At 37.1% G+C, this 70,848-nt stretch overlaps 6 protein-coding genes across 12 annotated transcripts in view; 2 read left to right on the plus strand and 4 right to left on the minus strand.

Annotated features, from left to right (window-relative positions):
* The window catches only part of LOC131310454 (expansin-A1-like), a 3,844-nt gene extending 2,929 nt beyond the window's left edge, over window positions 1-915 (minus strand). Inside the window, exons 1-2 of the mRNA XM_058337465.1 lie at window positions 652-915; window positions 387-523 (exon numbers count right to left, since the gene is read on the minus strand). Coding sequence (XP_058193448.1) covers window positions 387-523; window positions 652-653 — 139 coding nt within the window. The 5' untranslated portion in view covers window positions 654-915. The remainder of the gene's footprint in view (window positions 1-386; window positions 524-651) is intronic.
* Window positions 916-25,523: 24,608 nt separating this feature from the next.
* Window positions 25,524-33,790, minus strand: LOC131310457 (uncharacterized). 2 transcript variants are annotated; one of them, XM_058337473.1, is made up of 4 exons: window positions 33,631-33,790; window positions 31,208-31,989; window positions 26,754-26,788; window positions 25,524-26,677 (listed from the first exon to the last, which is right to left on the minus strand). In XM_058337473.1, exons 3-4 carry the CDS (start codon window positions 26,757-26,759, stop codon window positions 25,805-25,807), a joined length of 879 nt encoding a protein of 292 aa, XP_058193456.1. In that variant the 5' UTR covers window positions 26,760-26,788; window positions 31,208-31,989; window positions 33,631-33,790; the 3' UTR covers window positions 25,524-25,804. The 2 variants fall into 2 exon arrangements, with proteins under 2 accessions (XP_058193456.1, XP_058193454.1); XM_058337471.1 differs by lacking the exons at window positions 31,208-31,989; window positions 33,631-33,790 and adding an exon at window positions 30,994-31,177.
* Window positions 33,791-41,523: 7,733 nt separating this feature from the next.
* On the minus strand, window positions 41,524-48,554 carry LOC131310459 (uncharacterized). Of its 3 annotated transcripts, none has more exons than XM_058337479.1 (6): window positions 48,249-48,554; window positions 44,171-44,266; window positions 43,834-44,055; window positions 42,972-43,068; window positions 42,275-42,337; window positions 41,524-42,111 (listed from the first exon to the last, which is right to left on the minus strand). In XM_058337479.1, the coding sequence occupies exons 1-6, from the start codon at window positions 48,552-48,554 to the stop codon at window positions 41,918-41,920; spliced, it is 978 nt and encodes a 325-aa protein (XP_058193462.1). In that variant the 3' UTR covers window positions 41,524-41,917. The 3 variants fall into 3 exon arrangements, with proteins under 3 accessions (XP_058193462.1, XP_058193461.1, XP_058193463.1); XM_058337478.1 differs by having other exon boundaries at window positions 42,275-42,364; XM_058337480.1 differs by having other exon boundaries at window positions 42,275-42,364; window positions 44,171-44,300; window positions 48,249-48,359.
* Window positions 48,555-48,608: 54 nt separating this feature from the next.
* LOC131310458 (KH domain-containing protein HEN4) lies at window positions 48,609-55,896 on the plus strand. 4 transcript variants are annotated; one of them, XM_058337474.1, is made up of 8 exons: window positions 48,609-48,748; window positions 52,271-52,906; window positions 53,580-53,975; window positions 54,063-54,317; window positions 54,471-54,737; window positions 54,944-55,005; window positions 55,207-55,277; window positions 55,480-55,896. In XM_058337474.1, exons 2-7 carry the CDS (start codon window positions 52,328-52,330, stop codon window positions 55,253-55,255), a joined length of 1,608 nt encoding a protein of 535 aa, XP_058193457.1. In that variant the 5' UTR covers window positions 48,609-48,748; window positions 52,271-52,327; the 3' UTR covers window positions 55,256-55,277; window positions 55,480-55,896. The 4 variants fall into 4 exon arrangements, with proteins under 4 accessions (XP_058193457.1, XP_058193460.1, XP_058193458.1 ...); XM_058337477.1 differs by lacking the exon at window positions 48,609-48,748 and adding an exon at window positions 50,781-50,999 and having other exon boundaries at window positions 55,207-55,299; XM_058337475.1 differs by lacking the exon at window positions 48,609-48,748 and adding an exon at window positions 50,781-50,999.
* An 11,692-nt stretch (window positions 55,897-67,588) lies between these two features.
* LOC131310461 (casparian strip membrane protein 1-like) lies at window positions 67,589-70,292 on the plus strand. The gene is made up of 3 exons (XM_058337483.1): window positions 67,589-68,356; window positions 68,459-68,582; window positions 69,364-70,292. The coding sequence occupies exons 1-3, from the start codon at window positions 68,136-68,138 to the stop codon at window positions 69,580-69,582; spliced, it is 564 nt and encodes a 187-aa protein (XP_058193466.1). The 5' UTR covers window positions 67,589-68,135; the 3' UTR covers window positions 69,583-70,292.
* A 162-nt stretch (window positions 70,293-70,454) lies between these two features.
* Window positions 70,455-70,848, minus strand: part of LOC131310460 (photosynthetic NDH subunit of lumenal location 2, chloroplastic) — a 1,216-nt gene continuing 822 nt past the window's right edge. The window contains exon 2 of the mRNA XM_058337481.1: window positions 70,455-70,770. Coding sequence (XP_058193464.1) covers window positions 70,669-70,770 — 102 coding nt within the window. The 3' untranslated portion in view covers window positions 70,455-70,668. The remainder of the gene's footprint in view (window positions 70,771-70,848) is intronic.

Below are 70,848 nucleotides of genomic sequence, written 5' to 3' on the forward strand. Positions count from 1 at the left end.
CAATTATACTCGACAGTTAGTTACCGAAATTGAGATATTTTTTCAGCATCCAATTACCGAAATATAATATTTTTTTCAACAGATGTTTATCGAAAATGCATGTTCGGCAGTTGTTTATCGAAAGTTGAACATATTTTCGACATGTAGTTATTGAAATATAATCTTGTTTTCAACAGCAATTTACCAAAATGTTATTTATAATTTTCAACAACCATTTACCGAAATGCAGTGGGCTACGAAAGAAAATAAAAGGCTGCGAATAGCGACGCTCAAAAAAAAAATGCAACTTTAAAAAATTAGAGTAAGAGAAAAGGCAAAGATTACAGGGACCAAATAGTGCAATTTCCTCAAAAGTACTGTAAAACAAAGCTACAAACAAAACCTACCCATCGTGCCAGAGGCATCACCACCACCATAGAATGTGGCATGAGCATTGATCCACCCTCCTCCTCCGTACCCACTAACAACAGCCACCATTGAAAGAAAACCCACCAGCAAAAACACAGTAGCACCACCCATTTTCCTGCACAAGAGATTCAAGAGGACCGTTCAGCAAAAATGTAGGAATTTGGACTCTACTATTCCATGTTAGAAGGACTCATATAGGCAAAACTAAAGATGGAAGAGAGGGAGAGAGAGGGAGAGGGTTACATTGGGATTTTCAGGCTTCACACAAATGAGAGAGCTAGAGAGAGAGAGAGAGAGAAAGAGAGAGAGAGAGAGAGAGGCTTCACACGAATGAGAGAGAGAGAGAGAGAGAGAGAGAGAGAATGAGAGAGAGAGAGAGAGAGAGAGAGAAGAGGAGGGTGAGTGAAGGAAATGGGGAGGGGCGGTGGGAACAATAAATAGAAGTTTGGGGGCGGGGACCAATATTTACTATACTACTATTCAATAAAGCAAAAGAGAGAAAGGAAGAAAATGGGAGCCGCACAGCACAGCACAGAAACCAAATGCTATGCTAACTGTAAAAACGGGCCGATGTTTAGTAGTACTTGTTGGGACCAAAAACCGCTACGCCAATTTATTGTTTCTTTTGTGGTGGTGGGAAAATTGGACAAGACTATTCATTACCCTTTTGTTTTTTTTTTTGTTTTCATCTCCTTTTAAAAAACGTACTCCTTTCATCTTCATTTTTTAGTCTCAATTATCTTTTTTTTCCCGTCTCAAAAAGACTATCCCATATGATAAGGAATTTTCTCTTTTACCCTTTCATTTTTTAATTAATAGTACTAAAAAAGTAAGAAAGTGTAATGATTGAAGGGTAAAATGAGGACGTTTTAAAAAAAGAGAGAGTAAGATGAGAAAAACAAAATTTTAAAAGTGTAATAATTGTGTTCTCTTAATTAGTTGGAATCCCTAAAAGGGACTAAAGAATAGAGACAGAGGATAGTACGTTCTTTAAGTTTTAAAAAAAATTACTTAAATTTTTGTGCGTACTGTTTTCAAATTTTTTACGACATCATAATTCTTACATTATATCTTTGTTAACTTTTTAATTTTTGTCCCTTGATGGATTGTTTTTTGAAATCTTGACTTATTTAAGGTTAGAGAAAAGGAAGGGGATAATAGGAATATTGCATTTTTTTAAAAAAACTCATGCTCCCATGCACGCAAATCAATTTGAAAGTTGAAGAAATGCTATCTAGCATCTCCTTATCGAGCGAGTGTAGAGCGGCTGATCCGGTAGTTCATTTCAGCACTGAAGACTCGGATCAAATTTGAGTTCATACGAATTTAAACCATCAATTACTTGATTAAAATCTGAACTATCAATTAACAAGATAAACGACCAGATCAATCACTGTTCACCGTTCTACGAGGCAATGCTTGGCAGCATCGGCTATTCCGTGGTTTTGTAACTTTCTTCCGTGGTTTTGTAACTTTCCAAGAGGGAAATCTCCTAAAATCCAGGTGGGGTCTGCTGGTTTTTCGTCTGAGGGATAAAAGTACTTCAACCAACCCCACGTCCACATGCAGCAACGACTATTTGCCGCAAATACCCTTCTCGTTCTCTCCCTTTCTCAATCTCTCTTTTCTGAGAGATTTTTAGTGATAGGTCTATCTAATAATTTTATAGTCACAAGTTCACACAACATAAATCTTAAGGTACCTTATGAAAGTACTTAAAATTTTAAACTTTATAAAAGTGTCTAAACTTCTAAAAACCCTATAATATGAAAGTGCACCCTAAAATCTTATAAAATTGCCTAAACCCTAATGTACCGTATCCTATAATAAAAAAGTGAACCTTAAAATATTATGAAAGTGTCTAAATTATAGGGCACCCTACTCGACTATAGGGTACTCTAAAATGGACTTAAAACCTTACAAAATTAATAGGTGGACTTGTAAGCTTATGAAATCCACATAATTGACCTAAAACTAATTTTCTACTCTTTATTTGGGGTGAAATTCGGTTAAAGCCCCGTTCCGTTAAGAGTTCTTAAAAAATAAGTAAATAAATACTTATTTGTAATTTTTAAACTTGAAAATAATATATTTATGAAAATAACATTTTATTTTTTGCACCCAACAAAAGATCTTATCGATATCTATTAAATAAGATTCATATTGCACAAAAAATTATTTCAGTAAGTCCATTATTTTTAAATTTAAAATTACAAATAAGAACTTATTTTTTAGAAACCCTTAGCAGAGCACAATCCAGTTGGGATTTCAGTTATGATTCTTATGAAGAACCAAACCAATTAGTTCGGAATGAATATATATATATATATATATTGATCCCGACCGAATTAATTATATAAGGGACTAAAATCGGTTAAAGGTGTTTTTTGTGTTTTTTTTTTTTTGGCTGTTGGTTAAAGGTGGTTTCTTGTCAGGAATTCGGGATAATAAGTTGGGCTTAAAATGGTTTGGAGTCTTTGGACCCTACAAAAATTTGGCCACATACTAGATTAGGAAAAAAAGAACAACAAAAATTTGTTATATTAATTTCGTGTTGGTACTATCTCCCAGCAGTACACGCCTCTGAGCCTTCATTCATTTCCTTTTTCTCCAGATAAATGGAAATTTCTAACTATTACCTTGGCTGTAAAAGATTTTTAGTAGTAACTCTTACCAGCTTTTAGTTTCCAATTCTCGTAAAAAAAAATAAAAAAATCTAATACTGTCCATAAAAGAATAGGACCTTATATAAGAATAGAACACCCAATATTGATTACTGACCAGTAACTTCTTGGAGCCTTACAACTTGCACCAAAATGATTAAGTTGAGTTACATTTACGTATCCGTGAAAAAAAAAAAAAAAAGAGTTACACGTACATAGTAGATTATTCATTATATGTTCAAAATCACTGGCATGGACTTCCCTTATAGGATAGGATGTTAAAAATATTAGTAGAAAGTTGCGGGGTATTCTTCAAAGTACGACGTAATAAGCGTTTTTTTTTTTTGGTACATGACCTAATAAGCTTCTACCTTAGTGGTAGTACATTGAGGGAAGGAGGGAAGGCTTTGGGGGCGGCCAGGACCTCCCCCAAGTTTTGAAGAATCGTACTACCACCCATTTTAAGGATATGCAGTTCCTCACAAAAACTCACAAAATTAATGTAATTGGACCCCTTAATTATAGAACTTATCTTAAAACCGTAATCTAATAGGCTTTCATGTTGCTATATCGTGGTTTTTTTTTTTTTTTATCTTTTTCCTTTTGTCAATAGTCGTAAATAATAAACTTAAGAGTTTTGTAGCTTGTGGAGATGTTGATTAATGTCTAACAAATCACAATGAGCTTCAAAGGATAAATTTTAAAGTTATGAACATACCAACATTTTTTTATCGGATGAACATACCAACATAGACATGAAAAAAAAAATGAACTATATCACTATGGGAAAAAAAACTGTCAAAATACAGCCCTTTGGAAATCAAATTCCTGGTTCCGTTACTGAGTATGTTGATTTCTATTATAATACGATTTGCAGAGTAATATTTCTTCTTTCTCGTTTGTAAATTCATATTGTTGCTAGTCCTGATGGCCCAAAATTTACGATAAGTTGAAGATGATGACAATAATTTATTATCATATGAACTTTATTTATGGGCTGCCTCAACCACAGTCGACATTGGTACGAAAGGCCTTCATAAATTTCACCTATCATTATTGGTGTGTCTAATTCAGAGGATACTAAAGTAGGGTATGGGCAAACGGAGGAACATAACAGGTTAGCTGTGGTTTTGACAGATATCAATCGTGTTCGGTTTGTTTTTACAGAGTCCTTTGTGCAATTTGTTCGTCGTGGTGGCAATGGAATTGTTCATTGCTTGGCCCAGAGTGCTGTGAGAGGGAGTCATTCTTGTACTTGGAAATTTATCCCTCTATCGCGGCTTATGTCCTCCCTTAAGAGGGACAGATGTCCTATTTGATGTTTTCTACTTTTTTTCTTTTATAATCAAGATCCTATCATTTTGACAAAAAATAAAAAGTAGGGTATGATTGGCAAAATATGAATCCAAAGGGTTTGGTCAAGTGGAAGAGAGGAAGCAAATAAATGTTTGTCCTCCATCAAGTCGCATGTTCGAATCCTTCCGAGGTCAAACGTTCCAAACATCGGAGCAACTGGAGGGTTTGTTCGGTCACTAATTTCAAAACTCCGAAATTAGTCGAGGCGCGCGCAAGCTGATCCAAACACCCGATTACGAAAAAAAATATGGCCATTCTAGTGTTATTGATAAATTACTGTTTCTAATTGTATTGGAAAAAAGAAAATCTCTTCTTCTTCTTTTTTTTTGATCGGAGAAAATCTCATCTAGGAGTATTAAATTCTATGCAGCTTTTCTATGCTCGAAGCAGCCCAAGAGCTAACAAACCCTACCTCCCTATATAATAACTGAGAGAGAAAAACAGGGCATTCCAGCACGTGGGTATTATATGGAGTAATTTAAGGGCCCTTAAGGGCCCTTAACTTTTAAAATTTTATTCTCCAACCCCTTGGTATGCTCTTTTTTTTTTATTATTTATAATTTTGATGGACATGAGACCTTTTATAGGTTGTTACATTAATTTTCTGGTCCCAAGATCCTTTTGCATATTGGCTCTTGTCACCCCGTAACTCATATATATGGCATCGTTTGTATTAGCACGTTGAGAAAAATGAGTGAGAACATTTATAACTAGCACATGTCCGTACTTAAAGGCACGATTCGAAAAATTCGGTATTCGATATGTTTTGAGTGTCCTAAGTAAAGTGAGCAAACTGCCCAATAAAGGCCCGGCGCAATTTGACATTGAGTTTTGCGACAACGGAATCATTCAAACAAATTACACAACAATTAGAAGGCATTTGTGAATTCTAATCATCAATTGCCACTATAAACACAATTTTCAACAATTAACACTACGACCAGGCATTGGATTTTCAGTTGTCCAGCCTTACCGAAATGAATTGTTCTCCCTACTATTGACCAGCCTACAAACCTGATTATCCCAAAAGCTATTTTTTTTTCTTTTCAAGAAGCTTCACCCTTTATGACATCCAAGATCCATGACAAGCCAATCAAACCAAAACATTGATGGCTGTCGTATTCTTAATAATTTCTCCCTACTAGAGACATCCTAATCACAACAAAACCTAATTAATAGTATGATGATCTCAAGTTTACAATCAATACTTACGTATAGGGATTTTTATGAAAACCTCGTATTATCTATGAAATTTTTGTTTTGTTATTGATTTCTTAAAGAATGGGAGAGAAGGAGTGGTGGACCCTTTAGTTTACAAATGGGCAGAAAGAATATGAAACACAATTATTATTTTTTTTAAAGGGGGAAAAAATACTCTTATGAAACATAAGTATATGTATGTGATACAGTCACACGTGAAGGCTTTAAATCAAGCATGGGCCTCAACATGGAGTACTTATTATAGCGTGTGTAGGATTGTGAGTTAATTAATTTATTCTACAAAATGATAAATCCCGTAAACTCAAACAAGTCATAAAATATTTAAAGTTTAACGAGTCGTGCACTTGTTACAAGTGATTCTTCAACACACCACATTGCAATATGGATCTCATTTAATAGATCTTAATTAGTTCTATAATATGATGTCTTCGAAATAATATAAAACAATAGAGATGGTAAGATATATACAGACAATTTTTTGAAGGGTACATATGTTGAACTTGGACAGATAAATTGGGATGGAGGGAGTAACAAATTATTCCCCTGTCGTGATATAGCTAGCCGCTAGAAAATTCAACGAAATATGTATGACACCATCATATCATAATTACAATGAACGAAACTATTTTTTTTCCAGCTTGTAAAATGTTATTTTCACACCTTTGCGGCCTTTTACAAGTTACAAAAGGACAGCATGGTTCACTGCAATTAGGATTTGGTAATGTCAGATAGATTTCGCCGAATTTTCTAGCTGCTACATGTTAGTAATCTGTTACGATACATGGGGTATTTTACAGTTTTCCAAACATGAGGGGACAATCTATAATTTGTAGAAACCTCAGGGTAGTTTTGGTAATTTTCCCTTCATCTCTTTTTCGTAATTACATCGTTACATTCAGGTAAATAGGTAAAATGTGAATTTTTTGTGGAGTGGAACAGACCAAATCTGAACGTAAATCACCTGATCAAGATTGTGATGCTCAATTTTACGAATAAAAAAAGAAAGATTGGCATGCTCAAACAAATGTGAGATATCATGCTATACATGCGTGACTAGGTGACGTAGGGACCGATTCGAACGAACTCTCTTCCAGTCAACATGTCTTCCAGTTTGGCTGTCTGATTCAGTTTTATCGAAAAGTAGCCTTGAAGAAAAGTAAGTCATTGTAAACTTCGATCAAATTTTTTTAAACTATATCTATAGTTCACGTTTGTAGAAGCCAAATTATATAGCAAATGCTATTCTTTAGTCTCCATCGTTCAGTTTATCTTTCACAAATATGAATAGTTGAAGGAGCTATGGATGATCGATCCAAATATATATATATATTTTTAACTTAGTTCTTACATTTCTGGAAATCCTACAATATTAGCGATGCAGGCCACTTTTTGTAGTGCACCATGTAGGGCACAATTACGATCATTTTCAACGATCCGAATTTAAAAATAAATTATGGAGTATCTTACAGGGAAGAGTTTATTATAAATCTGGACCATTAAAAATGCTCGTAGACAGCTTGAATGTGTCCTGCAAAGTGCACTACAGAAAGTGCCCTACGGGATTTATGATTCCGTTCTTATCGGACCAAACGGGGGGATAGCTAGGTTGACTGGACGGGAGCTTTTATAGTTGGTTAAAAAAGACAGGCAATAAATTGAAGCAACTTTAAGACCGTGTTTGTGGTCATCTTTAATTCTGCCGCTGGTTTCTTCGAATGAAAAGGACGGAAGAGAGAGCTTTAACGGCGGACGGCGAAGGCAGGCGCACATGCAATTTGTCTGTCCCTCGTACGCAAATTCAAAACCAACTTGGCTTGCTTTCTACTGGAGCATATCTTTTTCACTTTCCTGACGATTTCTTTCATTCGGATTGGATTCTCCCAACTAGAGAGTTTTGAAACATTGGAATGGGAAAACGGAAAGAATATCAGTACAGATAAACATGTACAGTCGCCGCGCACCGCAGGGTTTTGCATCTGTCTCGAGTTCAAAAAAATGATCGAAACTGCTAATTTTGTTCAAGATGTTTAGTTTAGGGGGTCCCTACAAAAAATTAGCTCAATCGGATGTCGATAAATATGCTTACTAAACATCTAATTTTGCTTCAAAATTTAGGGTTAAATTCTGAAGCAAAATTAGATGTTTCATAAGCATCTTTACTGACATCCAATTGAGCTAATTTTTCGTAAGAACCGTAAAATAAATACTCCATCCGTCCCATTTTTCTTGGCCCATGATTCCATCTTTTGTTGTCCATTTTGACTTTTTAATGAGTATCATTGAGTTCATTTTCTATTTTGCCCTTTTCTCTCCAAGTCACAATCAACTTTAAATTTAAAAAAGGGAATTCAAACTGAACTGCACAACAAAAACTCGCAACCTTTTTTTTTTTTTTGAGACTCCTGCCTTTTTCAGAGCCTTCTAAAAAACTTTTTAATTTTGATTTTGAGCAAAGAATTTGTTGCCACCAATAATTTTCCACAAATCAAGGGTATTTTAGGTAATTCATTTCCTTATAATTTGTAATCATGGCGTTTCTTAGATGGTTGGAATCCCCAAAAAATTCATTTTGGGACGGAGGGAGTATTTTGAAAAAAATGAGCGGTTCCGATCATCTTCTTTGAATTCGAGACGGGTGCTGTGCATGATTGTCTGTACCTATAGCAGCTTTCATAGGAAAATGAGAGGGAAACTAACGTAGTCCTTCTTCTTTATCCCTTGATCATGTGTAATTTTCAAGCAGATCGACCAATTTATTATTCCCTTTTGGCGAGAAATTGAGAGTAAATCAAAATTGAAATTACTTGGGTGAAAACCCGATAAGTCCACCCATGAGCCCTCTAAGAGCATCCACGTCTATGAATGAATATCATTTTACCATTTGTCATTCTCATTTTTGGATATTCAGTAGCGTCATTTTGCCAAAAAAATTACAAAGGAAATGCAGTAATGCACCCATGTTTTGCTATTTCTTTCACTTTCCTGACAATTTCTTTCGTTGTGATTGGATTCTCCCAACTAGAGAGTTTGAAACATTGAATGGGAAAATGAGAGGGAAACTAATGTAGTTGTTCCTCTTTATCTCTTGATCATGTGTAATTTTCAAGCGGACCCATTTATTACGTCCCTTTTGGTGAGAAATTAAAAGTAAATCAAAATTGAAATTATTTGGGTGAAACCCGGTAAGTCTACCCATGAGCCCTCTAAGAGCATCCACACCCATGAATATCATTTTACCATTTGTCATTCTCATTTTTGGATAATTAGTAGTGTCATTTTGCCAAAAAAATTACAAAGGTATAGCAATGCACCCATGTTTTACTATTTCTTTTTCACTTTCTCGACGATTTCTTTCATTTGGACTGGATTCTCCCAACTAGAGAGTTTAAAACATTGAATGGGAAGATGAGAGCGAAACTAACGTAGTCTTTCCTCTTTATCCCTTGATCATGTGTAATTTTCAAGCGGACCCACTTATTATGTCCCTTTTGGTGAGAAATTTAAAGTAAATCAAAATTGAAACTACATGGGTAAAATCCAGTAAATCCACCCATGAGCTCTAAGAGCATCCACACCCATGAATGAATGTCATTTTACCGTTTGTCATTCTCATTTTTTGATATTGAGTAACGTCATTTTGCCAAAAAAATTACAAAGATACTGCACTCATGTTTCTCTCTCTCTCTCTCTCTCAAATGGCAATTTTTGAGACCAATAAATGGTAAAATAATTGCAGATTTTGAATACTCTTTATATCAATGAACACCATTTATGTGTGTAGGGCTCATATACTTGTGGGTGTGGGTGCGTAAACAATAAAACTATGGGTACACCATTTGGTGTATAGCAAATGTACACCGCATTGTTTGGGACTATCTTGGGCTCCTACATAATGATTGGAGCCGCTTAATTCATTTAAAATATTTTTTGCTAGGATTCTTGTAAAAAAATTCAACTCATTCGAATATTGGTAAATGCTTGATCAATTCTTCCCTCAATTTTGTGTCAAAAAATTGAGCAAATTTCTGATCGAGCTCTTATCAAAATCTGACAGAGCGGATTTTTTACAAAGATCCTTACAAAAATATTTCAAGGAGTACCCATAGCTGGACTTGTGTGTAAGTGAGTGTGGTTCTAGTAAGTAATTATTCAATGCCTTTGGGGCACTCCGTGGCGGTATCCTAAACTCTTTCTTTACACATTTGTGTAGGCTCCACACACTTTATGGTGGAGACCAAACAAATGTGTGGTGGAGAACAGTCCAGGGTACCTCGTGGTGATGCCTAGGACCTTTAGAAAATTTCTCTATTCTACTTTATCCGTTAAGATTTAATAGTCATTTTTGAAAGTTCGTGTCACTTTTCAATCAATTATATCTTGTAGTTTATAATGTATTATATAATTTAGAAAATATTATCTTATAGAACTAATTGAGATCTATCAAACAAGATCCATATTGAATGTAGTATAAAATTCATTACTAATTTAAAGATATACTCCCTCCGTCTGGGTTTAATAGTCTTTTTTGGGAGTTCGTGCCATTTTTCCATCGATTATATCTTGTAATTTATAATATTTTATGTAATTTTAAAAACATGAGATTGTCTTATAGTAGAACTAATTGAAATCTATCAAATAAGATCCATATTTTAAATATAAAATTCATTATCAAATTAAAGATATAACTCATTTTTTATCCAGTTAGAATTGAATGAGAGACTATTAAATCCAGATGGAAGGAGTAACTCATTTTTTATCAGGTTAGAATTGAACGAGGAACTATTAAATTCGGACGGATTGAGGACTAGTATAACATTTTTGCAAAATATAAGGAGGGATAGGAATATTTGACCGGACAAAAGGAGGAATTGGTCATTTCGCAAACCAATTACTCTAATTTTGGCGGTCAAAATAACGAACTTTAGTCGTTGAGTGGGGTTTCAACTGCGAATAACAACTTCCGAGGTGACTGCTACAGTAAATTTTCTTCTAGAGGTGTGTGCAATTTTCAAATATAGCATTAATCTGGACCGTTGATTGCTCATCGCACTACTGCAGATATGTCGACGGCGTACAAGCTTTACCGCTTCCCTTGTCTGCTATCGGCTCTCTCAGAACTTTTACTGGTTCCCAGGATTCCCTGTTCCATCAGAAAATCTGGATTTTGATTCTCCAAATCTAGTCCAATGCTCTGGTGTCAAATACTGGTACTCCACATTAGATCCCTATTTGATGGAGTAGACAGGACAGGAGTAGTTAAAGAAGAAAAAAAAAGTGCTAATAGAAAAATGTTGGAGTCCATGAATACTTTTCAACGAAAGTGTCCATGAAAACATATACGACGGTAAAAAGTGAATCTGGACTGCTTGATGGACTCTTTTGAGCAAGTCTGGACCGTCCGATATGTTTTTATGTACACTTTTACGAGAAGTGCCAGGGGTGAGCATGGTCCGGATTGGTTCGGTATTATGGTAAACCAATAACCAAAGCAATACTTGCGAATTATGAATTTCGAGAACCAAACCAACCCACAAAAGGCATAGAACCAAACCAATCCAAACTAATAAAATACGGTTCGGTTTCGATTTTAAGCCACAGTTTGCTTTTAATTAAGTTATCATTTTAAAAAAAATTTAAAGTATTTAAAGTTATGAAGAGAAATTAAAAGAAAACTTATATTAAAATCAATTTCATTCAAATTATCAAAACACACTGACATCAACCAACTAATTAAGAGTGAAATACCACAATTGCCTCAAGTCTTGGTAGTGAAGGAATTATAGGAATAGAATTTAGAGAAATTTAGGAATTGGGCAGTGTAAGTTGACTGATTTGGTGATCATATGTGTTTTTTGTATATGATACATTAATAATCATAGAACATTAGGAATGAGTTGTGATATATGGAAGTTTAGTCTAAATTATCTTAGCAGAGAAGAAAAATTAAATATTACGGTGAATTTAATAGGATCAATAAATTAGAAAAATAGTTGACTAAGGCTCCCATATTTATTTGGTGAATCATAATTAAATATATGTGTGTGTATATATATATATATATATATATATATATATATATGTATTATATGGTTCGGATCAGTTTGGAGTCATAACCGTGAACGTAAATCCACAAACCAAACCATATAACACGGTTTCTTATTTTTTTAAACCACATGACCAAACCATACAACTAAAAACCCGAACCAAACCTTTCGGTTTGGATTGGTTTGGACTGGATTCGTAGTTTAACGATTTTTTTGCTCACCCCTAAGAAGTGCTTATGATCCTATAAATCTCAAAAAAAATAAGGGCAAGGTTCTCAGTTTTGAAAAACAGGGTTAGGTCTGCAAGCAATCGATGGTTCAGATTCATTGAAGCATTATTGATCAAAGTTAACTCTTATCGTTAAGAGTTAACAAACTATGAACCATCAATTGCGGAAACAGACGGTTCAAATGCGCACTATAAGTACAAGGTGCACTACAGGTTAGCGCACTACAAAACCACCGGATCCGTGTAGAATAGGCACAACAAGAGGAGCATAACAAATAATTGTGGTAAATGTTTCTCCATCAGGTGGTACCGAAATGACATTGATAAGTTTACTTTTTTTGACTTGTATGTTGTTAAAAAGGTTACTATAACAACAACAACAACAAAAATGTAATTACACTACTTTGGTGTAATTTTAGCAAAATTTTAAATTGAGATCATTAAATTAAATTCTTCCCATTTTTTGAGACAAAACAAATACCTTGAATGATGTTGCAAGTATAGTAATTAGTAATTGCCAAATGTAATTGTCAAATTTGACACCAAGGATCACATTATGAAAATTTGACGTTGAATTTGGTATAAGATGAATTTGCTCTAAGGGAAGGATGTAGAGAAAACTCCAAAGGAAGAGAAAACAAGAACTTTTCATAAATTTTTCGCTCATTTTCTTTATGATATCCCCTCTCCAAACATTGGTAATTACTATACTTGCACGCATTGGCCCCAAGGCTCAACGCTTTGCACCAATGCACCATGTTCCGACAACAAAAGTCTTCAACCACTAACATTCTTACAAACACTTGGCACAAACGCTCAAAGTGGCCCCATCTGAATGCGAATGTGTGTGCTAAGTGTTTCTGTACATGTGTGTGATTACAAAACGGTTGATTCCGACGCTACCGTTCTGTGCACAACTGCATGCTATGGAATGCCACTACTTCTTGGTTGTTCATGGGTTTCAAAAGAGGGTCAATGTGCATTTCTTTTAAATGTCAGGGAGGTAATTTGCACAAGGTCTGAACACATTAAGGTAATTAAATTGAATTATGGTCGACAAAGAATTCATCAAATAGGTAATCATGTCCTCTAATGATTTTTTTTTTCTTGATCGCATCATGTCTTCTAATGATGTTAAACCAAAAAGGAGATGTTTCTCGTTGGATTGCACTAAATAAATATATATATATTGTCAAAAAGTACTTCTCAAATAATTGAGTACCTATCTTTGTTACTACATTGGTAAAGAAAAACATAATGAAGCAAAAACATTTCAAACCATGCGGCCACCGAAGAGTTACCTCTTGAGTGAGAATGCAAATAAGTGCTTGTTTTTTATAAAATTGCATGTGAATTCTACTGATGCCAAATGTTCCAAACCATGGGATCATCACTGGGTCACCTTCAAGGTCCAAGAATATTTAGTCAAAATACGTAAAAGTTGGCCCGAATATTCGTTTATGAAAACTTAACATTGCCTTTTCCTATTTTTCTTTCCTTTACCCCCACAAAATCTACCTGGATACGAAGAAGATCCAATGAAATGTGATTTTGAATGCTGTCCACTCACACCTTCAACTCGAGGGACACTCAATTCAACATAGCGTTACTTGGAAATTTTCGCTCTACATTTGAAATTTTCAGATTCCTATTTTGCGTACTACTTCTTCCTTTTGTTTCGCGTAATTGGAATCACTGGTTCTTGAACCAACTTAGCCATAAACGATTGGAGGGCCCAATTAAAGTCGAACGAAGGTCTCGAATAGCTACCCAACACATTAACTGATAACACGAGGACGAGAATCAAATATCGTACCGATGTCTTTCTCTGACCCGAGTAGACAGATGACTACTAATTGAGATCATATCAGCCCGATTCCACACATCTCAGGACTAGCATTTTTTATGAGTCAAGAAATAGTTCCTCATTTTCATTGATAGCGAAATACTCCGTATATTTCAATTTTTTGGTGAAGAATTTGGGCACCAAACACAATTTAAGGCCAGTGTGGGAAATAGTACTGTTTGGATTCCCTTAATCAGAGGAAAATTTGCTAGAAAAAGAGAAAGGGGAATAGAGGCAGAGTAATCTTTATGAATAGATTTGCTCTGTCTTTAACTGCCTTTTGGTGTCTAACCACCGCATCAACCGTCGGATGCTTTTGCACTTTCTAATTTAAAATGCAATCCCAACCCTAAAAGCACTTCCAACTAACTATTAGGTTTTGGTTGCTAGCTTCTAAAAAGTTTTTAAGTCTTAGGGTTTTAATTATTTGATGATCAAAAGGCAATCATGGACAGAAATCATACACCTCTTACAGCTCGATACGAGACATTTCGGATAATCAAATGCTGATATGACACATTTTGATTATCGATTTTGATTATTCTCATTGCGGATGCTCTTACACCTTCTTTTCTTTATCGGAAATCTTACAACTCCTTAAAAGATCAGGGGGTTTAAATCAATTATACAAGAATAGGGTTTCGAATCTTACACCTCGTAAGGAAATCAGGGTTCAAATCTTGCATCTCGTTAGAAGATCAGGGTTTTGAATCTGCAAATGATCTCCTTGTGAATTTGATGAATTTATTTTCTTTCTTACTTTGAGAAGATATTACGAATCCAACTATTTGCTCTGTAGTGTTTTATGGGTGATTGTGATTCGTTAGAGTTTGTTGTTGTCTTGTGATGAAAGAAAGCGGATAAAAGCTTGGGGGCTTCTAAAACACAGAAGGTTATAACAAGGGTGAAGAACGAGGTGTTTGTACATTTGAACTGAGCATCTGATGGGGCTGCACATCTAGATCACCGTTTCCAACCCTCTCTAGCATGGGTAGATGAGAAGCATAGTAGTAGTTGAGGAGGAGGTCCTCTCTCTACCCTGCAGAGGAAAAATATTAATTCCTACCATAGTTATTGATACCGTTCCGTACCGGCCGGTACGTACCGTTTTGACGAAGAACCGGTACCCTAACCCCCCCAATTTCGCTCCGGTCCTTATCGGTCGGTACCGGACTTTTCGGGAAATATCGGCCGGTATCCCGACTGAAATCTTGCATAGTGTTTTTTTTTTTTTTACACTACGTTTTTTCTTTTTCTGGTCCCAAAAAAAAAAAAAAGGTTTCAGGATTTTTTTCCAAAAAAATAAAAAAACGTTTTTAAAAATTTTAGCAAAACATGGACTTAACCATAGTACGTGCGCGAGGCTTAAATCCCAGATTTGCACCCCCCTTGCGCACGAATAACCCGTGACGCGCACCCGGTTAATTGGTTTCCGAACCAGTTTTTTCAAATTGCCTTCGGCCACGGCACATTTTTCCGAGTGCGCGAGACCTCTCATTGGGTTCTCGTTCACAAGTTCACTAGTGTGCAAAGTCATTTAAAATGGAAAAGAGTTTTGTAACCAAGTAATGTGGGACTAGAGATATTTTATGATGAATTGTATGATATGGGGGATTTTTTTGAATTATGATTATATATAATTATTATATATATTATAGTTGCGGTAAATCCGAAACGGTACCCGGTACCTGACCGGTACCGATACGTACCGTACTAGTAGAAAAACCGGTACCCTGTCCGAAACGGTATTAAGAACTATGATTCCTACAGGCTTATCCTATTTGAGTAATCTAGTCTGAATAGTACAACTTAAGGGTCGCGGGACGGCAGGAGAGAAACATTTCTTCAGAGAGCTCGCTCTTCAGTTAACATACTCCTTTCGTCTCTATTTAAATGTCTATTACGATTTTGCGTGCATTTTTAACGACTTATATCTCTCAATGTATATTGTTAAAAATATGCAATATAAAAAAAAATACCGTTAAAAGTACACGCAAAATCGTAACGAACAATTAAATAGGGACGTGGGAGTAATACTGCATCTTTTAAGATGGATCCAAGTATTCATGCTTTTTGTGACATTCATTGTGCAAACGATGGCGAGATGCCGAATGCTGCCGCCGCCTCTGATGGTAAATAAAAAAGTACTCCATCATTTTAAACTAGTGCATTGAAAACTATCATTTTCAGATAGTACCCATGTGATAATTACTAGTTTCATCCATGAAATCTTACCAGCAGATCATTCCATAAAGAAGGCTTTATAGAGGTCAATCGCGCACGTCCAAAGTATTTTTAGACGATGTGGATTGAAAATCAATTATGACCGGTGACAATTAATTTTGATCGATCAAAATTGAAAACGAATTTCAGTCATTAATTGAGCGAATGAATAATTGAGATTGCACTGCTTCATGAACAAGTTGTTCACGGAACCTCCATGAATAAGTTTCTCTCCATTTAGTTTGAATCAATCGTTGTTAGCTTTTTATCCTTGACAAATTAGGCTTTGTTCGTTTAACATATTTACTTTGTTTTTCAATTATTATCTTATATCTTTCTCCAATCATTACCTTATTTCTCTAATTATTAATTTCATTTCTCTCTTTATCTCTCTCCAATCGTTACCTCTCTCTCTAATCATTACCTTATTTCTATCTCTATCCATTACCAAAACTAAAATATTCAAAGTTACTAAACGAACAAGGCGTTTTTTTTTTCTTTTCCAAGAGCCCTTAGAATTTCTTCGATCCCTTTCAAATCAGTGCTAATGAGCCAGGAAAAGTTAATTCATCCAAAATAAATGAAGGTGGTCTCAGTCTAAATTTCGTTGGTCCCTGTTTTGATTAGGTCAAAGATTAGGTGACATAAAAAGCCATGACTTTCTTTTTTCTTTTCTTTTTTTTATAGGAATGGCAAGAAACTTGTACGATAAAGTTTTAGGTCCGTAAAGTTAGGCTCCGTTTCGGAAAGAAAAATAAGGCCATCCACAGTAGTATAATCAAATATCAATTATTTTTAAAGTTAATAATGTTTGTGCAAAAGATGGCTTACAATGGTATAATCAAACTTAGCAACATCCTTAAAAATAATCAAATTTTAAGTTTTGAATAACCAAAACTAGCAACATTTTTCAATAATCAAAAGCATTTTTAAGCTTTGGATAACCAATTTAAGGCTGCGGACCCCTTATTGTGGTTATGGACTAGAAGCGATCATTGTGAACCTCAACATTGGTAAGCTTAACAACCTCTTGAATGAATAATCAAAAGCTGATGTGTCAACTTTTGGTTATCCATTTTTGATTATACCATTGTAGATGGCCTAAGTACTTATTTTTTAAGAAGGCAATTTCAAGCTCAAAAATTATGCGCTTACGCAAATAATTTTCCTATCAATATAGATCTTGTTTAATAGATCTCATTGAGATCTTTTATACGGTGCAAAAAAAATTGAAAAATTATTTTTCATTTACATTGTTTTTAAATTTAAAAATGTGAAATAAGTACTTATTTTTGAAGAAGTTGTTCTGGAACGGGGCCTTAATCGGTAGACGTCAAGTCTCAAACTTAATCATTGGTGAACTTAGAATAAGCACCAAAAACCACATGGGCCAACTTGCAAATACCATAAAACTATGACTTAAATTGCATTAATTTCGAATTAATTTGACTAGAAAAAAATAAATGAACTACTGTAATTAGCATCTAAGCAAAAGGGTGTTCTTTTCTCAGCATTCAAAAACACCACTATTGTGATTGCTATGTTCCACCCTCCACCTCCAATTAACTACATGCATATTCTCTTTGCCTTTTGTTTCTAGTTGATTTCTTGTCCTACCAAAATGAAATGAAATGGATTTTCTTACAAAAGGGTTTATAGAAGCATCACTAGAGTTATTTGTGCATATTTATTGAACAATATTAGTGCCTAGCTAAAGCTGCTTCTATTTGTAAACACATGTATTAGATCATTTATGCAGCATCTAGAGACGCCGCTACACCACCGCCAGAGGCCTTTGCGGCTGGCGGTGGTGTGGCGGCGTCTCTGGATGCTGCAGTCCTGGTGGTGACCTGAGGCAGCGATGGTGCATTTTGGTGAATGACAATGGTGGCAAGCGGCGGCATCTTGGAATCTCAGATGTTGGTTTTCTCAGGCCGTTTGTGAGGTCCGAATCGGCGGTTCCTCAGCGGTCATTTTTGGGGTTCGGCCTCTTGTAGGGTTCGCAACGGCGCGGGCTGCCAGCTGTTGTTCTTTCTTCTTCAGCTTCTCGTCATCGACGGCGGTGGTTTGGCGATTCGCTTGCTAGTGGTGGCCGGAGGTCGGCAGTTTTTGGGTGGAGGCAGAGACTGATATTTGGCAGAGACTTAGGGTTAGGTTTTCGGGTTCATGGGTTGGGCTTGGCCTATACTTTGTATGGGCTTTGCTTTTTCAGGTGTTTCGGGCTTAGCCCTTAGGTGTTTTTTTGGGCTTTGTCCCATTGAGTGTTTTTTGGTTTTCCTCCAACTTTTGGTTAGATTCTCCTCTCCTCTCCCCCACTTGATGTATCATTTGTCAAGTTTTCCTTAACAAATTTTATTGCCGATCACTCAAATTTTTTACTTAATCTAAAGTAAAAATATGATTAAGAGCTGGAGATGCTCTAACAGGGGCCGAGATCGATTTTTCTGTAAAAATGAAAAAAAAAATCCAAATTGAGAAGATCTTTTAGCATCCTGGCCTGTAGCTAGCTAGCAATTAATATGGCTATACCAAGTGGTCATATATGGTCCAGCTGGCGATATTGTACTAAAGTGACAGTTTCAACTAGCAGTTGCTGAAGAAGATATGGTTAAGCATTAAGCAACAGCACAAGTTGGCATAGTCTACCTACCCTGTGCACTGTTGCTCAACTCTGGCTATAACTAAACTTGTCTCAACATTTGCACTTGTCTTGCAATTTACCATGATATGCAAAAGCAGAAAAAGGAAGAGTAAGCTATAACGGCGCCGTTCAAAAGAAAAAAGTGAGCTGTTACAAATACATTGTCAACCTCGACATTAGAGCGAGAGGCTATTTGGCGGTCTTGGAGCATTAAATTGCTCGGCAGCATTTAGAGTGTGCCATGTGTCATTTTGTCCCTTAAATTACGAACACAAACTCGATCTACAAGATTCACTAATCACATAACACGTAGAGCACAACGGGGATTGCATTCAATAGTTTTTCCACAAAAGCATAATCTTGGTGTGAGAAATTACATGCATAAGTATGACATGGGTATGAGAGAGAGAGAGAGAGAGAGAGAGAGAGAGAGAGAGAGAGAGGATAAGGATTAAGACACAATGAAAAACTTTCCCTCGCCAAGTAAATGGGGCCAAAGCTTTACACCACTATTTTTTCTTAGAAAAAAGGATTTTACTAATCTTCGAAAAGGATTACAAAGATTATGAATCTCCGGCACACCGGCAAAAGTCATCCAAGCACCAAAGCCAAAAGAAGGTAATATGTTAACTGAAACACCATGCATAATAAAAAAACAACAGCCACACAGCACCCTGTATAAATAAACAACCTACAACCAAAACAACTCAACGTCAAAAAAACAAGAGAGATAAGAAAGACATACCTACGTACTTTAGAGCATATTTAGTGGATATTCTAACTTCTAACAGGTCACATGTGTACTTTGTTACCTCATATAATAAGAGAAGCACAAAGTACAATAACATTAAAAGGTGAAGTAACACATTAGTTTGTTAGGAGTATTAATTTGAAGGGTGAGAAGTAACACATTAGTATTTGAGGTAACTGCTGAAATGAACAAAAGATACAAGAACCTTCGATATTTTCTTGATATTTGGTGTTTGAAGGAGTGAGTCTTTCGGCCCGTTCTGCTAATTAAGGTTCTTATTTTTTAAGTACTTATTTCCTACTTTACGAAACAGATCATTCTCTCATAATACATCAAGTTTAATTCAATTAAAATAAGTACATTACTTATTTTAGTTAGTAGAACATGCTCCGACAAATATGTTTGATTGGCCAGACGACTCTGGCTGATATTGAGGAATATATGATTTCACATTTACTAATATTACCATCTTTCTATCATAATTTTGAAAATATTGAGATGATTAATTACTAACAGTGTGAAATTGGTTGTACAAATCATATATAATTTCTTCTATTGCATCCGAACGAAAGAAATACAAATCAGGAGTAATTATTATTAGACCAACAAATAAATCGATCCTAGCTAAATCAGAAAATAGAGTAATATCCTTATGATCTAATTATGCCTTGGCGATCGACAATATTCCCATGAGGCATAAGTCACCAAAATGAAAAAGCAATCCCACTTCAACAACCTAAACTATCACTTTCCAAGCGTGAATGTCCCAATTCTCTGTCACATCTCACACCAAAGGGGGCGGGCCTTGAGAGACCTAGTCAAAAATCCATCATATTTATATTTTTTGAGCTCAAAGATATGCGTCTTTTGCAATCAAACATAAGGATAAGTGTGCTGCATGATTACTAAAATATCATTTCTGCAAAACTAGTGAAAGTGCCTAAGATCCTAGGGCACCTTATAAAAATGTCTAACATCTTAAATCCTAGGGTGCCCTATGAAAGTGCCTAAAGCACTAAAACCCTATAATAAAAAAATAAACTCTAAAACCCTATCAAAATGCCTAAACCCTGGGGTAGTTTTGTCCGTGAATACATGTTTTGGCCTTATGGCTCAATAACTCAAAAAGTTAAAGGATTTCTAGTGAAAATTATTTTGCTGGTGTCCTCCTAATTGAAAACTATTTTACTATATTTATGGCAAATTTTTCCAAAAAAAAATTAGGTTGCTAGCTAGAAATGTAAAGTTCGACTCTCACCTGCATGAGTACTATCAATTTTATATGAAATTATTTTTTTTGCCAATATTGTATACATCAACGGGGTTAGTAGGGTATTATTATGTTAATCAACAGAGGGTTCAAAGGCTATCCATAGCCCTGAACCCCAAAACCGCCTCTCATGGGGCTCAAACTCTGGCCTCCACTGCGGGGTGAAGAGATAACCAACTGAGATAGCTTGGTTTCTCTATAAGGGATTATTTTAATAATTAACATGAGAGTTTGCCCGACTCTTTTCCCTATTCTTATTGAGTACCTGCTAATGAACGATGGAATTAACTCGATATTAACTCAGGTCGATCCATTAGACTGAACATCGAGTCATCAAAAAGTATAAAGTAAATGGTTGTTGCTTGGGGTCAGTCACGCATGCATGTGAGGGGGACAACATGCTTTCATCTCTCTTTGAGGAGTTCATTTGAATTAGGTGTTTCCATTTTTGTTGTGTGAAAAGAAAAGGGAATAAGATAATTAGGACCCACCATCACATGGGGAGAACATGGCTAGCTAGTACTGGAGAAGAGTAGCAACAAAATTTTCACCACAGTGCATTTATGTTGAGGCCGGTACCACTATTTAATTTGGAAATACGCACCAAATATTGAAGAAGTAAACCATTTATTAGTTTTGTTCTCATTTCTGTGTTAACCATTTTTGAACAGTTAGGGCATGTGATCTGAGTGTGCACGTCACATGTCTCTTGAAGAAAAAAGAAACATCATGTTTTTTCAGAAGTATGGCTTGAAATCTTCCACGCTAGCCGATCGAGGATACGTTCTCCATTTTTCTTTTCTTCTCTTTTATTTTCCCTGGACAACAGAGTTGTACGTCCCAGACTCCCGGTGGCCTGGATGATGTACTCCTTGACGTCACTAATTAAAGCACAACCGCCCAAGAACTCCAATCGATCTCATTTTACTCTGATGTCATCCCATTAGCGTGATTTGAAAACAGAGTGTACGTGCTAGTTTTGTAAAATTTGGGTAGCTTAGAGATTAAAAACTTGGAGAATATTGAGCAGCAAAAATAAATATAAAGAGATTAAACTTGGAGGATATTGTGTGCCTAACTGAAGCTCGGTAGTGATTGCAGCTCACCAGGGTGTCTCTTTCACTAATTTATCTCCAAGGGTTGGTTATCTCCATTGATATTTTTCAAATGGTTGGAAAATGACAAGAGCTTGAACATGGGGGTTAAGGTAAAAAAAAAAAAACTAGTCAAAATCCAAATGTGCCCAATTTGACAGGGGTAAAAGGGAAATCTTTTGTGTGGTTTGAAAAGGACCAGCAAACACTGGGTACAATGTGCAATTGTCTTGTTTAATGCCAACACTACACATGAATGACTGAGAGGAAAAATAGGGATGTGGCCCCAATCTTTTCTCTCTTTAAATAATTAGTCCTAGGCTACAAGAATATATGGTAATTGGTCCTATCTTTGAATTTTCAATGGCTAGGGAAATGGCCCATGGGCTTTAATAGTTGAAAGTGTATTGGGTACTGTGCCTCACTTCAGAAGGAACATATACTGGCCCAGAAAATGACTATGGCTTGATTATTAGTAGGTTTGTATTGTACTAAAGGCAGTCCCAATGTCGGCCTACTGTTCAAATTTCACGGGTGTACTGAATGATAGTTCACTACGAAAAAGGATTTTCGGACATCAAAACAAAGTACGATGTGTGTATAGTTTTTGAAATTTCTTAACGCCAAATTATACACGCGTTGTCGTAATAGACAATCATTTAAGAATGGAGAAAGTACTAGATGTACGACTTGAAAGTGATTTTCCTTGTTAGGTTTGTTAGCAAAATTTGTCACTCCATGTTTCTTTCTCTTGTTGCAACAAATTTAATTAAAGCAAGATTTTAGTTTATGGATTACAGCTTCTTTTTTTAGACAACTTGCGTGCACCTCCATTAATTTCGGAACCCTAAAGTTAACGACCAGACAAACCCTCCAATGGTCTCAAGTTTTGGAATAATTGGATTCAATGAGATTCAAAGGTGTGACTTTGTGAAGGACAAACGTACTTATTTGTTTTCTCTTGTTCACTTGGCCAAACTCCTTAGAGTTTATGGCTTACTATTACGTAGTAATAGAGATCTACGTAGACATTTGAAATATCAACTCCCTGCTCAATGGGATTAAGGTTCGGTTTGGAACTTGGGGATGGAAACAAGGTAGGAAAACTAATGAAGAGGAAAATTAGATGAGAAAGTTAAGAAGAAATTGGAGAGAAAATTGAACTCCGTTTCTTTAACATTCCCTTTCTCTTTCTCTAGTAACCAAACAACGGAAAGAATTTTTTTTAAATTTTACCTTCTTTTCCATTTCTTTCCCCAAGTTTTAAACACACTCTAAATTTTTCTCACATACACTCGATTTTATTTTTATTTTTTTGTGGGTATGAAATCAACATTAGTCAATGGAAATGAAATGGATCTGTCGAAGACAAAGTTTACCAGACTAACACATTCATTCCATTTTGAGTATCCTCATTGATCGAGCGCACTATCCGCACATGCTTAGGGTCAAGCTGAATTTGTTGCACGCCATGAGCTTATCGAGCTGAGTCGTAACTCGTACTCAAGCTCGTTTTGAAGCTTCACAAGCCTAAAAAGATAATAATTTAAGCTTGGTTTATTTGGAGAGCAAATAGGTCACGGAGGCTCTTTTAATAAGCCGAACACGATTTTAAACTCGAGTAATTTGATTCATTTTCAGGCTGTCAGCATAAGAAAGGTCACGAAGTCATGCGGAGTAAACCATAATATCTCAATAATGGGGATCAACAAAAATGATTGAACCATATCCAATTAACCATCTGCACAGTGAACATCTTCAGTAACTTGGTTTCCCACCAGCCCACCACCATCAGAACTTCAGAGGAGAATCATCAATAATGTTAGCTGGTACACGAAGATATTTCTCACCCTTTTCATTTAATTTTATTGTCTGTGGTTTTGCTAAAGGAAAGGGGAAAAACCAAAAATTGCCATATCTAGGAGTCTACGGTTTTAACCCTGTGAATAATTGTTGTATGTGTCTGAGATAAAAACAAAAGGGCAGAAAGAATGACAATACTACTAAAAAACAACTGTCCGAAAGGCTTTAGCCCAGTTGGCATCTCCTAGCTCTCATTTTGTGGGAGACCAGGGTTGGGAAAATATTTTGCGTCGAAACAAACAGAGCCTTAATGTAAGTCATGAAAAACTATATCCTCCAAATGCTTATCTTGCATTATATATAATCAAATTTAATTCTTTGCATTCCCATCCATACAGCCATACTTCAAGGGTGAGTTCTATCAAAGGGTTTGTATCATTGGTATCAGAACCAAACACTACGTCGAGAGTATGGGCTTGGTCGCACCTGTGCAAGTATGGGATTGTAAGGGTGCGTCTTTGCAGTTCGACTCCCGGAGGGGGCGACCTATTGATTGGACGAGAGTTCCATGCCAATAGAGTGATGGGCCGCCGACTGTGGAGCGTGGTGGTATGTTACGATCCTAATGTCCTACATCGGCTAAGTATGGGCTACCGTTAACCATCACAAATTTATGATCTAATCCAACATAACAAAGTAGGTACCTTGTTAACCATCCATACAGCCATGCTAGACTAGAGTTGTCCAGTTAAAAATTAAATTAACCAATACGAAGCTAAACGATTCATCATCTAGCTAAGGGGTTGGAAACATCTTTAGCTTTCCTAAAGCCAAGCAACATTGGCCCCACCATTTTGAACCCTATTTGCTTGCAAGTCATTCAACATTTTGATTTGGCAACGTGGTTATCCATTTACTCCATTGGTCGGAGACTCGGAGGCCTCAACTACATCAATGAGTACTGCAACTCATTGAACATTTTGATTTGGCAACGTGGTTCTCCATTTACTCCATTGGTTGGAGGCTCGGAGGCCTCAACCACATCGATGGGTATTGCAACTCATTGAACATTTTGATTTGGCAACGTGGTTCTCCCTTTACTCCATTGGTCGGAGACTCGTAGGCCTCAACCACATCGATGAGTACTGCAACTCATTGAACATTTTGATTTGGCAACGTGGTTCTCCGTTTACTCCATTGTTTGGAGACTCGGAGGCCTCAACCACATCGATGAGTACGGCAACTCATTGAACATTTTGATTTGGCAACGTGGTTCTCCGTTTACTCCATTGGTCGGAGACTCGGAGGCCCCAACTACATCGATGAGTACTGCAACTCATTGAACATTTTGATTTACCAACGTGGTTCTCCATTGGTTGGAGACTGGGGGGGGGGGGGGGGGGGGGGGGGGGGGGTGGGGTGGAGTGGTTGCGTATTAAATTCTTGCACGAAAGGATCATCGGGCATCTCATGAGTGATAAGTCGTCAAGATGGCAACAAGCAGTGATTATCCAACATTGACTCCTGATTGGGAAGAACGAATGCGACCTTAACGCTAGCCCACCTGGCTTTAAGAATGCCAAAAGTCCTCTCAACAACATTACGTGCTGAAGCATGCTTTGTGTTGAAAAACTCTTGGGGGTAGTAGGGGCTAGTCCCATCAGATAGGGGGATATGAGAATCCCATGGGACTCCTAATCCAACCCACGAAAATCAAACCAAACATGTTTTTTTTGGGGGCCAGACCACCTTATTAATTCTATCCCACGGCCCAATCCGGTTATCAAACAGGGCCCGAGTGTGTGTAACTTTGTGTGCATCACTGTTTTAATCCCACCTAAGATAGGTGTGTTTTTGCTTCGGTCAGAATAGATTCAAAATCCATCAACAAACTGAGGCCAACCAACAGCAAAACCACTTATACCAAGTAAAATAGCATAAGGCCCAAAACCATCTTCGCAATGAGTAAACAGGTTATCAAATTCCAGGCTTCTAGCCCTTGGATTGAACATTTACATGCTTTTGTTTGCCAACAGAGAGAACCAATTAGTCTCGGGGAAAATGCAGTATGCATAGTTATCGCGCGGCAGAAAATTCCAACCCACGGTTTCTGCTAAATTAAACATTACAACACGATAAACATTACAACCAATCTAGATCATCAAATACCTTACCAGCTAAATCGAGAACAGGAATAAATCAGACGACTTCAATTTCCCAAGAAAATTCCAGTATCCAAGCTACATACATATGATTCATTTCAGACTAGTGTCTGTTATGTTCTTCGATGACCCCACTGGTCCAATCTCCAAAGACCTTCCAATCAGCTGAGGTGAAGAACATGACCCAATTTTCCTCAACTTCCCTGGATAATCCTTTCCTGAAGTACCCTTTGAAGAAAGATTCTTTCTGACACGGTTTCGGGTGAGTGAGAACATAGTGTTGCGAGAAGGAGCATGCAAAGCCCCTTCAATACAATCACCCGCTTGTGTGCAACCCCAGGGCCTGGAAGGCCCATCTTCACCAAAATGCCTGTGTCTCGGGAAATTATTCCTTAGCTTGGAATATACCCGCTGATCTGGAAAATTTTCCTCCTCTAATCTCATACAGATAGGACAAGGTGGGTCATTTTTGCGTGCCTTAGGGATTGTTTGGTCCAAACATTCTGCGTGGAAAACGTGACGACACGAAAGTACTCCTGCAACTGGCATATCCCCGCTTTTCACGATCCGACGAGAACTCCAAGGGGATCTCTGTGAAAGAAACCTCTCACACAATCCGCATTTAAAAGTGCTTGCCTGATTACACAATCGACTGACAGAATCAGATTCCAATGGCTCAGAACAATCGGTGAAATCAATACTGCCACTAGCACTGCTTAAGCGATGTGTATCTCTACGTAGCGTGGAAGCATCAAACTCTGGAAAGGAGGCGACTGTGTTGTTAGTAACTTCTCTTGGAGGTGTTTCAGATGGAAAGGAGAGGGGATGAATGGCTTTTGACATAGTAAAGCAACGGTGACTTGATAAGTTACGATGAGAGGAGTGTGACTTTGCCATCCGCTCATAATCACTGCTGTCTGATGCGGATGAAGTAGAGCCCACACTATCTTGAACCGCTGATGTTCCCTGGAAAATGAATTCCAGTAAGTTACTCATCAAGTAAAATAGTAAAAACCAAAAAGGAAATACCAATATATGTTACCTCCATAGTTGGTGAAAAGGATAATGGCCCCAAAACTGCATCCAGAAAAGAAAGTGGGCAAAACATCAGCAAATGCAGTAATGAACTTCTGAAGCAGTTTTGAGCTTATTTTCTACAACTTGTTGGAAAGTAGTAAATTAAAGAGGTCCTCAATAGTTTCTCCAACAATAGGACCTCAAAGTCCACCACCCACTTATCAAACTTAAGTCCTTAAAAATGAAAGATATATAATTTAAGTTGATTTTATTTGTCCAGAATCATTTTGGGAAAATAACCTAAAGGATCTAATCCAGGCAACCAAACGGAGCCTCTGTCCACTTTTTCGAGGGCACATATATAAAGTTACATGTATAGCAACATGGAAGGGTTCGAGTCCCCGTGGAGGCACTCAGGATTTAAGTGGGGGGCCGTGGTGATGGGTTGCTGCACTAGTTTCCCGTAGGTTTACATAGCATGGGTGGGTCCAATGTGGCCCTGCCATGGCGTGGTTCCAACATCAACAAAAAAAAAATTAAAAAAAATCGGATTTTACATGCATAGGGAAGAGAGGAAGTCAATATATATATGACTTAGTATGCATGGAACAACTGCTATAGAGCAAGTGAAGTCTAATCTCATTCCTTTATTTGTTATGTTAATTTTTTTTTTCCCATAATCTCTTTCATTTCCCATACAAGTCTAACTTCACTTCTTTATTCATATTACTTTCAATTCGTCTTTTTCCACCAACCGTTCAAGAAATCCTCTCCTCCATTTCCATGGAGAACTTTCCCCTCTCTCTTTGAATAGTACACCAACTTCCACCAACCTCAATTTTATCTCTTCCCATTTACGGCATAAAGTAAATACGGGTTTTGATGCATGAAAATGCCATGGCAGATGTTTGGGGAAATACTGCTTTCCCTGACCCCAATCTACTTTGCCCCTTTTTTTTTAACTTCATTCTTTTGTCGCCTGCTCTTTCTCTCTTATCTCTCTGTACTCAAAAACTCAAAAAGAAAAGAAAAGCATCAAGGCAAGACGACAGCAACAATCACTTGTTCTAATCTTCCCACTCTCCGGTCTTCCTCCACCCGACACTCATCTGCTTTTTCTGTTCATCGTCAAATCTGTTATTTTTCTTCGGCAGAGAGAACACCCGAGTTACCTGGCCGAATCTGACCGGCCCGATTCATTCGGTTTCGATGGATATTCGGTTCGAAATCGGATGAGGTATTATCCGCCCAAAGCGATCACTTTGGGTGACAAGTGAGGTGCAAACCCGACCCGACCACGGCACAACCATAAAAAGTAGCATACAGGTATGGCTAGGGTACTTCCTTGAATGAATAATTTTATACTTCGAAGAAAGGCATTATGTATAACAATGAGAAAACTGAATAAAAAAAATTAGTCGAACGGCTTAATTGAATAGCATACATGCCAAAGACTAAGGTACATATAAGAACTCAATCTCATTACATAAAGAAACTAGTACGACGCATGATAAGCATGACAAAAAGCCTCATCCAGCTAACTTGTGCTCCCTCCGTCTCAATTCATTCGTCCATTATCCCATTTTGGGCCATTTTTCAATTGCCTATATCTTCCAATCTATAATGTTTTTCATGCTTTTCAAAACTTTGTATAATAGAACTAATCGAAAATTATCAAACAAAATCCATTTTGCATATTTTTTGAGATCCATATTAAAATATGTAAGCCATTGAAAGCTGACACAATCATCCGAAATGAAACAAATAAAAAGGGACAAAGGGAGTATAAAAGAAAGTATTACTCTGACTGAGTACGACTTTGGTTTGTACTTGGCACCTTTGGGGTAAGGCAAAATTTAAGAGGGCAAATATGGGTACGTACTTCGTGTACCCGGTACGCATGCAGAAGTACCATGTCAAGTACCAGTACCCAATAAGTACCCGGTACGGGTACGGCATGTTTTTGAAGTACCCGTCACCCATGCTTCATAGCTTACACCATACCTTGGACAGGCTTGGCAAAGCCCTTGGAGTTGGGGTCAATATCTCCAAACCAATCAGCCCAAACTGGAGCTAATATATGACATGATGAAACCAACACAAGTTACAAGCAAAAAAGCTGTTAAAAAAATAGAGTAAAAAACAGAGGCAGCAGACACATACCACAACTACTTGCTCCGATCTTTTTTATAAGTCAGCCAATATATCATAACTAACATTCTTATATAACACATTACTCGTAGCTAATATTTGCCTTTTCAGGGTCATTAAATGTGAAATAAGTCAAATAACCATAAAACTAAAGTTATGCAATGAGGCTTGAGACAAACCCCAAGCAAACAAGATGATGTCAAAGCAACCATCCAGAACTAGAAACACCTATACCTTAACAGCCTATCATGAAAGAAAGAGCAAACAGGTAGGCATAAAGAAAAATAAGACACCTCAAGAAGATGGAACATTCTACTTCTTAGAGAGGCCTTTGGAGAAGACTTCTCAGGAATAAAGAGGTTAGCTTTCAACTTGCCAAACTTAAGAATTTTCAATTTCCTATACAAGCTTCTTCATGCTCTTAACCCGGGAAGAGAAGACTGGGTCTTCCACAGGCCATTAGAATCTCCAAATGAAAGGGTCTTTGGAGGCCCTCTGAGATGTTTAGATGGGCTGAGAGCTAACTCAGGATAATTGACGGATGAGGTAGTGATAGGCTTCCCAGTTCCCACCATTTTACCACCTTCTCCCCGTCCTAGAATCCTATCCACACTAACCCCATCATCTGTCACCGGGCTAGAAGTAGAACACACCACTGGGAGGACGCTTGGCAACATTTGGGGGAACCACTTGTAGAAACCCACAGGCTCCAACTCACGAAGCAACTCCTCATTCAAATTATTCGAGGCAAGCACATCCAAACCTTCGGACAAAGAAGTAAAAGATGGAGCCCGACAAGCCCATAACTGACCAGAGTTCCCTTTCCCATCTTTATAAGCTAACTAATACTTGTCAGAGCATCTTTCAAAAACAAAATTAACACAACCCAGCCTCTTCTTCTCAACCATCTCACAATAATCTGACCCTGCAGAGACAAATTACCTACAAACTACCTACCTATGTATGTAAACTACGTGCCAAAAAATACATTATTGGGTTGTAAAAGCTGTTAAACTATATGGCTCATCACCATGGGCTAGTGGTACCTTGAAGAGAGACCAACAACCAAGACCATGGCACAAGCCCTTACTATGATGCTATCAACGAACTAATTTTAGGCCATACTGGTTTGGCATCCCACTGAGAACCTGCAGGAATCCCAGAGCTACAAGTTCAAAGACCTCACCTACACAAATTCAGCCCACCAAAGTGAAAGCAAAGGCACCAACTAACCCTTATGTTGAGACAGCTGCTAAAAAGAACTTCAAGTTCACCAATAAAGTATTATAACTACGACTACAATGTCGTGGCATTTGGAGGCAGGCTTGTGGGTAGTTCGGGGGGTTGAAGAGAAGTCAACAACCAAGACCCATGGCACAAGTCCGTACTATGACACCATCAAGAATTAATTTTAGGCTATAATGGTTTGGTATCCCACAGAGAACCTGCTGGACTTCCAGAGCTACAAGTTCAAAGCCCTGCCTATTTCCATTGAGCCGTTCAAAGCGAAAGCAAAATAAAGCAAGTAGAAACTATTAATGATGTTGAAGGTAGCCAAATACATCAAAAGTACAAACAAATTAGAGAGCCAAAGTGTGTACCGATACAACAATTGTAAAGTAACTCTGATATGGTTAGAAATCCTCCTGACTTTAAAATGACAACCATTAGCTCCTACTGGTCATGTGGGAGGAGATTTACTTTTTCATTTCTTTTATGATTCCACTAAATCAGAACAGAAACCTATAATATCTTTTTTAATAGTTCAAGGGGAGAGAGACGAACATAAACCCAAAAGATGTGGAACTAATGCTTAAGTCATATAGGAGAAATAAAGAATGAAGAATCACCATGCTATTTATTCAATTTCTAATACACAGAAGGCTACATTAATAAAAACAAATAAACACTACATTAATGAAAACAAACTAACACTACATTAAACAATGGAACAGTAAACAAAGAGCAAGTCTGAAGTTAGAGAAGCAAAGGAAAATTAAAACAAGAAATAAAACGTTACGCAAAGTCCCAATATTCAAATTTTATTAAAAATTAAGGGTCCAAGTGTTCAAGTTGGGTTACTTGGGTACAAGGGTTGGACAAATATCGCTTACCCACCCTTGGCATGCCCAGTTCACATGGGTACGGTAGTTGTATCATGCAACACTTTCAAAATGCCACATTGAAGCAACACAGTTTTCCACGCAGCATCACGCTCAAAAAAAAAAAACGATAATTGGCAAATAACTGTGAACGAGAAGTCGAGAACAGACACTTCTGTCTCTATACCAAAGATGATAAAAGAGATGAACAGTCGATTCAGATTACCTCTCCTTGAAGAAGCTCCATAATCATCCACTCTGATTTCTTGTATTGCTGGAGGAGTCCACTGCCGGGCTGGAGAGATGTCAGATGGACTACTAAAGTATGGCCCAACACCATCAGATGTCGAATATTGATGATTAGAAAGATGGTTTCCTCTCACCCAGCTCCTACTTCCTCTGCTGGTTGACGATGCAGAAGAACCATACAATTGAATACCATCTTGAGAACCAAATGATACACCTTCTGGTTGGAACCTGAAATCCCACCTTGATGGTGGAGGTGAGAAGCTTGTATTAGTTCGCCAGTAGGGCTCGTTTGGACCCACAGACCACTCCCTGCTGGTTGCATTAGTTGCATTAGACCCATGTGGCCTTGCAGCCACACAACAGAAGGCCCCCGTCTTAGCTATGTTTTATAAACCTCACAAAAGATGTATCCAGCTTACTTCGATAAAGTTTTCGTAGCTAGTTGATAGCCAACCGAAAAATCAGTTCACTTCACAAAAATACATCATTCGGGAAATACACATTTGCTCAGACAGCTGATAAGATCCCGACGTGTACCGTCTAAGCAAGTATTTGCAATCAGTAAACCAAGTTTCAGTTCAAATGATTTCTACATAAGGGCCCGTTCATGATGGAACCAAAATAATCCGGCAAGCATCTCCTCCTAAAGTGAAGTAAACTACTAATGAACTTCACCAGTACGACATTTGAACTAGACACACATGCAGTATAGCTTCCAGGTGACCATACTTGTCCAAAATTCTCCAGTGGAAACAATGACTGCAAAAAATAAATAAAAGGAGACAAAATACTAACCATCATTAATCCGCTAGAAACCAACATGGATCCAATTAAGTCATGTGTGAGAAGACTCTGAATCATGAAGGCTAGCCACAGAGAAAATAAAGACTACTTTTCCTTTCATATTCCCTCAATTACATAATACATACGCATACATTTAAAATGTGCTTTTACATCAAGACAGGGCACAGAAAGAGAGGAAACTGATTACTTGGTTGCAGTTTCCAGAATCCAGTTCATATAAAACTTCCCCCGTTCTGTATTTGAGAAGATAAACATTCAATGTATTATCATTCATCTTTCAGTGAGAAAACAAGTTTTGAAAATAGTCAACCATCAATCAAACAGGGCACATGCTGCGTACAAAACTACCACAATATCACAAGGAATTTGAAATTGAACTTCAATAAAATAGCATTTTAATCCCCCCAACCCACAAATGTGCAGTAAAATAATTTATTAACAACTTTACACTTTAGAAGATCATCAACCTTAACAACAAAAACAGAAATAGTTTCACACCAATCACCACCACCAGCAACGACATGGGTAAGATGCACTAATAGGTCAGATAAAGAGCACCGAACAAATGCCGCTGAACAGGTTATAGTTTCACTGATGGCACCCCAAACATAGTTTCCATCATCAACTTATTCTTACATCAAAACCGGATACTCTTAAAAGTATTACATAATTATACACATGTATATACAAATGTGTGTGTATCTATTCCTAATTTCCTATTGTTCCTTTTTGGTGTGAACATCAGTTTTGATGCTTGCTCGCACTTTTTTTTCCCAACTACCCCCTTTAACTACTGGAAGAAATTGCAAAGAAGAAAGAGAAATATTGGCACCCCAAATTTCTTTCTCCCTCTTTTCTAAGTTCACATCCATATTTCATTACGGATTAATCACAATTCAAGATTTTCCTCTTTCCATCTTTTGTATTCGCACACGTATCTTGCATGCCCGGTGAGCACATATACATATATAGAGATGCATGCATCATGCATATATAAAGAGCAGTTCTGGCGGACAAGTGACTGCATTTTTGTACCACAATCTTTGTTACCACCTCACTTGGACGCAACCACAACATTAGTGAGATTCATACGGGATCCGTTGTAAACAATACTACATGATCCTTCCCCTGCTACATTATAACAGCCCCCATTTACCATTCCATTCATCATATTCACTACCCTGTTCTGATCATTTTGAAAAAATTCGTCTAAAACAAATAATTAAAGTCAAAGGATCGGGCAAAAATATTGAATTTAAAAGAGGATAAAGAATCATCTTTGAAGGGAACTATTGCCTAAAATGACTACTGAAGCCCAAAAAAATATTTCTACCACCAGCGAAATCAAAAAATCAAGAAATAACTGCCAAACCATAATGAACAAAGACACCAAATTTTTCAAGGGAACAAATGTCTTTCCAAACACCACCAGAAAATATTCTACCAACAGAGAAACCGCAAAATTAAGAAATAACCGTGAAACCCTAATAAAGACATAGCTATGTGTGCGTGCTCTTTTATAGAAATATATGCAGAGAGAGAGAGAGAGAGAGAGAGTAGGGTAGAGAGAGAGAGAGAGAGAGAGAGTGAGCTTACGGTGAGGGTAGGAGTGAAGAACTCAGCCGGAGTAGGTTGCAACGGTATTGGAAGAAATGTGAAGCGTGGGTGGGAGGCGGGGGATGAGAAAACCCTAAAAAGTCGGGGAGATTAGCTTTGGCCTTTTTCCGCCGAAGCCCCTCAATTTTTGTTGTATTTCTGTTTTTTCCCTTGTTTCAACTCTTTCTTTTGCTTCCGGTTTCTTTTTCTTGTCATTCTAATAATACTATACGGGGACGACTATTCGCAATCCTTTATTTTTTTTCTTAACTCGTTAAAAATTTTCAACTAATTACAACGTGACCTCCAATGCAAAATGACTTACTTGTCCTTACACCTATACATGAAAATGACCTACATGCCCTTATGACCAAAACCCTAAATTATCTTCTTCCCATTTCCCCAAAAAATCAGTATTCACGTTTCCAACACCAGGCGTGTTCTTCATCCAACACCAAGAGTGTTCTTCATCTTCTCTTCTCCTCTTTATCTCAAGCTCTCTTTCTTGTTCATCTTCATCCTCTCTCTCAAAATTTTCAATGGAGGAGGAGCAATGACCGAATATTATATCAATAGAAGGTTCAAATCCTTCAATTGATCTATTTTTTGACCCACTTATAGGTTTGGATTTTGAAATTGAAATTGAATCAAATTCTATTGGCAACCATATGATGGCAGAGGAGAAGAAATATATTGTGATGGACATTGTATCTTGAAAGCCGCATGAGGAGGTAAGTTTTTCCATTTACAATGGCCTCTACTTTGTTGTTATTTTGGCGTCTGGTTTACAAAACCTAGTTTTTCGATGTTTTTGGTCCAAATAGAATAAAGTAAGTAGTTTCGGTAGCTAACCATTGTAAAATATTACCATACTCGACAGTTAGTTACCGAAATTGAGATACATTTTCAGCATCCAATTACCGAAATATATGTATCTTATTTTTGTTGTATGCATTTTCGACATGTAGTTACCGAAAATATAATCTTGTTTTCAACTGCTATTTACCGAAATGTAATGTATGATTTTTGTATATATAGTTTGGCAATTGGTTACTGAATTTTGTATATATTTTCGACATGTTCTTTTTGAAAGTGATACTTATTTTCAATAGTTATATACCGAATTCTATGTATATTTTCGACATTCACTTACCGAAACAGATCCAGAGAGCTAGAAAATTTGTTTTAATGGACTTTTGAATTTTTAATACTTTCTTCAGGGTGATGCGGCGGTGGTGTTCTGGCAGGAGTGGCAGTGACGTGCAAAGAAAGAGAGAGAGAGAGAGAGAGAGAGAGAGAGAGAGAACGACACCTTAAAGAGAGGCGGTGGTGCAGCGGCAATGTTCTGGCAAGAGTGACGGTGGTGGCTATGGAGGTGTGGGCGATGGAGGTGGTGGCTATGGGGGTGGGAAACGTAAATGGGGGTGGGGGCTTAGGGTTTCGTATTTGGATGCGTAGGGTGGGAGTGTAAGTGTAATTTTTTGAAGGAGAAGGATATAATGGGAAGATCTGCTACATTTAATGGGTTATATGGAGAAATTTTTTTTTAAAAAATATTTTGGATGGGTTCTATGAAGGAGAGGGCCAAGGGAGAAAATAAAAGGCTACGAATAGTCGGCCCCATATTAAATACTATATGAATTTCATTGAGCAGTCTCTGTCGAGGTATGTTTTTTTTTTTTAATATTAGAACTTAGAAGAAACCGTTGTGCTATTAACACAGACATTTATCACATAGATTTCGCACAAATTTTAATATGTGGTCCACTACGGGTCTCATACAAACTATCCAAGCCGTTCATTAAATTTAGAATATTTTTTTGAATGCTCCTGTGAAAAATCAACTCAATCTGTTAAGTATAAGCATTTGATCCAATGTTCTAACTTTTCATCCAACCTCGATAAATGTTGAGAAGGAATGAAAAGTTAGAAGATTGGATCGAGTACTTATACTTATCGGATTGAGCTGATTTTTCTCGAGAGTACTCGAAAAAATATTCTAAATTTAATGAACGACTTGGATCGTTTGTGTGAGACCCGTAGTAGACCCCTCACTGATATCTGTGCAAAATTTGTGTGATAGATGTCTGTGTGGACAGACTTACTATAGAAGAAATCCTCTCTGAAAGAACCATTATCAATTTAGTCTGATTACTACTACACTCCGGGGAGGATCAAACATGAATTCTAAAAATTACTTCATAACTCGTTAATTATCGGTTATTCTCTATCTTCATTTCACCCCAAGATAGACGATGACTTTGAACTTTAAATTTGCACATGTACGCAATTACCATACACAAATTTGGATATATCCTTCTTAAAGAGGGACGGGTGTTGCAAGAGAACTAACTTTGTTTGACTTGTGTTCAAATAAAAATGGTACGTTTTGGCTGAATGGTGGTGGCCGACGGTGGATAGTTGCAGCACTGGTTGAGTTTTTAGGGTTAGGTTTGGTTTTGGGTTGAGATTGGGCCCTTCGGCCCTTTATCGGTTCTTAGGATTATGGGTTTTGGCCCTTGTGGATATTTCCAACCCTTGGTTGCTATTGGTGTTTATAGGGTTTTTTTCTCCTAGTTTGAGTTCAGCTTGTTGGGCCTAAATTAGTTTTCTTTGTGTGATTTGGAGAAAATGGTCTTGAGTGGTCAGGCCGGTGTACCTAAGCCCCTATTATCTATGTACTTCGTGTTATAAGTTAATGAAATTTATTTTTGGTGATAAAAAATAAATAAAGTGCACGTATTTTTCTCCTAACATTATGATTGGAAAACTATTTTAATCACGCTTCACCTTGAATTTTGATGCTCTTTCTTGAATGCACCACATGGAGAGTGTTCAATCATCCATCAATTCCTTGAGTTTGAATGCACCACATGGAGAGTCTTTTTTTTAGTTTAACAACTAAATTATCGGAATCTGGTTAACAATATTTTTGGAGTGTCAAAATCATTCGCTGAAGAAAAAAAAAGCTTCAGAATTATATAGGATATCAAAATTCGTGTGCTTGGGACAAAGACAAATTGATTAATTGTTTAGACCAACATGATTAACTACTTGGGGGAATGCTATAAATTAGATGTCAACTAGCTCTTTTTTTTGGCATTGACTTACAGTCTTTTGGGTAATTGAAAAAAAAAATGTTTAAAACAAAATTTTCGTCGCAGTATATATATATATTTTTGGATTCTTTTCTTGGATTTTTTTTTCTTAGTTCAAGTTTGAAGTTTGTTTGAGTTCTTTTCTTTATTTTTTATTAGGCCAAACCAACATTGTTCAGGTTATATTCTACTAGGGGAAATCTTCTTTACGGCTGTTCCGTAAAGGAGAAGTTACGGAGCTTAATCGTAACCGTCCAAAGTATTTTTGGACGATTCGAATTGAAAACCAATTATGACCGGTAATAATTGATTGTGATTAATTTTTCCCCGAAAAAGTTTCATTAAAATCTGGACCGTCCAAAACCGAAATAAACCCGCGAGGTTGAACAGCTCCTTGAAAAAGTCATCGTCATTCTACTATAGGTCCTCTAAAGGTTAATCTTCTTTCATGATTTTAGTTTTCCTTTTTATACCTTTCAGGTGTCGATCGTCAAAACGAATAACCACTTGTGGCAATCATGCCTCTTACGCTCAGTTCTCATGCATACCGGTTCGATCATGTGAACATTGCTTTCTTCTTTCTTTTCCTATAAAAAGGAACGACAGACACTTTCTTGATAAATCTGTAATAGAGCATTTTACATTTGCAATCACCTACCTTTTTAACTTAACATCAAATTTAATGCTTCCATTGTTGAGTTCGCTAATTGAGATCTTGGAGGAAACCAATGATCGATCTTGAGCTCAGATGAGTATGGATGGCATCTAAGATGGGTGCACAGTTGATATCGGGGAATGGTGCGTAGCTGATCATTACCCAAAGGTCGTTGCAGTAGTTAGTTGGACAGCGTGTGAGGTGTTAGTTATACTGCAGCTGGTGTATAGCTATTCTGTTTTTCCTTTATTCCCTTTTCATTTTCTGTTTTGGGTTATAAAAGAGAGTGGAGAAAGGGAAAAAGTAAGATATTGTAATCAAAACAAAGCAGGGTGTCCTAACCAAGAGTCGGTTACCCATGTCCTTCGTGCCTTCACCCGTGTGGTATCCCGTGGTGTGTCCTGTTCTCGATTAGCTTGACTTCAATTTGGCTTGCCAAAAATCGTCGTATTTATAATGGTCCCAGCACTCCTCCTGATATTTTTGTAATAGTCAGAAATTCTATTAATTTAGCCCTTGAATGGTACCTTGCTTGTGTTAGTGGTTCTACAAACCGGGGCAATCGGACTCTCTTGGGGTGTTTGGGAGCCTACTTTTTGGCTTTTCATTTTCAGCTTTTCAGCTTTTTGGTTTTTTGAATTTTGATCAAAATGTATTTTAAATTTAGTAGAGTGTTTGAATGATATGTACAGAATGTATTTTGCAACAAGAGTAGTGTTTGGAAAATATGTGATGAAAATGAATTATGTGTTGAATTTTTACCATGTTGCCCTTGTTTTCAGACAAACCAAATTTGTCTTTCTTTCACACACACGCAGGCACCCTGGCAAATTAACCAATTCCAAACCCATTTCTCTCTCCTCCTCCCATACCCAAACCTCCATTTCTGCAAATCAAGAGCCCATTTCTGCCTATAAAACCAACACCCCTCCTCTCTCTTTCATACAAAATCAATAGAATGTGGCGAGTTTTGAAAAAACAGTTAGAACATTAGATGAGTACTCGTTGGGTTTTGAAAAGCCAATTGGTGAAGCCACACCAAATTAAATGGTTTCGAAATTGAATATGGTGAGTTTTGTAGAGTTTTTAGTGGAGTAGCTGAATATGGTGAGTTTTTAGTGGGTTTGATTTTTGGAAACGGAAAAAACAAGCGAAACAATAAAATTTGTTAGTAATTTTTGTCGAAATTTGTATGTGTTGGAATAGAAGATACAGAGTCGAATTTATATTATGGGGTTTTCTTATGGTCAGATCGAAATGGTAACCATAATTCTAACCCAGAAGAAAGTCCCCCTGTTGTTGTGGTGGGAGATGCAGAGGTGTGAAAGAGGATAACGTAATTTGAGAGGGTAGAGATGTCTTTTGACATGGCTGGGAGAAGAAAATGAGAATGGAAAAAGCTCCTCCAGAGCTCTTTCTCACTTCTCTTCTCCTTTCATAAAATCTGAAAAACCATTCTTAGAGAATGACTTTTCTTGTACTAAGCTAAGCACCCAAAATAGAATAAGGCGAAACAGAAAATGCGAAAATCAGCCATCCAAACACCCTCTTTTAGTTGGTTGGAAACCCCCTTCGGTTGGGCAATTTAAACTCAACACTGGTGGCGCCTTCAATCCTTGATTCAGGTCTGGTATGGCAAGAGGTCTTATTCGTGATGGTCATGGAGATGGGGTTGTGGAGTTTCCAATGAAAAATCGAGGCAGCTTCTTCTAGTACTGTGGTGGAGTGTTGGGCTTCGTGATGGTCTAAAATTAGCTTTGGAGTGTAATTTGCATGCAGGGCGTTCTTGTGGAGGCAGATTCTATAGCTCTAGTTCGCCTCCTTGATGAGAAAGGATTGGGTACGCATGAATTAAGTAATATTCTCTTAATGATTGCAAGTTCTTCCTGAATTGACTTAAAGGAGGAGTTCAACATGTGTTGCAGTTGTTAAACTTCCTTGTAGTAGTAATACTAGTTCTTTTGTTATTTTTGCTTTGTACCCAAACTGTCTTGAACAGTATTTGTTAGACGATTTAGGGGGAGTTATGTTCCCAGGACTATGCTTTAGTTTTTATAATATTCCAGTTAATCAAAAAAAAAAAAAGGCTTAATCCCAAATTGTCTCCCTATCAGTTTCAAAAAACTTCTTCTTCTTTTTTGCGTAATTCTCCATTTCCATTTTCCATTTCTGCACTTCAATTACCAATCTTATGGATCCAAAATCCTCTATGAGGATTTGCCTGTGAGGATCTTGTGACGATTTTGATGAGAAAGTACCAACACATTAATGACGAGATCCAATGATCCACAATAAGCACCTATTGGGCCAAGCTAGAACTATAACGATCCGAATTGTGGCCCAATTTTTTCGAATAAATATAACCCAATAATATATATATATATATATATATATATTTATATATAATTTTAGTTATATATCAACACACACATATTTTTGGAGTACCAAAATCATTCGTCCAAGAAAAAAAAAAGTAATGCTACGATGACAACAAAAATTTACAACATCTTTATAACATTTGCCTTATCTGTGGGACTCACAATTTCACCCAATACCAAAAAAAATTAAAAATAAAAGGAAAAGAAAGAAACCTATATCAGATCTGAAAATGAAAGGAGAGAGAGAGAGGTAGGAGGAGGAGCACCACCACCGGCAACTACCACAACCGCTGGAGACCACCGCCAACACCGGCTCCACCTCCATCATCTTATGGGTTTAATTCCATATTTTTTTTCTCCGGATTATGCTTGGTTTCCCATGGGTTTCTCTTTCTCTAAATCTATGGAAAGAGACGAGATGTATTGTTGTGTAATTTTCATCCCTCATATTCTAATTTTCATGTTGATTTTTACTAATATATTCGGAGTCCGGAGACGATATGTTGCTCCGTTTGGTTTGGAAAATTGGTTAGATCAGAGAACGAGACAATTTGATTGTATTGTTGTCTTTTTTGTTTTTTTTTTTTGTTGGTCAATCAATATAGACCTTGCAGATCAAAAAAAATCAAGCAAACAATTTTAAGTCTTTAGATCGTTGGTTGGAAGAAGAGATGACTGAGGAATTTGAGACAGCATAGACTGAGACTAGGGAGATGCATTAATCAATTGTTGGGTGGAGCCCGTGGTGGAGGTCGCTGGTGGTGGTGGGAGTCGCCAGTGGTAGTGGGTGTTGCCGGTGGAGCTCCTCCAGTCCTCTCCCTCTCCCTCTCTCTCTCCCTCACTCTCCGTTCGTTTTTTAAATCTGGTATGGGTTCCTTTGTTTTCCTTTTTTTTTTTTTTGTGTTGGGTAAAATTATGGGCCCACAGATGATGTGGCAAATGTTGTAAAGACATAGTAAATTTTTGTTGTCATCGTAGCATTACTGGAAAAAAAAAAAAAAAGGCTTCAGTATTATAGGATATCTTCGTGTGCTTGGGACAAGACAAATTGATCAATTGTTTAAGCCGACATGATTAACTACTTGGGGGAATGCTATAAATTAGATGTCAACTGGCTTTTTTTTGTTAGCATTGACTTACAGTCTTTTGGGTAATTGGAAAAAAAATGTTTACAACAAAAATTGTCCCAGTATCTTGTTTTTTTTGGATTCTTTTCTTGGATTTTTTTTTGCTTAGTTCAAGTTTAAGTTTTCTTGAGTACTTTTTCTTTAATTTTTATTAGGCTAAACCGGCCCCAAGTTCTGTACAAACTATTCCAGTTGTAGTCATTGACACTCTTCCATTTTGTGTCTTGATAATGTGAAATAACAAAATAAAAAATGAAGTGTCAAAATCGCATCCCCTTCCTTACCTCTCAATGTATGAACCAAAGACAAAAGGTTTTTTTTCCCCTTTCTTTTTTGTTTGTTTTTTCAAAGTTAAGACCATTAAAGGTAAATTAACTTTTATTTAAAGTCATGTGGATCCATCACTGAACCCACGTGACTATAAGGGCGGAACTAAATATAGGTGGGGTGGGCTATAGCCCATGTCAACTTTGAAAAAAACAAAAAAATTACATGTAAATTTAGCTCAAATAATTTTAGCACAACCCATTTTAACCACCAACTCATTTTAGCCCAGGGCAGATTGGTTCCGCCCATTATGTCAATGGTGCTCCATGGAAAAACTTAGCAATGGTCATATGATTACACAGTAAATATTTTTATGCAAGTGCGAAGGATGGTACATTCTTGATTAACAAAACAGATTTACAAGAATAAAGTACAAACCTCCTGTAACATGACCTGCCTTTATAGGTGAACATGCCAGCAATCTCCAGGCCGTAAGTGCATGCGTAAGAGAAGCAACATGATAACAATATCCTTCTGTGAGAAATACGAGAACAAACAACAATGCTGACTCTCTGAAACTCATTATCAGTGCCAAACAATCCTTGAATCATAGTCCGTGATTGGACTACTACGTGACCTTAAGCTGACTATCGACAAGCTGCAGTACGTGTTCAGCATGACCAAACTCCAGCGTTAGGACGAATTTACACTTTTCTGACAAGTGCAGCCCTAATTTGAATGCCAAGTCTTTCCACTTTTCATCTACTTGCAAGCAATCCCGTAAACATGAGGGCTTACAAAATAGGCATTAGGCACGAAAACCATGTTCAAGTCAACGTCAGAAAACCCTGCTTCCGAAATGTACTTTCCTGTTGTCCTGGTGAGGTGACACCCATCAGAAACTGTCTGCTGAAGAGGATCGAGAACACCCTGTACAAATCTGGTAATGGTTCCATCTATCCAACCAAAATAACGGGAAAGTGTAAACAATTCCACGTTCAATATGGACCACCAACTCAACAAAGGGGGCGTGAAGGTGAAAGGGAATTTGCACCTGTAATACAGAACTACCAGATATTTCTTGTACTACATATGATTTAAGACAGTCGGTTTCCATACCTTTTCCAGCTACATGCTCCACAAATAAGTAAAGCCCGCCAGGTTTAAGCACCCTCATCACCTCTGTGGATTTACGGAGCATTAGTCTTTCTGAAAAAAGCGACTTGTGTTCAACAAAGAATAATTAGATTAGATACTAGAGATTTTGTTCCATCCTTTATTCTTAACCAAATGTGGGGAAAGTAGGTCATAATATAATACTATAGACAGGTTTGCACTTTGCAAGCGGTTTGGGAATTTTCAGACATGACATGTTAAATACCCCCATACCACCTATGAATAGACATTTTACAGCCTGTTCGATGTAAAATAACTTGGATTTCGAACCAAAAAAATTATGTTTAAAAAAAATTTCACAGCATAGTCAACATCAAAGTTTAGCCATTAGATGCTATTCTTCGATGTTTGCATTCTTTCCAGTTGATCAAATTTCCGAAAAAATCAATTCAATGTTGCCAATTTAACCTTGAGAGGGAAAACAGTGTAATGGCGAGCTTAATATAACTTAATTCATTACTTGCAACCCTGCAAGTCATACTATTTACGTAGTGCACTCGAAGATGGAAATTGAGGTAGTATGGTCTGTTGACTTTCATTCAGACAATAATCCTCTGTGAATATAAGGTTCCTGGATGAACTTCTGCCCGTAAGAAAAATTAACTGAATAAGAAACAGAATTTCATGCTAGCTCGTATACCTTTTAGTGCCATATTCACGTCTTTTACAGAACATAGAACAAGTGTTCCAACAACCGCATCAACGGAAGCGTCAGGTAATGGCAAAGCCTCTGCAACCTGCACAATATCAACAGACTTAGTGAACAACCTTTCAGCTCACATATAAATTTCCTGATCACTACATTATCCAAGGAGAAAATGTTAAATAGATAGAGTAGGAATCAGGATATTGCTAATCACGCCTCCCATAGAGGAAGGAGGACTGAAGCATCAATACGAAGGTGGTAGATTGACAACAAAAGTAACAAACTTCGTCTAACATGTATTAGTATCTATATATCAAAATTTATAACATATATGAATCTTCTAACTTCTGTAACTCATTTTATTCGGCAGTCCAAATTCCATGTCACCACTCACAAGAAATATCCATAATGGAAGCCTCATCCTTGTTACCTATATGGTGTCTTCAAGATCTGACTCTGACCTTTCGTGATTATTCATCACTTACAAGCTCTAAGAACACACCAGTGAAAAAATTAAGCGGTTTGAGGTTTTGGAAACATTCAATCATTCTTCTCACCTTGAAACTAGAATTAGTCAAAAAGAAGGTTATATAGAAGAAAAATATTGTCAACTGATTTAAGATGTGTTCTATATTCTGCAATCTGCATTGCTAGTCACACCAAGAAACCTACATAGCACCATATTAAATTTCACAAAGCTGAAATGTCAAAATTACTAGTATTTTCCAGGTGCAAAATTTAGACTCACGGTCAAAGCATCTTAGCCAATGTTGACGCCCCCCAATACCAAACCAACAAGATAAATATAATCATTGGAAATAACACGAGATTCGCTTATGTGGAAAGGACAAACTACCGCATGGATGAACTTGAAATCTGCTGGAGGTAGGCCAACATTCAATGCCGCTGCCTGTGCATACTTCTCCATCTTTTTATTGGGATCTATGCCAAAAACACGAACACCACTATTATCGCTGGCATAATACTTGAGATTAGGACCTGCCCCGATCCCAATCTCCAACACAGTCTCAGCCTTTCCCCTCACATTTGCAAAGATCAGTGACTTATAACCTGCAACCTTACCAAAGAACGGGTGCGCATTAGAGAGGTGAGTGCTTGAAATTGCACAAACTAGAAGATACGGCACACTCAATGGTTGTAGACCATGATCTCATAACCGATATGGGACAAACCTGTGCCTCATATGACTTCATGCCCATATCCAAAGCCGATGCATACAATTCCTCATACCAATCTGGTCTAGGAGGGTGAATGCTGTTCAGCATAGCCTGTATACATGATTGTCATTCTAATGCTTTGCCACTGCCAAGAAATGCATTCACTAGGTATGAGATAAAACAAACATAGCGTCTATAGTTGGGGGGCAAGAATTTGATGTTAGAGTATGATGAATTATCTTTTGAACGCTGGTATCACCTTATGGACACACAACATCAGCTTAATTTGGCGGGTATATTAGGAGAATTTAATATTTCTTTGATAGGAACCCTCATCGGATGTTGATAATAGACTTAATAAGAAGGTGCATGATAGTTTCAAACTTGGAAGCACCTTTTGCGCTAGAGCCCCAAAGGACACCCCCATGAAGCCATATGTTGGACTTGGCTTCAGTGGATATATAGTACTTCCAGGTGGAGGCTGGGTCAATTAGTGCCACTGGTAAAGCCTCCTTGAAGCAGGGATGGTAGTTTTCCACATCGGATGCAAACAACTTCTAGAATTGACTTAATAAGACGATGCATAAGACTTCAGACTAGGAGACACCTTCTTAGGCCTTTAGCCCGTAGGGACACCTATAAGGCCAGTTGTTGGGCAGGCCATAACTGAAAATACTTGTAGGTGGAGGCTGGGACGTGCATCTTACATGTCCAAAAAATAACCAACTTGTCTTGATTGAGTTTGATCTTCTGCTTAGGCGGCCCCGTTTGGTAATCCATCATAGTTGCTTATTCTAGTCTAGGAAAATAAGAAAATAAGATGGTGTGATAAACCCTTCTAAGCTTTGCGTTTTTCCACCACCCTCAACAATTTAAAACCAACAACCATATAAGAAAATAAGCTAGTGATCACCAAACAGAACGAGCTTTTGTGTTTTGAAAATAAGCAATAAGATAGATTATGCATTCTTCTAAGTGTAGAGTTTGACTGATAGAGTGGTTACAATTAGCTGTAGAAATGAAGTAATGAAACTTTGTATCTTGACATCATTGTCCTTTATTTCCTACATAAGAAGCAAAATAATCAAATGAACCCAGATCATACGCGAAGCTCCATAATTTGTTTGTATATTATTTGATCTTTGTATCTTGGTTCGAGTCTTAACATCGTCTTTCATATCACCCACTAATTCCCCTTAAACCTCACAATGTTTGAGAAAACAAAAGGGACACCCCTTTTTTTGTGAACGTGATATAAGACTGACTCACACTTTTTTTCCCCAAACTACCCTTTAACCCTTTACCATTACAAAGGAACACCTTTTCTATGTAGTTGTAAACATCAATTATGAGGTTGACCCACACTTATGCCTTGTTTGGATGATGTTTTGAAAATTTGAGTTTGATTTCTGGGTAATGAGTGTAAAGAGAAAATAAGGTAATGAAAAGAGTTAGGGGTAATAAGTGAGAGATAGACAGAGAAATGAGAATAATGATTGAAGAGATGAAAGAGAAATGAGATTAATGATTGAAGGTAGAATAATGATTGGAGAGATAAGAGAGAAATGAGATTAATAATTGAAAATAGGGATAATGAGTGTTTTTCGAGGTGGAATTTTTTTTTTTTCAAAATGCCATCCAAACAAGGCATTAGTTTCCTAAATTACTCATCTAAGAGCATCCACAATGTAATAATCAAAATTAAAAAGTTGCTAAAGTTAGCAATATTTGCTCAAAAAAATGCTCACATTGTAATAACCAAACTTAGCAACCTCTTAACAACTCATCAAATTTTGTCTTTTGAATAATCAAAACTAGCAACTTTTTGCCAATAATAAAATCTAATGGTCTTCATATTTTCTCAATACACCCATCATTACATAAAAACCTTCTCTCTCTTCCCTTTTCTCTCTCTCTTTTTCTCTCTCAACAATGTTTCCGGATAATCATTTTTAAAAACTTTTTTTTTTTCAGAAACATTAAAAAAAAGTTTTTACAAAAAAAACTTTTTTTGTTTTTACACAAAAACTGTTTTAAAAAAAAAAACGGTTTCTAACAGTTTTTTAAAAAAAAAAAACTGTTTTCTTTTTGAAAAAAAACTACTCCGTATTTTCAAAAAAAAAAAATTCGATAAACTATTTTCTTAAAAAAAACTGTTTTTTTTTTCAAAAAGAGTATTCAAATTATTGTAAAAAATTTTTAGTTTTTAGAATTTTGTAGTTTAAAAAGATGATGTGACAAATTTTGGTTATCTAATTTTGATTATTATATTGTAGATCTCTACATTGCTAACTTTAGTAATGTCTTAAGGGCTCGTTTGGATGCGGGATTAGGTTTAGAGGTATTATGTAAGAAGAGGGATTGGATAATAGGAGGTATTGGTTAACAAGGGATGACCCACATTGATGTGATGTTTATGGAGGGGGTATTAAATAGCACTTGGTTTGGATGAAAGATAAATAGAGGGTATAAAGGATGATGGATGATGTAAAAAGTTGACAAATGACCCTTTTGCCCTTGTACAGTCCCAAACTTAATTATGTATTACGTTATATATATAACCAAACCAAACCAAACCGAGCCTTACGTCCCAATCACTTGAGGTCGGCTACATGAATCCGTTTCCTCTATTGAGCTCTATCAAGGGCCACTTGTTCACACACACCCATTATACTCATATCTTTGCGCACTACAGCATCTAATGTATTACGTTATATATATAATTACAAATATAATTAATCTTTCACACTTTAAGCCTTAATATTTAATTTTACTAATAAATGTACTAATTTAATAATATTACAAAATAAAAAAGTCAGTTTTAATTTGATAAAATTCGTTTTTTTAATATATACTCCCTCCGTCCCAAAATATTTGTCCGATCCGCAAAACGAGGACTTAAAAATAATGCTTTCTTTCAAGAAAAAATTCAAACTTTTTTCATAGATTAAAAGAATTCATCGATATCTAGTGAATTGTTGAAAAAAAATTAAATTTTTCTTGCAAAAAATATATTATTTTTACGTTCTCGTTATGCGGACCGGACAAACATTATGGGACGGAGGGAGTGTATATATATATATAAACTGTAGGTTGAAAAAATTAGTTTTACTAACAACTATAGATTAAATTCGTTTTTAATCTTTCATACTTTGCTTTTTTTTTAATTTCATATTTTTTAATATATAAACTGTAGGTTGAAAAATTAAGTGTTCCAATTTTCAATCGGTTTGAATCAGTGCAAAGATACTATTTCTTTGATCATTTTATCCTAAGGGGTCATAATTAATTTTTGGCTTTAGGGCTCTCGTTGGTTAGCTCTAAGATATTTGGTTGTACGACTTTCTTAGGGCTAATCAGTCAAAATTTAATTATGACCTATTAAAATTAAATGATAAAAAAACAAAATCTTCCCACCCATTCAAATGGATTGAAATTTGGAACATTTAATTTTTCAACCTACAGTTTATATATTAAAAAATATGGTTAAAAAATTAAGTGCTCCAATTTTCAATCCGTTTGAACCGGTACGAAGATTCTATTTCTCTGATCATTTTATCCTAAAGGGTCATAATTAATTTTTGAATTTAAGACTCTCGTTGGTTAGCCCAAGATATTTGGTTGTACCTCGGGGTGGGAAAGGGGGATTACAAAGGGTAAAATCGTCTGAAATAGAGGGGGATTTGGGGGGATTCCACAAACTGGTCCAACCCTACCCATCGCTAACATCTCCTCAGGGGTATTAGGGGTATTAGCAGGAGTAGTGGAAGCCCCCTCCATTTTAGAATCCAAACGGGTCTTTGGCTGTGCCCAGGGAGGGGGATTTCACAACCCCTGGACAATACTCCATCCAAACAGGTTATAAATGAATAACCCACAAAAAAATGTGGTAATTTTTAATTATTCAATTTTGATTATTATATTACGGATGTTCTAACTACCTAAAGAAGCTGCCAAAAATAAAAAAAGGAAAATGCCACCCTAATGTGTGCGCCCGTGTGTCTAGGGTGTCTTATAGAGAGAGTACTGACCAGTTGCGGGTAAGTTGACCCGGACACCTGGTTATAGAAATATAAAGAGGGAGAGTACTAACCGCGGGATCGGGAGGCGAACGGGAAGCCATAGAAGGAGGAACAGACAAGAGAGTGGTTCCAATAGCTCCTATCAACCGCCTCCTTCCACAGCAGCATAATCTGGGCCCGCACAAGAAATCCAGCGACATCGACTCGCGATGTCCACCGTCCGACGGCTCATCTCGAACAGGGGACGACGAATCGGAGGGGTGCCGTTGGCCTTGTTTGACGTTGCAGTTCAAGATTGCCGTGGTGGGTTTGGGAAAACGAGTGTTGGGTTTGAAGGTAGAGACTGACGGTGGAGGATAGGGTGATTGAAGGATCATTGTTTAGAGAGAGAAAGAGGGGGAGAGAGAGAGAGAGAGGGGAAAGCTGTTGTTGTTAGTCACTCCGCTGAAGTTGACCTGAAAATAAAGAGTATAAAAGAAATTATCGAAGCTTCCCGAAGCACCAAAGCTCGGATCTCCCTGATGGCAGCGGCACTTGTGCTGTCTCCGACGGGACCTGGGTTCGAGCCACGGTACCTCTCTCTCTCTCTCTCTCCATAATAATGAGGTATTTTAAAATACCTCCTGTTTTGGTTTTGTTTTTTTGGGTGATAAAAGAAGGAAAGTTCTTCCGAAAACAATAAAAGTACGTAGCATAGACGTTGTTAATTCTGTTAAAAAAAAAAGACGTTGTTAATTTTTATTTTTTGGGGGGCTATCTTAGTAAACCGAAAAAAGAATTTATATGGTGACTGAAATTGTTACTTAGGGGTGGAACTTTTGGACACAACACGAAGTTAGAGGGTTTAGGTCGATCGCTTTTTGACACGAACATGAGTATGACGCGACCCGCCAACATGACAATTAAATGAATCAAACATGGATAACTGTTTAATTTTTCGTGTCGACACGTTAATCCAAAACGACATGACTCAAACACGACACGACATGATTAGTTTTGATTCTTTTGAATTTTCTAGTTAGTTGGAGATTTGATTTTTCAAAATCATGTTTGGTTAATGCGTCTAGCAACATATTAATAATACTATAATTATGGAAAAATAAGACATGTATACTATTAGAACCCATTATAGATTTTTTAAATCAAAACCCGTTGAATATCTAATTTCCTAATCACTTATTCACTCGAGTTTCCATGTTAAAGAGTCCAAAATTAATTAAATTTATTTAAGCTTATTGGAATTATTATTTTTCATTATTTAGTCTTTTAATTTAAAATTTGTATATACTTATTCTATAATTGTTGATACTTTTTAAAATTATTTTAGCTAAAAATCGTACAAAACTAATTTAATTTTGAGACCTATGTCTAGTTGTGACTTGAGGCATTTGTTAATGTCATTATTTGGCTGATTTTATTGTTTCTATGATTATGATTGTAATGAAAATGTCTTCAGTTTTTGTTATTGAATCAAATAAGTAGTTCGTTCAAAATATTGGAAATTATATAATTCTATGTAAATATTAAAAATTATAAAAGGGTTTTAATAGTGTCAATCTGAACATGATACGATTTTAAGCAGGTCAGGTTAGTGTTAAGATATTTGACACGTTTATGTTAATAGGTGTTTTGACATGAATCCAAAAAGATACGAAACACAAAATAAACACGACTTGAATGGACACGACACAAAGGTAATTTTTAGTTACCAGAATTTATGTTATTAACAAGTTTGTTTTAGAGGAATGATTTTTGCACTTCCCAAATTGTTATGGAAATCAACTCCATATTGCTTTCCACACTCAATTAACAAAGAGTGCGGTTAACAATTTTTGGGGTGCGAAAATCACCCCCTTGTTTTATTTGTTATCGTAATTAACCAAGAAAGCTACTATTTAATTGATGTGATAACTAAAATTGCTATAAACTAAATGAAAAGTAATTTTTGGTCATCATATCATATCATATCTCATATCAAACTAAAAGAACGACATTGCTCTATGAATAAAATTTATGTTGTTCGGATATAAATCAAAGATCATGCATTTATTGATGTCCGAACTACATGAACCTCCATGTCAAAAAAAAAAACTACATGAACCTTTTTGTGGCTATAGATAGCGAGCCATTTTGATCATTAAAGTGAGCCAAAAAGAGTCCACAAACCTTATTATTTTGATAACCCAAAGAATTGGTCAGATAGTTAAATGTATAATTAGAGTTTTGTTTTGCTTTCTCTTAAGATTGCACGTTCGAAACCTATCATATGTTTATTAAGTCCCGTGGGAGGTTTTTTCTCCATAAATTAAACGGGCTCTCAATGATTTACATTGAAAATTAATTACTCAAGAATTAGTCGGTGTACATGTCATGTCCTCTGAACATGTGATATCGGAAAAACAAAATTTCTATAACCACAACCTAAGATCCCGTTCTGCTGAGGATTTTATTTTGAAGTACTTATTTTTCATTTTACGAGACCAATCATTCTCTCGCAAATTACAATACACCATCTTTAATCGAAAAAGTAAGTAATATTTTACTCTAGTTAGTGAAACGGGTCCTAAAAGACTAAAAACACCCAAACACATACACACGCTCACGAGTTTTGAAATTAGAATAGAGTCCTTTATTCAAAGTTCAAACCCTAAAAACTCCAAGATGGACCACTTGAATAGAACTGATTTTATTTTATTTTATTTCCTTTTTTCCACGAAGTCGTTTGTCGGTACCTTATAAACCCCTTGCATCAATAGGCAGTTTTTATACACAAATCCTTCGACCCTCTCTGCATATACATCCAATCGAACTAATCTAACAAGGTCAGGAGTTCTCTCTCTCTCTCTCTTCGATTCTGTTTCGATTAATTTGTTATTAGCATTGGAACTGTTATTGTTGTTGTTTGAGAGCATTCGAACTAAAAAACCTCTACTGGTTGGTTGAATCGAAACACGAAGTCCCCGGTGGCGGACGCAGGATTTATTCACGGTGGCCAACCACATGTATTGCTGCTCGTTAGTTTTGACTTTTGAGAAGAAGACGAGATTGTGTGTGTATAGGTAGCCACTGTTTAATTTTGTACCACGATAAAATGAGGGTTGATAACTTGAAATTTTCTGGGGGGTTTTATCGACACATATATAGGAAGTTAAAGAAGTTTTTTTTCACCGAAGGGACTTGCAGGGCCAATCCCATTACCCATAGAACTCTTCCAAATTAACCTGAAATCTAGAATAACTAGTGAGAATATTTGGAGTTGTGTGTAGACCCAGGCAACCCCGACACCCCACTTGTGTCTGCCCCTGGAAGTCCCTTTATTTTTCGTAAACTATGATTATCCAAATGACTCGTAAATGATATGCGACTTTGATATACTGTCACATGGGTAGCATTTATATCTGTGAGTTGGATGTTTTATTTCCTTATTGCTCAAATATTGATTTTGGTGGTGAAGCAGTCGTATTCAACTCTCTTTCTACCATAATCCATACAAAAATTGCAATTAGTATAAGCTTTATGAAGATTTTAGGATAAAAAATTCCCTGAATAAGTATTGCAGAATGAAGCATTCATGGCAATTTTGATCCGCCACCAACTTATAAAAATTACAACCTTCTAACTTCGCTGCAATGTATTTCCAATGTGCCCGACTAGAGAAAATATTGTTCAAAATGTCAAAAACCAAACATGTTTGGGCTGTCTGGAGTGTGATGCTTGACGCAGATACCTCAGGCCAATGTGACCTTATGTTACGTCTTTTGCTGCCAATCAGATATCAGATCTATCTTGCTTATGGTTTCAATTCAAGTGTGATAGTCCATATATCTGATATGAGCTGTAGTTGTTTTTGAGTAATACAGAGGGCTGATATTGAAACGTGATGTGTTGTTTGGAAGTAAGCTATTTTGGAAGTTCTGAGCAACTGATTTTATATTTGCTGCCATATGTTCTTTCCATTTGCTGATACTCATGATGCTTACAAGTCTCTTTGATAGTCTGAACTCTGAAGTTGGTCTTTTTCAGATGTTATCATTTACCATATGTTGATAGTTAGGGACTGCTATGATTTATGGTTTCTTTTTTGTGGCTGCAGTTGATATAAGTGGCGGATATCTGCTAGGGTTATCGACGTAGTCCCATCCCATGAGTAATGGCTGGGCAGAACAATAACTACGGAAAGAGATCCCATGCTCAATCTGATTACACTGGAGATGGAGAAAGTAAGAGAAATCCATCTGATGATAGGGACCGCAACACTATTGGTTTGGAAGATACTGTATACCGTTACTTGTGCCCTGTAAGGAGAATTGGAAGTATTATTGGCAAGGGAGGCGAGATTGCAAAGCAATTAAGGGCAGAAACGCAGGCAAAGATTAGGATCAGTGAGACTGTTCCTGGCTGTGAAGAGCGCGTAGTCACCATTTACAGTTCAAGTAAAGAGACTAATAACTTAGAAGATACCGCTAAGTTTGTTTCACCTGCAGAAGATGCTCTCTTTAGGGTGCATGAGAGGGTGGTTGCTGACGAATCACTTGGTGGCGATGATGAGTTTGAGGAGTCTCAGCAAGTAACGGTTAGGATGCTTGTGCCATCGGATCAGATTGGATGTGTTATTGGGAAAGGCGGACAAGTAATTCAAAACATGCGTACTGAAACTCACGCTCAGATTCGAGTTATAAGTAGCGACCATCTGCCACCTTGTGCTTCGAATTCTGACGAGCTTGTCCAGGTAAACATGCCATTTTTCTTATCCCCTTTTTAACTATTTTGTAAGGTTCTATCATGGGTTGGGAGCCAAAAAGAAAAAGGATTCTGTTATGTGTTTATTCTTGAACACCGAACCTCTGCACCTCTCTAAACTTTTGGCTAGAGAGATTTAAATATTAATTGAAGTGCATGTGCGCGCAAGAGAGAGTTGTGTGACTCATGTTCTTTGGAAAGTGTAGAGGTGTTGGTGTCTGCACTCATTGTTCAGGACAGAGTGGAATCACATCCTCTCCTGATCGAAGCAGTTTCCTGTGATATAATTGATAAAACTGGATAAATTATTGATGAGTCATGATGGCATGATTTGCATGGCATTCCACGGTTGCATTTCAGTTTTCTATTTGCCTTTCAAACTTGGCCAGTAGATTATGAGCATACTCTTCCGGTTTTGTTGGAAGGTGTTAATTGGGTTGGTCCAATAATATCGACCGAGTTCCACACCTTTTATTGTAAATCTGTGACACTATTGAGGTTTCTTTTGTAACTGCATCTTTTTGATTCTGTGTAATCAAACTTTGTTTCTCCAGTTGATTGCATGTTTATGTTCTAAAGTATTGCCACAAGGGGGATTTGTCAGCATATTATGGTTGATTTTGGTGCTAATACTGAAGACCATTGTTATGTTTTGCCCTCAGATAACTGGAGAGGCCTCTGCTGTTAGGAAGGCCCTTTATCAAGTAGCATCCCGTCTCCATGATAATCCATCACGAACCCAGCACCTGCTCTTGTCATCATCATCTATCTACAATTCTGGTGGGGCATTTATGAGTCAAAGTGGTAGTGTGCCACTTATGGGTCTAACTTCAGTTATGGGTCCTTATGGGGGTTACAGAAGTGAAATGGGTGATTGGTCAGGTTCTGTAATGGAATTCTCACTTCGTTTGGTTTGCCCTACTGAAAATATTGGAGGTGTGATTGGCAAAGGAGGTGCTATCATCAAACAAATAAGGCAGGAATCTGGGGCATTTATTAAAGTTGATAGTTCAGGTGCTGAAGGAGATGATTGCATTATAACTGTTTCAGCAACGGAGGTAAGCTCCACCATGTTAGTACTTGGTTTTGTAATGTTAATGTCCCGGCTGTAGGATTGACATGAATCAACTAAATTGTCTTGTCAGTCATTTGATGATCAATCTGCAACCATCGATGCAGCGATGCGCTTGCAACCTAGATGTAGCACGAAAGTGGAAAAAGAATCAGGTGATTCTGTAATCACGACTCGTTTGTTAGTACCAAGCTCCAGAATTGGATGCCTTATTGGTAAAGGAGGGGCTATCATTACTGAGATGAGGAATGCCACAAGAGCAAGCATCCGCATTCTGTCTGAGGGTAACCTTCCCAAAGTTGCTTTGGAAGATGAGGAGATGGTGCAGGTGAAGAATTGCAATTTTTCCCCTCTATTTTTTTTAATCTTTGTATGCATTTCTGTTTTGTTTTTTCCTCCTGTGATTGAGTGGAGGTTGGGGCATTTTGACTTCCCCTTGTCTTTATTCATTGGTTATTTCATTAAGCTTTGATGCTGGCAGATAACTGGAGACCTCAATGTTGCTAGCAATGCTCTTTTACAAGTAACTATGCGTTTAAAAGCCAACATATTTGAAATGGAGGGAGCTTTATCTGCATTGCCACCAGCTCTTCCCTATCCTCCTACATCAGTTGATATGTCAGATAGTTCAAGATATGGAAACCGTGATAACAAATCTCGTGGACGGGGATATTCTATGTACTCTGATGGGTATGGTTCTACTGACTTGCCTCCGAGTGGCAGTTATGGAAGTTATGCTGCTTCACAGGTGATTACAGCTGTACATCTGTTGTGTTTTATTTATCTTTTTCTGTCTGCAATCATTGTGGGGTAGATATTATTTAGTAATTTGTCTGGTTATAAGGTTGTTCAAACCACTCCTATACATGAACTGCGAATAAAGCTAAGCTTGTCTTCAGTTTATAAATTGATTTACTTGCCATGTAAATGGTCTTGATTCCTACCATTCTGCAGAGCGGTGGTGGAAGTGGGTATGGAGCATATGGCACTTACTCTCCTCATTCTGGTGTTGCTGGGTAAGTGTATCATTTCTATTTCTCATCAGAATAGGAATTTGACTTTATTTACAAATTTTATCTTTTTGTACTTGAGATCTTATTGCATGTTTGTTGTTTCTATGCTTTTAAGATTTCATTATCATTGCTATAAGATTTCTTTTTCGTTTCATTGACTTGTATCATCTAGACCATCTGCTGATGTTTTAATTCTGTTATCAGGTCATCTGGTCGTAACCCTGTTTCCGATGGGAAACGTCATGGCTATTAGGTCTAAATAGATGATCCTACAGGTATAAATAGATGATCCTACAGGTATGATAATTCTCCCGTCGGTGCTTACTTGGGTTCCGATGGCCATTTTGCTGTGTTATATGCAGTAGCCATTAAACAAGATGCACATTTCAGTGTTTGTGTCTTAACCTCCCTCGCACCTTTTTAGGATATCTAATACTCCTTTTTTCTGTTTGTTTCCTTCCATGTCCATCAAAACAGCTCTATCCACAATGCCTGAAGCCAAGCCCATGCCCCTTTTGATGATGTCTCCAACCTAGACCAGAAGACCAGATGAACAGCATTTGAGAAATTTTTGTACCACCTTGCCCACCTTTGTGGATTTGTTTAGGGTGACCACTGTCATCTTTAATATATGGCCTTGCACCCAATTTTACCAAGCCAATGTAGCCACCATTCTTATTTGTTGGAGTTGTTTTTGTACTTTTATTGTGAAACAGTGGCCCTGATTGTTTCCTCTTTACTTGTTTTGTTGTCGGATGCGATTAAATTTTACCGCTGGAAAAGATGGCGATGTACATGCTGTTGGTATGGATATGATGATTAGTGTTTTGGACTTCAGGTAACAGGGTTGGAAGTGCAACTCTGCAATATACGAGCATTATCTGCGATCATAAAGTCTGTATACTGTCCTAATTGGAGTGCTTGCTATTTCTTTCCTTCTTTGGCCCATATGTTTAGCTCATTTCTTAGGATTTGGTGCTCGATGTTCTGCAATGTTTTGTGCATGCATGCATTCTCTATACATTTTATTTGTAATAGCTTGGCTTGTGAAGAAGAGTGTACTAGCATCCCTGCATGTTCAAGAGAGATGGAATTCCTTGTTCTCACTATGTAAGTGGTATATCGACGTTGAATTGGTGACATTAGGAAGTTTTTAAAAACCAACAAGCTGCTTTACAGGGGGGTACTTTTGTTTAAGGTGCATGATTAGTACAGATTTGAGGCTATATGCTTTGGGAGGAAGTGCATAGTTGGAGGCTAAAGATGTCATATGCTGTTGGACTATGAATCTTTCGTAAAACATGATGCTTTGAGCTTGATACCAGTATACCATTGTCAAAGGTGGACTACATATCCTCAATGTCTTGATTCAATAGGTCTATGGCGGAACAGGTCTGTGTTCATACAACATAGACACGTTCTTTGGTCTTTGTTGAGTGCGTTTTTTCACGCTTTGTGCAACTAATTTGTCAGGTTTGATGAGTACTTGGTTCTCTTGCCGTTACAATCAGGTAAGTTGCTCTCGCGCTCGTAATTATATAGTAGTAAAATAACCTGCAGTGTTTTGAAATTGGATCATGTCACCGACCCTGACGATTCTGATATCGGTTGAAGAATGGATTGTTTGTAGCTTACTTAGGAATTGTTGTTCAACAGCAAAATTTTAGTTTCTTTCAGCATAACCCAATCTATTCACCAATCCTTGGGGCTTTGATATTTTACTCCCACCACCGACGGACTATTTGCTGCCTACGCCCTTAGATTGCCAATTTGCTGAAATCGCAATCTGAAAATCAGGCTTAGTGTCATTCTCCTTTTGCTGTGAACCTTAACACCCTTCTATAATTTAGAACCCTGTGTCCACAAGCTTTTGTCACCCTTTCTTTCCACAAAGTCATTTGTTAGGCAGCGTATTCAAAAGGGAAGTGTTTGTATTGCTTGTTGAAGTCAGGACCCTCAGTTGAACAATAAATAAGTTTCTCATAAGATCACAAGTGGAGGATAAAATCAAATTGATCACAGCGAAGGCCTTCTAAGTTGCCTGCCTTCTTTCACAGAGAATGAGAAATGATTGTTTGCGAAAAATGCTTGCATGTGCGGTTTTCATACTTTTCTATATGAAGGTGCTATGATAGGCGTATCCGATATGTATGTATCTTGGCATGCCTTGTTCATTATCTATGATGCAGAATGCGTGGAGGCGGGAAGTAGTTATCATTTGAGTTTAGAGAGGATTTTAGGAGTTTTGTACTAGCTTTTTTTGTAGACTCTCTCTCTCTCTCTCTCTCTCTCTATATATATATATATATATATATATATCTTATCATTACTGGGGCTGTGATTATAAAGAGAGAGGCTTGAGTGGGCTGTTCTCTTTACCGAGAGGACGGCAGGAAGAGATGATAGAGATTCAGTGAATTAGGTGCCGCTCTAGGGTTTGGCGTTTGAAATCACAAAATCCATTCATTTTCTCTCTCTTCCCCTCTTTCGATTACGGTTTAGCCCACGATGACAGTTCTCCTAAAAATTACACTTTATATGAGCCCCACAATTCGCTGAAATTAGCAATCAGTTTTTAGAACTAGCATTTGTTGTGTTGATTGTAGAGGGAGAAAAATCTATGATTTTGGTTTCTCTATAACAATGGTGCATACATTGATCGTCTAATTTACCCTCGATTTCACAGCAAACTGAGTTGATTAAAACTGTGTTTGGTGGTGGAATTGTTAGGAAAATCAGGCAGCGGCCAGACAGCCGTGGGGATGGAATTCCACAGATGACTGATTCATGTTTTTATGTTGTTGTGCGAATACAAATGTACGTTCCTTTCGTCCTAATGAGGCTATTGCCAACGTTGTAGTAGCTTGAAACTATCTCAGATTCATTACCAGCAGGTAGGGGAATCCAACGGCTTCAACAAAGTTGCCAGTATGGTTTGGACCGTGGACTGTGCGGTCTCATAAAAAGCCTAAAAGCGTCAAAGAGTAAGTAGTTAGGAATATTTGGAACCTTATATGCTGGATATATATTTTGTGAAAATATAAAATTTCTTTACCCCTTACAATTTTAGTCCCAAAGAAATTTACTTCCTTGGGCGGTCGATTGAATTTTGCTATGTACATCTGAATTGCTTTGAGTAATTTGCCAGAGGATTCGAATAAAAAAAAAAAATAGAAAATTTTTACTGGAGGATCATCACCCAATTTATTGAGCTCCATCCTCCAATTTTGTTTGTGTTTGTGCGAGAGAGAGAGACCGTCACCAGGTCATCCTCTATAATTTGCTGCCACATGGTACTCTGCAATGGTGTATGGATATTAGAATCTCTAGATAACGAATCTCCAAAACAAAGAGATTTGAAGGTTTGTGTTTTAGGAGTTCCATCGGAACCTTCAAAAGTAACCAACTCTTCAAATTTCTATTATCTTATTTACAAATAATCAACCTGCATATTAAAGAACATATTTTTCTACTGTTATTTTTACATTTACTCCTCTCTTCTTCTTCTTTTTTTTTTTCCCCTTTGTTACCATTAGATTTTTTCTACACCTAGCCGGTGAGTGAAATTTCAGAAACAAAATTTTCTTCCCAAAATGCTGACCGTTGGAAACAAGCTCAATTTAAATGCTTATTTTTTTTAAAACTTAATTTTGTCCTTTCATCACTTTCTGTAAATGCTTATTGTTCTTGGAATTTTCACTACCAAATTCTAAATTTAAAAAACAAAGGGAGGTTAATTTGTGCTAAAATTATTAAAGTCTTTATATACTTAAAAGTATAAAAAAAACTAGAATTTGTAGCGTCTGTTGAAGTGTACTTTACTAACTCATCCTTCAAATTATGATGTTGTTTCTTTGCTCCTATTAGTCTTATAATAACTTCAAGATTAATGAAATTTAAAAAAAAAAAAAAACCACCCCTCACCCTTCAAATCATGTAGAAGCTAGCAAAATACAATTCCGTTGGATATGCTTAATTTGTGCTAGTTTTGAAGCTTTCACTAAGAAAGAAATAAAGGTGCATTGTCAAATGTCAATACATTAGCCGACCCATACCCCTTTTCTTTGTCTATTTTCAATCTTATTTTGTATGGTGCATTATTTTCTTGTCTCTTTGTAATTTATATTGGATGGACGTGAAGGGGTATCGAGTGTGGCCTAGGATTCGGGAATGCTGCAAAGTAGTTTCTTTCTTGTAGAGTGCCTTGCAAGACGCATCCGAATCGTCCATCTCGACAATCAATGATCCGGATCGAAAACAAACTTTTTCAAAGAATCCTAAATCTTCATTGGAAGAGTTTGTTATCAATTTGAACCATTGAAAATATTTTGGACGACTAAGGTGGTGCACACTACAACGCTCTACAAGGAGCTGCTCTCTAGCATCCCAGATTGGTGTGGCCCATGACAAGGAAGTTTTTCGAGTGGTGGGCATCCATGCTTTGTAATTTGTAAAGGTATATCGGAAATCAAGGATGATATGGGTTGTGAGGTAGATCTATTTCTTGCTTCTCCTAAAGTCAAAGTTGCTATAATGGCAATATCATATCATATCATATCATGTCACTCCCATAACCATATCTCTTCACGAGATCTCTCTGCCCATCCCCTCCCGTTACATCAAAATACATCTTTTTTATAATCAGAACCGGATTAACTTGCGTGCACCGTCCAGCAGCGGGCTCCCATCTAAAGCTTATGGATTGGCTCAGAAAAAGTTTATCGCACCTGAGAGATTTCGAACTTAAGACTTTAAGAGAGAACAAACCCTTTGACTCCAGGTGGTAATCCAATAAAGAGGTTTCAAGACGTCTATCCATCTATTTCATATTTTTTTTGTCACAGTTGTGTCTGTCGATATCTCATTTGTTATCACAATCCGAATGGATTTTCAACTAAGAGGCCATGTTTGATTTGGCGGTTAGGATTCGTGGGCCAAGGCCAAGGCTCCATGGTCCATAAGTGGAGCCACTTTAAGAAAATTAGGGTTCTTTGATTTCTCAATGAGAAATATTTTATTTGCACCTTGTATTTGTCATTTTGACCCCCACAGTATAGGTTAAAATTTGCCCCAAACTGCTGCTGTTCTAGTTTTCTTTTTTTTTTTTTTTGGGTAACTACTGTTCTAGTGTTTTACTCCACAAATTAATCAAGAATTTTGACTTCGCTCTTATTGTCCTGCCCATGATAGGATTTATAAATCACGAGTCTTACATCGAAAGTTTAAATGAGAAATGTATCAGCTATCGGCTAATCTAAAAAAAGATCAAATAAATATGGGATGGAGCATGAAGTTTAGGGATTGTAGTATGTGGCTATGAACCACAGTGTCGGGAGTTCGAATCTCTCCTCGCCCGTATCCGGCCCAAAATGGATGGACCGTTCCCCATGTGCGTAGCGCGCGGTTGAAATTGGATGGCATCCCTTGTCCTAGCCCTCCTGAAAGTCAATGGTGTTTACTTTTTCTATCCTCCCATCTCCCATTCCTCATTACGTAAACCATGTGTATTGGCAATTGGAAAACTTGACATGCAATTACTAACTACTTAGTCCGAGGGTTAGTCCCATTGATCGATGATTTTGCTCCCTGTACAATTGACTAGTGTTCGATTATTGGAGTCAAGTTGCGAGAAAATAATTTCTTGTGAATTCTTTAGTCTCGGCGTGGATAACCTGCCTTTAACCGAACCAGAGAGAAAATTAGTTGAGGCGTGCGAAAGTTGGCCTGGATTCCCTGACTGTTGAAAAAAAAAAAAAACTAACTACTTGCCTATTGTTTGGGGTTTGGAGCACTCTTTCTTTTTAAGGATTTTGGATGTCATTTGCCATGTGCTGTGCACCAGCCGCATAGCACGGGCATTTCAACCGTCCGTTCGGCAATTCAACGATTCAAATCTCATTTCTACCATTCGAGCATCTGAGCCGCATAGCACCTTCTCGAGTTCGAGACTTAAATAGCAATAACATCTGCTAAAAACCAAGGAAAAATGCAATCTGTACAAGTCATTATCTAAATTTAGGGATGTGAACAAGTTGTGTTGAGCTGAGTAGTGGATTAATCGGGCTTTCATTAAAAAACTCAACAACATTCAAGAACATGTTCAAACTTTACTTTAATGCCTTGCATAAAAGTATCGAGCTGATTCTGAAATTAATCAAGGTTTACATACGAGTTCGAACTGCGAAAATTCCTCAATTCACACAGCATACTTGGCAAGTACTACCTTTTTGATCTAGAACAAACTTCTGAGCAAAAACTAATTTCCAGAAAACCAAAAAAAGAGAGAGGAAGATTGTTGATTAGAAATGCTTTTTCAATATAATAACCTTATCCTACACTTGAACAAGGAAAGTGATAAGATGCTATTTTCGAAACAGCATAGAAAGCTGGCTCAGGATATGGTGACCCCACTCAGTGACTAGAAAAGTGCTTTTAAAATAGTATATCATTATCCAATTCGATCATGAAGCCCTCAAACCCACCATTCTCCCATCTCTCTCTCTCTCGCTCTCTCTCTCTCTCTCCTATTTCATCCCCCTGTTTTCGTACATCATCGATCCTCATGGCCCAAAAGTCAAAACACACACATAAAAACCTCTCCTCTCTTCTTCATAAGTATTCTTGCTTCTTCCTATAATTCCCTCACCCATGTATACCATTCCTAACATCTTCTTTTCTTTCTAAGATAAGAAAACAAAAGGAGATTTATAATCTTTTTTTTTTTTTTTTTTCTTGAAAGAGAGATTGTATGTATCTCGTTGAATTATATATGCTTTGGAATTTCGAATCGTATTCATCTAAGGTTTTGCATGTGGAGATGAAGTATACGTGGTGCAGCCAAGGATGACTTGCCGGCAATTTCTCTTCAAACTTTCTCTTTTCCTTTTACATTTTTTTTTTACGTAAAAGAACGAATACTCCCCGGCTTCTTACTGTATATTTTGACATGGTTTAATGGAATTTTCGTTCCATGTGAGAAAAAACCAAAAAAAAGTTTTTTTTTGTGTGTGTGTGTGTGGTTATATTGATGAATACTGCATTTTGAAGAGGGAGAATCGGCGAGTTGTCCTTGGCTACATTTCTGTCTCATCTTCACATGTTATATCTATGATGATTAAAAAAAACTGCGATTACCGGTGGTTTTGGACGTCATTGCCGGAAACAATGGTGAAGCACAAGTTATCATTTTGCCAACTGTAAGTTCATCAATTGCCTTCATATCTATGTTATCATTTTGATTTCCTATCCATGTTAGCAATAAGCTAGAAATTTGCTTCTTTGAGTGTTTTTTTTGGGCAACAAGAGTACTCCTAAACCTCCTGCTGAGAAATAAAAGTTCTGCCCAGTTCATGATTGAGCTAGCTAGTTCAGTTATTAATTAAGTAGAAACTTAATTCTCTTAATTTTGTTTACAAATAAACATATAAGATCTTTTTTGATTAATGCAAAGCACAACTTTTAAATATGTGACTGTAATAACCTATTTCTCATACTTGAGGGGTATCCGTCATTAAGATAAACTTCAATGGGTGTCTGTGAAATTTACCCTTTAACAAAAATGGTATATGGTAGTATTACTATCACACATATTTTAAGATGGGACGTAATCTTTTCTTTTATTTCTATAAGTGGATGATATGATTTTAGGATTTAAAAAAATTCCATATGTGGCATACTTTTAATTGAGTGGTACACGTTTTTTGGTTAGTTCATATGCAGTATGTTGGTTTATGAGATACTTAAAAATAAGATACAAATTTGATACATTTCCTTAAAATTCATAAATTTATAATTTAAATTCTTAGAGGAAAAGTAGGGTATCGTTTTCATTTCCTTTACGTGCGCATAAAAATAGAAGCCGAAATTGAAAGAAAATGGATCCTCTCAAGTTCAAATTAAAGTTTGGATTGGATGAGACAGTCTATGTATGGACAGTCTATTTCTCCATGGAAGAGTTTTTGAACAAATTAGAACCATAAATTATATCAATGAACGGTCTTGATCTAGACTCGTTCAGTCTAAATCATTACATAAATGACAATGAATCTAGTACTGACTGAAAAATGAAAATACACCCAATTACTTCTATCTAATCCCATTTATTATTCCTTCTCTTTGTTTGGAAGTTACGGGAAAAAAGGGACAAGAAGAAAAAATCTATAAAAAAAAAAAAAAAAATATTCCTTCTAGGCTTCTCTAGCTTTTAGTCCCTACGAAATATACCAAGTTTTAAAATTGTCCCTAAAAAATTTTGCATGTCAATTGCATCCTTATAGTTTAACACGAATGTCTATGTTGTCCTTTCCGTCAATTCGTTGACCGGAAAAGCTGACTTGTCTAACTGCTGCTTATGCGGCAATGACTGTTGTGTCAATGCTTTGTTTTGCCGAAGAGTTGGAAATATTTCAAAAATACTCCTAACATTTCAACTCAATGTCTCATACTATCATACAAACTTGAACTTCATAAAATGTTAATTAAATATTTGTACTTTTCACTCCGTCATCAATTTCACCTTGACTAGATTTTCGGTCCGAAAGCTAATTGAATGACTGACTGACTTGACACTTACCTAGACGTTTTGGAGACAAATGCTAGGCTTGTTAACCAATTAGGATTTTTTTTTTTTTGGCTACATTATTAATAAAACAAGGGTTTTTGAACTTTATTCCAAAAGTACGTTAAAACGTGTTTACAAATCACGCTTTCTACCCAATATTTAGTACAAATACAATTGTGTTGGTAATTAACTAAAACGTGTTTTGAAATCACACTTTTAGAAAGTGAGTTTACTAGACACGTTTTTAAGAAGAAAAATTAGATGGCCATTTTCCTCTTGCTTGCATTCAAGAAAGGTCCCTTTCTCTCTCTCTCTCTCTCTCTCTCTCTCTCTCTCCCACCATCGATTGATTCGATTGGTTCCCATAAAAAAATCCAACAAAAAACACATCAAAAAACGAAACCCAACAGAACAAGAGGTTAGGAAACTTTAGAAAGTTGGAATCAAGTATGAAACTGTCTTGGAATCACGCGTTATAAAAATCATGCTTTTGACATTAATTTTGATTAATTATATATAATTTCGTGATTAAGATGCCTAAGCCACAATAAAGGTCTGTTTTTTGCGTGAAAGCGTGATTTCTATACACGTTTTAACGTACTTTGGAAATGAAGATTAAAAATACACGTTTAGATTAATAATGTAGCAAAAAAGCCCCTATTCTGTTAACAAGCCCACACACACTCACTCTCTCTCTCTCACCAAAAGATCTCTTCTTTCTATTAAATTGCCCCATTCTCCTCTCTCTCTCTCTCTCTCTCTCTCTCTCTCTCTCTCTCAATTATTAAAACAAAAAGGGACAGCCTTCACCTTCATTTGATGGGATTTGGTCATCGAATTTCCATTCCTTGACTTTCGTGGTGGGTTTGTCTAAAATTGCTGATTTGGTTAATTTATTTGGTGGTGGTTGAGTTGCGAAAAAACTGTACATTGCACCATATGCAACCCCAACCTCCACAAACCACTAATTCGAACCATTTTTGGCACAATCACGAGTCTGTTTGTGAATTTTTTTTAAAAATATGGTTAAAAAATCAAAAGTCCAATTTTTAATCTGTTTAAACCGGTGTGAAAATTTTATTTTTCTGATAATTTTATCAGAAATGGTCATAATGAATTTTTGACTCTAAGACCTTTCAATGAACACCCTAAGAGAGCCTTAACTCATATGAGAGCCCTACCGATATCAGATTGGGCTAATTTTTTTTAGGGAACCTATAAAAAACATTTTAAGAATGATTTGCAATTTGAATCATCTTTATAAGATTCGTAATGGATCCAAATAAATACTTTAAACGTTGGATGAACAATACACATTTCACGATTCCGTTTACTTGACAGAAGATGATGGCAAAGTCTTAATCATAAGTTTTTTTGTAAACTTTGAAGGTTAAATTGAAAATACATTGAGTTTGGAAGCCTATGGGACAGCCTATGGGACATTGCGATGTAAGTTTTGAAGTTTTTTTTTGAATTTTTCCCTATTTGTTATGATATTGACATCTCCCGGCCTTTCGCCATTCCAAAGGGCACACAATACTTGGGATCTGATCTAATCCAGTTTGGTCCATTTGTTATATTCGAGCCGTCCAAAAGTGTTTTGAACGGCTTAAATTTATTCTAGGTATTTTGAATATTTTATACGTAATAAAAATAAATGTGATGCAAACAAATGAACCAAACTGGACTGATCCTTTCCCGCAATACGTTTCCATGGTTGATTTGATAGCTCATAGCGGAGCCCACCACCATATAGATCACGGGTGGGTTAGTGCTTTGGAGTCCAATTGGATAGTGGAAAAAGTAGGCTATGGTGAACGTTGGCTATGGGGTGTTGGGATCCCAGTAATTAAAAATAACCTTGAAGTTGTGCGTATAAGTTTTTGAGCACCTCCCCTTGCAAGCCGGTTTTCAGCGAAGATACAGCTCGAGTCACATGTGTATATCACAATACAAACGAAGAAAAATGTGTTTTTTTGTTCTTGTATGGGGAGGACTTTTGGCGTGCAATGGGCTTTGTCCCTCGGGTTTTTTTCAACTTTTGGTTGAAATTTTTTTTCCTTTTTCTAATAAAATGTTACTTTTGCCGGAAAAAAAAAAAAAAAACTATCCTCTGATTTGAAATCCAGGTTGATTGATGAGACAAAGCACCATATTTTGAAAACTGTTCATCCTTGTGGGTAATATGCAAACAGAGGCTGCTTCTTTGAATGAAGGGGAACAACTTCGTAGACGAAATGACAATTTCTCACTATAGATTGGGAGTTCCATTTTAGTAGTCATGTACAGTTATTTCTGTCACTATTTTTAGTTGTGTTTTTGTGTGTGGGGATGATTCTAGTCCATCCTCTTAGTCGCGGAGGCCCTATGTAGCATGGATAGGGTCACTGACAGGGGTATGAGCCACAATAATTCTGGAAAATTAGGAACATGGACAAGGCGAAGATTTATTGGGGGCACAATAAATCGTATGTTATATATATGGGGCGGTTCCGGGAACACCTATAAAAACATCTAAAAAAACATCTAATAGTTTTCGATCAAATTTAGATGATCCGAGCTGCTCAATATGATCAGAATGTGATTTTAAGGGTACTCGCAAGAAATCAGCAAAAAAAAAAAGACCTATATATATATATAATATGTATGTGTGTGCGCGTGAGCGCGCGCACCTAACTTGTAACGGCATAATGTATAGGTTTGGGCCGTTTGGGCTCCCATCAAATGGGTTATTCACTGATGATGTTTGTTGATATAGATACAAATATATTTTTTATCACACTTTTTTGGTCTAATACTTTTGAAGTTATAAATATTTACTCTTAGAAAAGCTTTTAAAATTTATAAAAGCCACCTCGCCGTATCCCCACTTGTGTCCCTGTGTCTCAAATCTCAAGCGTGTTCCACTATAAAAATTACTAAAATTTGATGGACACACCACGTTATGTGTCCCATATATATCTTGACATGTTTTCGATGTGTAAGACACGTATACGACGACTCCTTGGTGTGTCGATGCTTCATACATACATCAACCGCATGCATCTAACAGAAACGTGGCACACAACCTAATCAAGTGTCAACTCAATTTCTTGATCTCTGTGATCATAGTTCTGATCACTTTTTGATGCAACAAGAACGATATCTTTCAGAGTGTACTGATTACAAACTTCAATCTCTACACACAAGAAAAAGGCCAATTCAAACAACTTTTTGTTCAATTTCGCATGGAGTAAAATTCTCATTGGTAGGAGTCAAGGGAAGGCCACTTGGCCTCAGATTTCCATATAAAGAACAAGACGAGCATAAATACCATCTTTTAACTTCTATTCCGACATATGCGAAGATGATGAAGTATATAATGGAGCAGTTGGCTACAGATATCAAAAGAAACGAATCATATCCAATGACCAAAATTGGCTCACTTTTGATTCTTGTCTTTTTGATGACTTGGGTCTGCATTAAGAGTATAAACCATTATTTTCATACCAAGTTTTGATCCCTTGTATTTGTCCTTGTATCACACCCACCATATGTTTAAGTGCCTCTTTTACCTAATCCGTTGTTGGTTCACGTCTCTCAGTTTTGTACTCTTTTCCATTTTGATAGCTTCGTATCCGACCCAATAGACCGACTAATTAATCCCGTAATCTGGTGTCCACTGGCCGGGGCCCAATTAAAATCTCATGGTTGGAATTGTGCTTAACTTCCATACAAATCAAGGTTTTAGAAGTAATTACATGTAAACTCAAGCTTTTTTTAAAATGCCGAAATGTTGGTCAGGTGGTCAGTCAAGGGGGTTTTCTCCTTCCTAGATCTCAAGTTTGAAACCTCCTTGGTGCGGTTAACTCTTATGGAGCTAGTCCATACGGGTTGCTGCGGCTTTATTTGGGCCTTTGCATGGGCCGGCGTTAGTAAGCTTTTTTGATAGCCTGGCATTCAAACCGCAAAGAACACGGATTAGATCATAACAAATGAGATTAACCAGCTGTAATAATGTCAGAAGTACATATTTTCACCTCATTGCAGTGTAATCCTCTCAGAAAAGAGAAAATTTTGGATCCATCCAATGGAAACCATATTTGTACTGATGGAGGAGATCAATCATGTAAGCTTAAATGTTGCATAAAATAGAGAAAATTAGAGCAGGTAGGACTGTAGGACTCTAGAAAATTTCATGCATATCCGTATGTGTCCTCTTACATCACAAAAGGTGGACTGCTTACACAAGCACCAAAACATAAGCAAGATTTTATTTGGTACTTTCGGGGCCAATTCACGCGCACCTCGACTAAATCTGAGGGACCGATACCACATTGATAATTTTTCATTGGTGAATTACCCAGGAAAGTACAATCTTGCTTTTGCTTTGCTAGTTGTATAAATGCACATACTTCCCTCACCCCATTCAAGCAGTAGTCTCTGCTGAAGAAAGATAATTAGCCTCAATTGTCCAAGAATTCGGTATAAGTCTCGTTTTACGTTCAGTCTGAGGCCTCTAAAGATTCAGGTGATACTGAAAAATCCTCAGCACTAGAGGTTCCAAGAGAGAGAAGAAAGAATCTCGAAAAAAATGAAGCCGGTTGCACTTGAAACCGGTGAACCTTCAAGGGTTCCACCCCAAATTCACAAGGGAAACAAGGGAATCTCCATACTGGACCTTGTTCTTCGAGCAGTTGCGATAGTTGCAACGCTGGCAAGCGCAGTGGCTATGGGCACTACCAATGAAACGCTGCCGATTTTCAATCAGTTCATACAGGTCAAGGCTCAATACAACGATCTTCCAACCTTCACGTGAGTCGTCTTTCTGGTTGATGATGTGCTTGTTTTGATGCCTTAACTGTTTCTTCGCTCGGAAGAAATTTGATAGTTTTCATGTGTGTTTTTGTCAAACAGGTTCTTTGTGATTGTGAATTCTGTGGTATGCTTTTACCTTGTTGTTTCTCTTCCTATGTCCATCTTCCACATTGTGAGGAGTGGAACAAGAATCAGCAGGGTCATTCTCATCTTCCTAGATTCGGTAAATGATTCTATGTTTCTTTTAGCAAATTTCTACTGTCTTTTGTTCATGACTTGTGGGTTTCTTTGCTTTTCGCCATCTTTCCTCCAATGAGTAAACCATCTCTGTTTGTTTCGGGCGAAAAATCTTTTCTTGAAAGAAAAATGTTTTCCACCCAAAACAAACGGACCGTACACGTTGGACACATATCCACGGAGGTTTTTTCTTGGCTTTGGACGTAACGTGATTGTTAGTTCTTGGAAAACAACACGTCAACACAACAGCCCCTAAAGTTATCTCAGAAAAGTTTTCCAAATGCTATTTCTGCGATACTGAATCATTGGGGATACTGGATACGTTTCTGGGTCCTCAGAATTATGTTAGTCCTCGAAATTAATTGTCATAACTTCTTCTGGCACAATTTTTTCGTAATGTGGTCTTTGTGCTCCGTATCCTGGTTAAGTCCATACCATTTCCTGAGAGAAGAATTTTGATCATAGACGTAAAAATGTTGGCAACGTGAGGATAATGGGTTACATAACGATGAATAGCGCTTCTACTTCACTGCAGTGTGGATAATTTTCTGGGTCTGTAGCATTATCTCTAATCCTCAAAAATAAAAAACAGATCCAAAACTTTGTTTGAAAAAGCCAAAAAGGTCTTCAGAACGTTGTATTGGCAGCACTGCTGCTGCGCTATGTTCCAAAACCATAGCACTTTTTTAAGACAATTGAGGGATTTGAAGCGAATGTCACGTACTGATTTCCTTATGATCCTAAGATATATACATAATCTTCTGTAGGTAATGCTGGCTCTTCTCACCGTGGGAGCTGCAGCAGCAGCAGCGATAGTATACTTGGCTCACAAGGGGAACGCTTCGGCTAATTGGCTGGCAATATGCCAACAATTCAACAGCTTTTGTGACCGTGTTTCTGAATCTCTGATTGGTTCTTTCGGTGCAATTGTTGGGTTTATAGTTCTGATTCTGCTATCAGCCATAGCACTATGTCGACGGCCCTAACAAGTTGTAAGGCTGAAAGCATGCATCTCTGAGGCTCTGTCTACGAAAGTTTGCATTTCGTATGTCTGTGTTTGAATAGATTTTCTACTGGATTGACAAATTAGAGTGTATGTAATGTTAATGGGTGGGATTCTTGTAGTCTGAGTTAAGGGTGTTTTTTTCGTAGTCTCCACGATCGTTTATACCGAAATCAGAGTGTCTTAACCGTCAAGTTGCCAACCATTGGATAAAAAGCATTTCCCCGCAGACTACTCAGTCGGTTCAGCTCAACTCAACTCGTTTGCAGTCCTAAATTAGTCATTTTCGCTGTAAAACGGGTAGAAGGTAAACTAAACGGATCATCCTTTGTACAACAAAAGGGAACTACAAATTTAGGCAGGGGGCATGTTTTATTTTTAACCTTTTCCACTCAATCCAGAAACAAGATCGGACGTTATTCTGGTTCGTCTCCACTTTCGTGAAACTATTCCCCAAGCAAGGCAGCCGATAAGGCATCGCCTCGCCCCTTCTATCTTATCTATTGCCTTGCTCCTCGGCTCCCTACTACTCCAGCCACTCCTTGTAATAGCTAACTCGGGGTTATTTGTGCTCATTTACGCGAACCTTGACTATTCCCTGAGAGACTGACCTTGCAAGAATACCTAGGATGTTTCGAAACTGAGACCTAGGAGGGAGCAAGCCCTTAAGTCTCAAGCCTTGCCACTAGGCCCACCGCTTAGAGTTACGTACTTTTCATTGGGATTGGATCCTCTCAAGTTCTTTTGAGGGACTGGACAGTCTAGTCCAACCCATTTTCGGGCCCTTTCAGGATCCATTGATGAGCAAGACAGTTCGCTTTTTAGATGTCGTCGATTACATCAGGAAGCACATCCTTCACTGGTCAATATGGACCGTCGAATCCCTTCAAAGGGACTGGAGAGGATCCATTTCCTTCTTCATTGACACTAGCCTTGAAGCACATCATTCACTGTAATTTTACAGAATCAAGCTTTACAAAAAATTCGAATGAGATGTTCACTAAAATTGTACCGCATTCTCTATTCTAAATCCCCCACCATTGTTGTTCGCAAGGACAGAGGTAGTAAACTATGCTGGTAGAAATTCCACGAGCGCGTCGATTGATTTTAGGGTCTTCTCATAGTACAGATACGATTCGTAGACCTTCGGCGTCCGAATGTAATAGTCAAACTGTCACAGAATATGCAGACGTTGTTAGCTAATTTCATAGCACAATCACAGAATATCCAAATTTTCTTTTTAGTTGTC

The sequence above is a fragment of the Rhododendron vialii genome, chromosome 12a (genome assembly GCF_030253575.1).
Source record: "Rhododendron vialii isolate Sample 1 chromosome 12a, ASM3025357v1".
In the NCBI taxonomy this organism is placed as follows: domain Eukaryota; kingdom Viridiplantae; phylum Streptophyta; class Magnoliopsida; order Ericales; family Ericaceae; genus Rhododendron; species Rhododendron vialii.

Coding starts and splice junctions, on each gene's coding strand:
- LOC131310461 (XM_058337483.1), top strand. CDS start 68,136: ATGAAGCCGGTTGCACTTGAAACCGGTGAACCTTCAAGGGTTCCACCC. Junction 68,357..68,458: donor AACGATCTTCCAACCTTCAC/GTGAGTCGTCTT, acceptor TTTGTCAAACAG/GTTCTTTGTGATTGTGAATT. Junction 68,583..69,363: donor TTCTCATCTTCCTAGATTCG/GTAAATGATTCT, acceptor AATCTTCTGTAG/GTAATGCTGGCTCTTCTCAC.
- LOC131310458 (XM_058337474.1), top strand. CDS start 52,328: ATGGCTGGGCAGAACAATAACTACGGAAAGAGATCCCATGCTCAATCT. Junction 54,318..54,470: donor AAGATGAGGAGATGGTGCAG/GTGAAGAATTGC, acceptor TGATGCTGGCAG/ATAACTGGAGACCTCAATGT. Junction 54,738..54,943: donor GAAGTTATGCTGCTTCACAG/GTGATTACAGCT, acceptor ACCATTCTGCAG/AGCGGTGGTGGAAGTGGGTA.
- LOC131310457 (XM_058337471.1), bottom strand. CDS start 31,039: ATGATACAACTACCGTACCCATGTGAACTGGGCATGCCAAGGGTGG. Junction 26,789..30,993: donor ACTGGGCATGCCAAGGGTGG/GTAAGCGATATT, acceptor TTCTGGATGCAG/TTTTGGGGCCATTATCCTTT. Junction 26,678..26,753: donor CCTTTTCACCAACTATGGAG/GTAACATATATT, acceptor TTCATTTTCCAG/GGAACATCAGCGGTTCAAGA.
- LOC131310459 (XM_058337478.1), bottom strand. CDS start 48,554: ATGATCCTTCAATCACCCTATCCTCCACCGTCAGTCTCTACCTTCAAA. Junction 44,267..48,248: donor GTTCGCCTCCCGATCCCGCG/GTTAGTACTCTC, acceptor TCATGTATACAG/GCTATGCTGAACAGCATTCA. Junction 44,056..44,170: donor TGAAGTCATATGAGGCACAG/GTTTGTCCCATA, acceptor TTCTTTGGTAAG/GTTGCAGGTTATAAGTCACT.